We start from the raw sequence: 72,089 nt of genomic DNA on the forward strand, positions 1-72,089 counted from the left end.
CACCTGGCGAACATCACATTGACTGCAGCTGACACACATATCTGAAACCCTTCCACTGAAGTTTGATTCTGTTGCTTATTGGAAATACACTTGCTGTTTTTGCAGATATTTGTTGCTAAGAATTGCAGGGTTAAAAGAAGTTAGACTGGTACTTTATTACAGCTGATACTGCAGACGTTGGCCTCAACTGGAATAGGACAATGTACATTGCATTAAGGCAATCACTCTTGTTCTGAACGGCAGACATATTTGCCTTTTAGTTTCCTCCAATCATGAAGCATTGTGTTTCTGAGTTAGCAATCTGTCCGATAGCATGGAGTCTTTTTTATATACCTGTCATTTTGACGAAGGCGCTACTGGTTTGGGCTTGCCAATGCGTTCCCTGCTCACTTCGCTCATCTTTGGCCGACCGTTTCCATTGGAAGAGTTCTGGGTGGACTGGGTCTGTCGTTTGCGATTTCTCATCGTCTTGGCCATGTCCTCTCCGAACATGTCTCGTGTCCTCAGCGCCGAGACGAGGTCATCGAACTCTCCTTCTCCTTGCCTGGTCAGGCCATTTTGGCCATCCTTCTTACTGGCTTTCCTCTTGCGATCCCGATCAGCTCTCTGCAAAATAATCAAGATTTACTTTTGTAATTACAAACTCAGAGATAATAGAAAATGTGAACAGCTCAATATTTCTTCTCCTTGACTTTGTAGGCTATGGTACTGCAGTTTCAACAGCAAATGCTTATCAATGGTTTTAATAGGTATACTAATCTTGTCAGAGTACCGCCATTTGGGTTTTGGGTTCCCATAGATGGTGGTATCTCAAGCCAAAGACAATAATTTATGATTAATCAACACTCCTATTCTTGTTAACATTTCCTGGCAAATTGTCAAACATTCATAACCATTCAACTGCACGAGTACAGCTGCGTACAAATCTACATTTGTACAGTACATGTATGTACTGCACAGATGCATTTTTCACATGTCATCATTCAGACCCTTGCATAATGAAACGCAACAGTGAAACCGATGACACCGATGCACAAAGAACAGCCAATGATTTGCTTCCTTTGGTCTCAGTAAGGGTGCTTTTTGAGAGTGTGACGTCATTTGCAAGGGGTCAATACGAGGTTGTCATACATGTATAATTCAAAACCAGAGTGGTTATTGGACAGTCAGGCAGACAGTAGGAGGGTTAAGACTCCCTGGCTTACCTCAGCCTCAATTCGAGCCCTCTTCTCTTCCTCTTCTTGCCTCTTCCTCATGTTCTCATTATCGATCTTAGCTTCAATGAAGGATTGAATGAAGACGTCAAATGTACTGTAGAACTCCTCTGGCATCATCTTGGTTGGGTCCTCCCCAAATTGCTTAATGATCTTGGTCGTCTGAAATAGCCAAACAGTTTATCAGTTATACCAAGAGGTTTTTTTGGGTTTTATATAGTGTAAGCAAACAAATTATAAAACACGTTTTCTTTTTCCTCTAATGATTTTAATTGTCAATAGTCAAAATTGAGTGTTGTTGTGATCATAGAAGAACAATATTGTTTATACTCTTATTACTAGTGGTAACTTAAGGAAAACAAGGCAAACTAAATATATTTCTGTTATAATTTGTTATTATCAACACATTTAAATTGAAACAGGCGGCCCAAAGGCCAAAATCTCCTCATTGTACAAAGTTTAAAGGGAAAATACACGTTTGGTAATTGTCAAAGACCAGTCTTCGCACTTGGTGTATCCCAACATAAGCATGAAATAACAAGCCTGTGAAAATTTGGGCTCAACTGGTTATCAAAGTTGCGAGATAATGATGAAACAAAAAACACCCTTGTTACACGAATTTGTGTGCTTTCAGATAGGTATAAAAGACTTCTAGCTAGAAGTCTTTTATTATTTTAGTGAGAAAATACCTCTTTCTCAAAAACTACTTTACTTCAGAGGGAGTCGTTTTCCTCAATATTTTATACTATCAACTGCTCTCCAATGCTCGTTACCAAGTCGGTTTTTAAGTTAATATTTGTTTTGAGTAATCATTAAGTGTGTACCTTCCCTTTAAAGCTAAAAAATTGCGTTAAAATATTACAAAATTACAATTACAAAAATAACAACAAACACACGAGCCAAGTGGCTACAGCAATACATATTAGAGACATCTTCAGACTAGAAAAATACAAACAAGGAGCAATCAAGATGGTCATTGTTGTAAACCACAATCAAGCCCGTCTTTGATGAAATATGTTTATGTGCAAGGCAATGAAAAATGAATACTCTGCATGTCCTGAGCGAATTTAAACATTGGAATCCGTAACAGTGCGAAAGCTTTTTTCTTTCACACATTAATAAAGCAATGTAACTGGGACCAAAGTTGTCCCAAAAATGTTTGAATTTATGCAAGACTAGCACTGTGATTAGGCAAGAAGAGTGTATTCTCTGCAAATATCGTCTAACCCAGATACAAGAACAAAAGCAAACAAGGAATATTACAGCAACAGTTATTTATAGCAGTGTAAGAGCAGAGTTCAAAGTTGTAAACTGATCACCACACATTTGGAGCTGAGGATACTTTCCCTGCACAAACAAAGTGAAGAGTTGATATTTCACTTTTTTGCAGCAATAATTTTATTTTAAGTTGAATAATGAATTGCGTCAACCAACCTTTTCCTTTGCTTGACTGTGTACATCATTGAGCTTGGAGAAGCTGATCGTGGCTACTGTCTTGAAATCACTCATGACGGACACAAATTTGTCGCCTCTGTCGGTGTTTGGCCTATTCTTCTGGAAGTCAAGTTCCTATACAGAGAACAAAATTTGTGTTGAATTGCAGTGTCTTTATGCGTAACCATACGTTAATTTACTAAAAACACTGGGTTGTGACAGATTGAGAAATATCTACATGCAAGAGGGACAGGGAGATCTGGAGACAACTCAGCTGTAGTATCAGTGATCGAAAATAGAAGAATATCCAATTAAACATGCCTGGTACTTCACAGAGGTAACAGAAGCAAGCCACTAATGCCCTTGGCCATCGCCTTGGTGCCCTTGAAATGTTCCAGTAAAAGTTCCCTCATAGAGATATTCCCTTTGCAAAGGCAAAACTTTCATAATTTAAAAGAATAAAGTTTCAGGCCCATTGAACCCAGCCCTTTGGACTCTAAGCAATTTAAAATCTGCTTTGAGTAGATAAGACGCTTCATAATGCATACCTTTTCAACTTCCTTTAGACCTGCACCAATCAGAGCGATGTCCTTAGCTAATTCAGCTGAAATAGATTAAGAAAATAACAATAATAGTTAACTCTACTGGCAAATTTTTTAATTTTTATTTCATGGTCCCATGTTTTGAGAAAGACTCTGCTATGGTCAAAACTTGGGCCATTAAAAACAATTGGTCACTTCGGTTGGTAAGCAAGTTCACAACAGCTGTTTTGATTATTTAATTCAAAAACTTCCGAACATTTCTGCAGAGCATTTTCAAATTGAATAATAGGTAAATTTATTTCATTTGTAACAGTGGACAAAATTGGTTAAATGGTTGAATTTCAAATGACAGTCAACAATCAAATCGAACAAGACAAACAATGAAAGTGAACATACTTGACTTTGGATGCTTCTCGGATAGATGCAGTGTCTTCCTCAAGTTTAAAGGCATCGGGGAACTGCAACAATCATACAAAACAAATACCTCAATAATATAACAACTTCATTCAAAAATAAACTTGCGATTAAGCTTAGGCGATATCGATTTATTTTATTTATGATATACTTTATGACATATCGCCGACATTATATCGCGATTTTCGATATAATCGCGATTAATTAAATTTGACATCATCAGTCTTCAAACTCCAAGTGAAAGTTGTAGAAGAGACAGTCATAGCATTAGAGAGGTGTTCTAATGACATATTCTTCTGGTTTTACTCCAAACCTATGGGGTGCAAGATGTCTCAGCTAGGAAATACATCGTGATATTGCGATATTTAATCGATATCGCGATATATCGCGAGATATCGATATTACGATTAAAACCAAATCGATCCGATATCGAAATCGTTTCCAAAATAATATCGCCATATTCGATAATATTGTGATATCGCCCAAGCTCACTTACGATATCACAGTCAAAGACTGTTTCCTTTGTAAAAACCAAGCGTTCATTCAACACAATGTCTCCTTGATGAACCCAAGTCTCGACACTCATGGGGTGACAGGTCTTTTTCTTCAGCTGCGCCACGCATTTGGAACTCTCTACCACTTAATACAAGATCTTGTCTTTGTACCACAACATTCAAATCTCTTCTCAAAACTTATGTCACAGGTTTTCAAGGACTAGCTTTGTTGTGTCTGTTTGTTTTGTTGTTTTTGGTTTTTACTGGGCCTTGAACACCCAGCAAGGTGGATACGTTACAAGTCTTATTATTATTATTATTATCATAATATTATGATGTCTGTCGATTTCAGTCTTACCTTCTTCTCCAATACTGCAGACAAATAGTGAAGAAGCGTGGAATATTTAGGGATACTCGACTTGGTGTCAAGGATTTTGTTGAGACTTGAGATTCTGAAGCCAGAGGCATTCCCTCTTGCCCCTCGGTTCATGTAGTTACCAAACGCCAAGACAATCTCCAGGATCTTCTTCAATCTCTTACTCGTACTCAGCTCCTTGGAGGCTCTTAGAATGGCTGGAAATGTAGAGAAACAAACGAGATTAGAAATAATAAACTTGGTTTGCCGTAACACCTTGTGTGTATCTACTTGCCAGGTAGATTTTGTTCTTTAGAGAACTGTCTTGCTTCATATTCTTCTACCGTGGAGTAGATTTTTCCGGAATTCAGGAGACTTGTCGGTTCGTAAAAGAACTGTCCTGCTTTTTAACTAGTACCTGGGCGGAAGGTAGAAAATTGGTTGCTATAGGATGGGGAAGGTTTGGAATTGATTCTTGCTCACCATCTACTTTTGGTTTGCATTCTCCCATTCTCTCCTGGAACTTCTTCTTGAAGTAAAGACACTTCATCCTCTGCTCAAAGTGCACGATTCTAGATTAAAACAAGAAAGGAAAATGTCAATAATAATACTGGGCGCTTTTATTAGACCCCTATGGGCCATCATCATACACCAGTTAGAATGGTCATTAACCAACACAAATTCCACAAAAATTAATGTTTGCAACACTTTTGCTTAAAATGATGTCAGCATTTTCGTACTTTTAGGAGTCTTGATTTTCCTTCAATTGTACCGAAGTTGTTCACATAAAGAAAAAAAGATACTTAGTTTGTACCAATGGCTTTCTGCCCATCTAGCAGACCATTCTACAGATGTATCATTCTGAAAGTATAAGTTCTCTATTTGAAGAAAACTTCTTATAAGTCCTTCCACAATTATAAATTCAAACACTAATATCTTAACTGCGGATTTTATTAGTTTGTACTTTTCACTTTCTATTGGATTTGACATTACTTACTTGCTGAGGTCGTAGAGGAATCGATCAGCTCGGGCCATTTTGTCGATCTCCCGCTCATGCTCTTTCAGTAATAGAGCCTCCTCTTGTGTCGGTACGAACTTCAAAAACCTGAAACAAACACCAGTAGAGATAAGTACTAACAGTAAGCTTGGGCAATACTTCTTCTTTTTTTGCCCACGATACATCGTCAAGAATATATCGCTAAATTCAATGAAATTGCGATTACTTTTAAAGTCACCAGAATTCAACATCTCACAGAGCAAGATATAAAGCCAGCCATGACATCGATATTATATATATATATTTTTGTCTGCAAAACTTCACCAAAAAATCTCGCAAAGTTGGGTGTGTTAGGTTCAAAACACACTAAAAGTGGACACTGAAATAGTAAAGAAAAATCATATTAAATGGACTCTGCCAGATTTAAAAAATGCTGCAACTAATTTGCCTGAAACAATTTCTCAAAATGTTTACCTGTTCCAACATGTCCTTGGGGATGTCTTCACCCTGGTCCATGCTCAGCAGTGCCTTGGTGATCTCTGCACTAGTCAGCTTCAGCTTAGACAGTAAGATGGTACAGTTCTGAGCCCGCCGGCCGTCAATCACTGACAACTCCTTGGGTTTACTGGACTTGAAGCTGAAGCCTGTGTCGCCGTCAACGTCCTCTCCTCGTACTTTCTGGTAGGCAGAAAACGTCTTGTCAAAGTCGGCCAGGTCCATAATCTTTGAAACCTGAGAGAATTGAAATGTAATTGAAGAAAATGTGTTAAGTCTACCCTTCTTCATGGTTATTCCTTTTACAAAGCATCAATACATAAATTTGTGTTCCGTTTTTACAATGGAATTTTCTCAAAATTAAATCAGTTTAACCAAAGTGTAACATTAACCAACGTGTGACCTCCAAAAATGGTTGCTCGACGAGAACTTCCAATCAATGATATCTAGCTTGCATTACATCATAATAATGAATATAAATGAGTACACATATATTAACCATGCCCGTAAGAATATAAATTAACGCAAACAATAATGGCCTGAGGTTTCAGCCCAAGCATAGTCTTTCTCAAAGGCTATAAATTAATAACACGAGGAGCGATTGAAGGGTTTATGTACTTTTTTTAGAACGAAAAACACAATGTCTACGGATTTACACTAAACTTACACAGTTTGAAGATAATGATGGTATAAAGCTTCCCTGAAAATATTAGTTGCTGAGGAGCTTCAGTTTTTGAGAAATGAGTAAAACAATGTCATGAAATAATCACTGATCATGAGACGAAAATTATTTTAGCTTTTAAAAACGTATTTTCATGAAATTGTTTTACTTAGAAAAAGTTTTACTTGTTGTGTTAGAAAAAGTACACAAATCCTTTAACTCAAAGGCTGATGTAACTCTCAAGGGGTTACCAAAAGTATTTTGTTACCTTCATGTCATCCAGCTCTGTCCATATAGTTCCTTGAAGCTGCATGTCAGGTAGTTTAGACCAGTTGAAGGATTTGAGAGGATTGGACGGCTTAGGGATGTTCTTCTTCTTGGCCATGCCCATCATGCCTGAAAGATCAAGGTTTTAAAAAAATCCAGTCTCTTTGTAAATATTAAACACCTATTAAATCGTTGAGGTACCTGCTGCTAAAATATAGGACTTGAACTGCCTCTAGCTATCGGGCAATCTCAATATTCTAGCTGGTAAGACACTGCTCCAGAAGTGCAAAGGTCGTGGGTTCTAATCCCACCCAAGTAATATGCCTGTGATTTTTTTTCCCCACAAAAGTCTGAAATTTCTGAGTATACAGAGCTAAGACACATCTGTGCAAGTGTAAAAAAACAACAAATTAATATTCCACATAACTTGCCACAGAATAACTATAGAATAATGTTATCTAAAGAACTGTGTCTATGCATACCTGGAGGGGGTGGTGGGCCTCCTTGGCCTGGGGGTAGAGGAGGAGGGGGTGGTCCCATACATGGGGTTGGTGGAGGAGCAAATGGTGCCATTGGGGGAGGAGGAGGTGCAGAACCAACCGAGCAGGAAACTGGGGATTTCAGGGCTTCCGTTTTCAACTTGTCAACATCTGAGAGACTTATGGTGGCTCTGAGTTTGCCGCTTGCAATCTACATGAAGAAAATGGATGAGAAGGATGAATCAAGAGGACAATGATAGAAAAATTGTCTCCCATACAACACAGTAGAAGAAGAAAAAAGGGGGAAAACAACAATAATTAAGAGGCTTAACTTACCATTGCTTTGAGTTCAGCCATCTGTGCCAGTAGTTCCAGGCCCTGGCTGCTGGATATAGCCAGCTCAGCTGCTTGATGGTCGTATTTCTATTGGATCGCATTCAGCGCTCCCATTGCTTCCTCCTAATAAGACAAGGAAGGAATAAAGGAAATAAGTCAGTGACGTCACACTAAACAATTTCTGTGTTGTTTTTTTCTTCATTTTTGGATTTGAGCCCATTTTATGAATAATGGCAATAATTTTATAACAGTGACATCACACACAAAATTCTTCTTCTTCTGCAAATTTGGATTTGAGTCTATTTTGACAGCTCAAATTTTAAATGAGCTTTGTGACTCAAAACAGAAATGTGAGTAACAGGTACAGTGAGAACTGCTGTTGTGAAGTCCGTTTTGACTCAAAGTAATTTGTTTGGAGAAATTGCTTCGCATGCTCAAAACTGATTTTCAGAAGTACATTAAAATATTAACTACTTTGCAGTAACAAACTACACAGTGTAAGTGACTAATAGTGTGATACCAACAACGAAATATTGAGTGCAATGGCTGCCATCTTCAAAAGGTGGTCAACAACCTTGTATGAGGCCATATGCCCTTTTGCAAACCATGACTCTGTCAAGTCAAAGCAAAGGCAGGAGTACAAGGGCTGACCCACATGTACATATGGTGCAGGCTTTAAAAGACTTTACGGGCTATTCAAATACAATTCTGAAGATTTTTCTGATGGATTGAAAATAAGGATACTGACTATAATGATCAGTCTTTCAATTGAGAAAATTGGTTGAAAAAAGGTGGCTTCTCACAACTGATGAATATCATTTGTTAACAACAATAATAAAGTTCTGACTTAAAAATCATGAAACACCTGATATGAGTTTACCTCCTGACAACACATTGAGGGTTTCTGTTACCTTTTCTTGGTTTTTGGCATCCAGTTCCCTCTCTTTCCTCTCTAACTGGGCTTTTATTTCCTCACATATTGTGGAGCCAAACAAGAGGAAAACAATCTCAACAATTTAACAGGGGCATATCATTGTACTGCAGGCCCAAGGTCAGTGAATTTAGACTTGATCCTTAAGTTGCTTAAATCTGTGTGAGGAGAGACTTGTCATACGATTACTAGAACCAGTAAGCGGACTCATGTTACCTATGTGCTGTTAAACAATAATAAAAAATACATGTAGAGAATTTAGAGTTTTAGAATTACATGTAGCATGGAAATGAAGTATCATCAGGGACTCTGTAATATTGCTATATCTCACTCATCTCATGAAGGTGATCAGAGCTGACTGATCGAAGTCAAGTTCTTTCTTAAACCAACAGAAATGAAAATGTTGAGGTACATTAGCATAAGACTTTTCACTTCCAAATGGCTTCAGTTGTCTGTCTCAACTCTCTCTCACTGTGTGTTTTTTCCAGGTATGGAATTTCATCTTTGAGATGACAGGGCATTTTCAGGGGCACTTTCATTGGAAAATCTTAAAGTTTATGAAGGGCCACCAAGGCCAAGGTCAAGATCAGGGCAACAAGGCCATGGTCTCCAATGACTCTGTGAAATTCCAGGCCTGATTTTCTTTGCCCCTGCTTTGATTTATAATACTCACATTTCTCCATCTCTTCGGCCTTCTGTTGCCTGATGACATCTTGGTTGATGACCTTCTCGATCACATCCTTGAAGTTGATATCAAAAGGCGCTATGTCTGGATCGTTGCCATCATGATACTGAAGTTTTTCTCAGATTCAAATACATTAGTGAAAAATTAATTTTTTCCTCTGAACCGACCTTAGTTTAGAAGCAGTCATTTCTCACAATGTGTTGTGCTATCACTGCAGTTGGGCCCCCTTTGCTCGTTACCGATTAATATTTTTTATGCTAATTTGAGTAGTTATCAAACGTATCCTGGGGTGGATTTCACAAAGAGTTAGGACGAGTCTTATCTCGAGTTAGGAAGAGTTGTTCGTCCTAACTTGGGACAAGCTGTACGTAGAGGTATGACTAGTCCTAAGTAAGAGATAACAAAAACGTACAGTTAGTCCCAAGTTAGGACGAGCAACTCTTCCTAACTCGAGATAAGACTCGTCCTAACTCTTTGTGAAATCCACCCCGGTGCCTTTTTTAAGGTCAAACTGTGAAAAGTATGATTTTCTCTCATTGATTATCCATCATGCGATTATTTTGAGATATATCTTTCAAATGGAAACGAAAGAACTTGAATATTGTTTAGCGACATCCACTGCTTGAGCAGCTCTTTGACGTTGGGCCAGGGCTGGTTATCAAACAATTAGGTAATTAATTAGTATCTGAAAAATGTATCAAAATTATGATAAGCTCGGGAGAGGGGGGGGGGGCGTGGGGCTTCCATTCACTGGTGGGACGGGTAAACTTCACAACTATTTCTTCCCCACAAATTTTGTCCAAAGTATTCCAAACATTCCAAACATTAAATTCCATATTGATGGATTTTATTTGTATTTTATTTGTATTTTAAATTGAACCATCCCTAAAGTGTTTTGGCTTTAGCGTAAAATACATTGACTTGCCTATGAACTATGATATTCGAATGTGTGACGTCGGGTGTTCAGACTACATTGATCGCGGGAGACTCGCCAACAGAGGACGCGATTCCTATTTTAATACCTAGTCAGATACCCTAAACCAAATTCAACGCTGAATTAACGGATGAAGTCCAGCTTGATAAATCACGTGCGGCACATTCAGAAACGCACGCTGGATTAGAATTTCTCAAAAACATGGACGGAGAGGAGTCATTTGCTTCTTCAAGAGAATTTTTCCCGCAATTTGGCTCCATTTTACCGTTTCCTGAAAAAGGAACGGTAGTTATGAAATGCAAGACGTGTCCTCACAAAGTAAATGCAAAAAGTAAGTTTAGAATATATGTATTTCTTGTGGAAACCGGAGCTTGTAAATTTGTGTGCGATGGCCCCCTGGACTTGTGCGTTATTTATAAAATGGGTAGGCGGGGTCGGGACGTGGCTGGGGGGGGGGGGGAGGAGGCTGATGCATGATCGCAACATACTTTGAATATTATATTACTCTGATGATGTAAATGACATGTGACTGATAATTTGTAGTTTACAAAAAAAGTTGAATATTTTTTTAGTATAAAAAAAAATATTTATAAATAAAATAGTAGACATAGTTTTCAATAGTAATTTTGTAATTTTCATTATAATCGGCCTACGAACTAATAGGCCTCTCTGTAAGAGAAATGATTGCCTTTTATATCATCCTTTGTAATGATTGCATCCTGGTGGCTCATCTGCTGTTGTTTAGTCATGTTATAATTTATAAAAATATATATATAATATAAATAAAATTATCTTTTTTAATTCAAATTGTGGTAAAAAAAACTAAAAGAAATACCCTTGGTACAACCACTTTTTCATTCGATATGAAATATTATAGTATCTAATTTACCTCAATGAGATATTTGTTTGTAAAAATGAGTGAAAAAGTGATGGCGCCATACGGAAAGTTATCCCCATTGACTGTCTGACTTACTTTTTTGGAAATGAATGTGTCACAAATCTTATGATGAGGCATGGTCTGTGCTGTGCAACCTGCCGGTGCCGGGCACTCCTGATTTCAAAATCGACCAACACAAGTTAAAATAACCTTCCTTTCATTCACAGATTTTCAACAAAATGTAACACTTGTAAAAAGTTGTGTTTATTAATATTATCCGGTCCTGCTAAAAGCCGACAACAGCCGACAACGCCCACAACAAGTCCAGAGCGCCGCCAACACGCCGCCAACAAGTTTTAAATACCTCAAAAATGACCAATAAACCATAGATATTAGAACTATATGTCTTCTGTAATATAAACATAAATTTAATGGAAAAACTTCACGAAAAGTGTGTATTTTTTAACCAGAAAAAAACTTCACTTGCACGGAAAGCGGTCGGACGCCATCTTGGCTTAAAAACCGTGTTTGGACCAGACCATTATGATACGAGTAGATTTAGCACTTGTCAACAACAGAGGGCGGGCTTCATGTGAAGACCTTCACTGCAGTGTGCACAGTGCATGACGCCCGCCCTCTATTGCTAAATCTGACTTACCCGCATCATAATGAACTGGTCCAAACACGATTTTAAGCCAAGATGGCGTCCGACCGTTTTCCGTGAAAGTTAAGGTTTTTTCCTGGTTAAAAATTCACACTTTTCGTGAATTTTGTCCATTAAATTTATGTTTAATCACGATCAAAAGAAAAGCAAATCGCCATCTTTAAATTAGATCCGGTTATTTTTATGAATGAACCAAGTGACACTGTCTAAAATTAATATCGATCCGCCCATACGATCTCATTCACAAACGCTCAGCGCCCTCTAGTGGCGAAAATGGTTTTTTTTAAATAGTTTTTTATTTTTTTTAATTTTTTTTTATAGCGCCCTCTAGCGGCGAAAAAAACTATTCGAATATCCGGTTAATTTCGGATAGTTGGCCAGCGGTATCCGAATATCAAAATTTCACTATTCGCCCAGCACTACTCTGGACTTGTTGTCAGCTTTTAGTAGGACCCATATTATCAGTGAATTTATTGTTCTTTGTATCAGTGGTGACCGCATATAATCACTATCGTTAGCACAGACAGCATATTTTTGAATATATGAAAAGTCACTTTTTGTCTTCCTTCTCATTACAGCTGCATTACATGGTGTGGTCTATCATTCATACCTGTGTCTCAACTCTCGCAAGAATGTTGAAGGTCGTTACAAGGTTACAGCCGGAAAGACCTAGGACCACTGGTGAGTGAAACACTGGAGTTTTAGGCCAAGTTAAAAAAGAAACATGTTTTTAGCATCCCCGCCCGCTTCCTTTTTACATGCTGCCTCCTCTTAATTTTTTAAATTAAAAACCTTTTTTTTTTATGCACATTAAAAAAATAATTACGCACATTTTTTTCAAAGGGTATTTTTAAACGTTCTCAGCTAAAACAATCTGAATGTCTTGACCAATGCGTTTCATATATGTATTGTTTGTTTGAGCAGTAGAAAAAACAATGGATATTTGACATTTTAAAAAGAATGGTGGCCCTCTGGAAATAAAAAATAAAAAGCCCCTCCTTCCTTTTTTTGAGAAACCCGGATGCAAAACATGTTTCTTTTTTTACTCGGCCTTATCTTAGGAAATGTCCAAATTGTTTAGGTTTATATCTTGATGCTTACATATAGAAATGTTCGTACTTTATGTTGTTTATTTGTCTATGCTATAACCACCAAAACATTTTGTTTGTATTTTTTTCTTTCAGAGGTTTCATTATTTATATTTAACTGTGAATTAATAAAAAAAAAGATGTACTAATAAAATCTGTGAAAAGGGTTCACCACCCACAGCGAAACCTCTGGCAATTTCTAAAATTGGTTCATGAAAAAGATGCACAATAGATGAAATTTATTCGGTGACTTATTTCATATGGTTTCTTTTGAAGAATATAACCCCGAAAATATTTAGGTTTTACAAAAACAAATCGGGGAACCTCTGGTCAATATTATGAAATTGTTTGAAAGATAAATGCACAATTTTAGTTTGAATTAAAGGTGGTTTATCATTTCGTAAATTTTGAAGAAAAAAAAACAACCCCGAAATTTCTTTGTTTGTACTTGTTGTTTTATTTCAGAAGTTTTATCCCTCTGAAAAAAGCAAAAATCAGTGATAAAGGTTTGCTAACCGTAGGGAAAGCTCTGGCCAATGGTTTTAACTACGTTTAATTGAAAAATGTACCAGCACTTCATTTTAATTGGCAATTTTTTTTCTAATTTAGTAATTTTTGAAAATTACCCTCCCCCCCCTCCCCAAATATTTGGTTAGAAATAGTTTGTTTTATTTTTTATATTTAACTCTTAAGAAGAGCAACATTCAGTGATATGGGTTCGCCACCCATAGGGAAACCTCTGGCCATTTTTTTAACTGTGTTTAATTGAAAAAAGAACCACTTGCATTTTAAAAGGCAATTTTTTTTTATAATTTGGTAATTTTTGAAAATTACCCCCCCCCCCCCCAAATATTTGGTTAGAAATAGTTTTGTTTTATATCTTTTATTTTTTATATTTAACTCTTAAGAAGAGCAAAATTCAGTGATATGGGTTCGCCACCCATAGGGAAACCTCTGGCCAATTTTTTAACTGTTAATTGAAAATTTTGCCACTTCATATTTATTAGGTGATTTATCATTTGGCAAGTTTTGAAAAACGAGCCCCCAAATATTTGGTTTTGTATTTTTAACTCTGAATGCAGAAGAGCAAAAATTCAGTGACAAAGGGTTCGCCACCCGTAAGGAAACCCCTGGCCAATTTTTTAACTGTGTTTGATTGAAAATTGCGCCACTTCAATATAAAAATTTGCATTTGGTAAATTTTGAAAAATAACTTAAGCCCCCCAGATATTTTGATATGCGAATAGGTTCGTTTCATTTCAGAGGCTTCATATTTTACCTGTGAAAAAAAATCGGTGACAAAGGGTTCGCCACCCGTAAGGAAACCCCTGGCCAATTTTTTTGAAATGTTTGGGAAAAAAGCAAACCTTATTTGTTGATGTATCGAAATCTTTACCTCGGATGGATTCATCGCTACTGTGACAGTGTTTTGCCTCTTTCTGTTTTCTCAGCAAGTAGAACCAGTAGACCTATTTTGCTGAAACTTTCACAGTTTTATTTCATCTTAGGCGCTTTATCACAAATTGGTTTTTTCAATGCTTGGTTATTTTTCATTACTTCTTAATTTCATTTTTGTATCTGGTCTGGTTTCAGATTGACAGGGCATGTGCCAAGTGCGGTCACGATGGACTTCATTTCCACACCAGGCAAACACGATCAGCTGATGAAGGACAAACCGTCTTCTATTTCTGCCCATCATGCAAGTAAGTTAATCACTACTTAAGCCCGGTTCCTTTTTCCTGCATATGCAAAGTGAATTTTGGCGACACAGCCCTGTTTTCTTAGGGAATGTTTCGAAGGGGTTGAACACAGTTCAAAATTTGCTTGGCATTCGCAGGAAGTATGAACCGGGCTTTGGGCTTGTAGACCCTTTTAGGTTTAATATACAGTTTCCATAGATTGCACAGGGGTTAGTAGGAACCTGTGAGGGCAGAGATGGTTCTTGTGATTTATTTAGCTTGGTCACTACATATTTGGCTGCACAGGCAGTTTATTCCCAAGGGAGCTGAGTTGGTTTGATGAATGAAATAAATGGCCTAGTGATCAGGGGTAACACTGTTGAAGAGCCACGAGCGTCACTGAATTACAGATTTCAGTGCTACATGAGGATTAGTACAAGCAGAAATTCACTGTTTACATGACATGTGTGTAAAGCACAATATGGTTACATTCAGCAAAACAGAAACAAACAAAACATGCAATTGGATCTTGAAGGATCTGTGGTGGACTTCACAAAGAGTTAAGACTAGTCTTATCTTGAGTTAAGACAAGTTACTCGTCCAACGTAGGACTAGCATTAAGTTTGTCCTAAGTTAAGACCAGTCCTAACTCTTTGCGAAATTGACCCCAGGATGGTTAGGGTCAAAGGTTCATTTTTTATGTAAAGGTAATTTTTGATTTTTTTTCCGTTGATTTACAGGCATCAAGAGATTGAGTACTCCTGAAGAGAATCAACATCTTCGGATCGGTATACACTGAGAAGAACTCGAGGCAATAGCTCACTGGAACAAGGAGATGAAATCGACGACGACGACAACAAAGACGACCACCTGATGCCAGAGAGATGTCTTACTGATGAGGAGGCCGATGTTTTAACTGTGTTTATTAATTGAAAAATGTGGCACTTCATATTAGGTGATTTATCATTTGGTAAGTTTTGAACAAGCCCCCAAATATTTGGTTTTATATTTTTAACTCTGAAAACAGAAGAGCAAAATTCAGTGACAAAGGGGTCGCCACCCGTAAGGAAACCCCTGGAATTTTTTTTTAACTGTGTTTGATTGAAAATTGCACCACTTCAAATTAAAAATTTGCATTTGGTAAATTTTGAAAAATAACTTAAGCCCCCCAGATATTTTGATATGCGAATAGGTTCGTTTCATTTCAGAGGCTTCATATTTTACCTGTGAAAAAAAATCGGTGACAAAGGGTTCGCCACCCGTAAGGAAACCCCTGGCCAATTTTTTTGAAATGTTTGGGAAAAAAGCAAACCTTATTTGTTGATGTATCGAAATCTTTACCTCGGATGGATTCATCGCTACTGTGACAGTGTTTTGCCTCTTTCTGTTTTCTCAGCAAGTAGAACCAGTAGACCTATTTTGCTGAAACTTTCACAGTTTTATTTCATCTTAGGCGCTTTATCACAAATTGGTTTTTTCAATGCTTGGTTATTTTTCATTACTTCTTAATTTCATTTTTGTATCTGGTCTGGTTTCAGATTGACAGGGCATGTGCCAAGTGCGGTCACGATGGACTTCATTTCAACACCAGGCAAACACGATCAGCTGATGAAGGACAAACCGTCTTCTATTTCTGCCCATCATGCAAGTAAGTTAATCACTACTTAAGCCCGGTTCCTTTTTCCTGCATATGCAAAGTGAATTTTGGCGACACAGCCCTGTTTTCTTAGGGAATGTTTCGAAGGGGTTGAACACAGTTCAAAATTTGCTTGGCATTCGCAGGAAGTATGAACCGGGCTTTGGGCTTGTAGACCCTTTTAGGTTTAATATACAGTTTCCATAGATTGCACAGGGGTTAGTAGGAACCTGTGAGGGCAGAGATGGTTCTTGTGATTTATTTAGCTTGGTCACTACATATTTGGCTGCACAGGCAGTTTATTCCCAAGGGAGCTGAGTTGGTTTGATGAATGAAATAAATGGCCTAGTGATCAGGGGTAACACTGTTGAAGAGCCACGAGCGTCACTGAATTACAGATTTCAGTGCTACATGAGGATTAGTACAAGCAGAAATTCACTGTTTACATGACGTGTGTAAAGCACAATATGGTTACATTCAGCAAAACAGAAACAAACAAAACATGCAATTGGATCTTGAAGGATCTGTGGTGGACTTCACAAAGAGTTAAGACTAGTCTTATCTTGAGTTAAGACAAGTTACTCGTCCAACGTAGGACTAGCATTAAGTTTGTCCTAAGTTAAGACCAGTCCTAACTCTTTGCGAAATTGACCCCAGGATGGTTAGGGTCAAAGGTTCATTTTTTATGTAAAGGTAATTTTTGATTTTTTTTCCGTTGATTTACAGGCATCAAGAGATTGAGTACTCCTGAAGAGAATCAACATCTTCGGATCGGTATACACTGAGAAGAACTCGAGGCAATAGCTCACTGGAACAAGGAGATGAAATCGACGACGACGACAACAAAGACGACCACCTGATGCCAGAGAGATGTCTTACTGATGAGGAGGCCGATGTTTTAACTGTGTTTATTAATTGAAAAATGCGGCACTTCATATTAGGTGATTTATCATTTGGTAAGTTTTGAACAAGTCCCCAAATATTTGGTTTTATATTTTTAACTCTGAAAACAGAAGAGCAAAAATTCAGTGACAAAGGGGTCGCCACCCGTAAGGAAACCCCTGGAATTTTTTTAACTGTGTTTGATTGAAAGTTGCGCGACTTCAAACTAAAAGTTGACATTTGGCCCCCAAAATATTTTGATGTACAAATAGGCTCGTTTTATTTCAGACGTTTTATATTTTACCTGTGAAAACAGAGGAGCAAAAATCAGTGACAAAGGGTTCGCCACCCGTAAGGAAACCCCTGGCCATTTTTTTTTAAATGTTTGGAAAAAACAAACGTAATTTGTTGATGTATCAAAATCTTTACCTTGGATGGATTCATCGCTACTGTGACAGGGTTTGCTTCTTTCTGTTTTCTCAGCAAGTAGAACCAGTAGACCCATTTTGCTGAAACTTTCACCGTTTTATTTCATCTTTCTAACTCTTTTTGAAATTGACCCAGGATGATTAGGGTCAAAGGTTCATTTTTAATGTAAAAGTAAATTTTTATTTATTTTTTTGATTTACAGGCATCAAGAGATTGAGTACTCTTGAAGAGAATCAACATCTTTGGATCGGTCTACACTGAGAGGAACTCAAGGCAATAGCTCACTGGAACAAGGAGATGAAATCGACGACGACGACAACAAAGACGACCACCTGATGCCAGAGAGATGTCTTACTGATGAGGAGGCCGATGTTTTACCTGTGTTTATTAATTGAAAAATGCGCAACTTCAAATTAGGTGATTTATCATTTGGTAAGTTTTGCACAAGTCCCCAAATATTTGGTTTTATTTATTTAACTCTGAAAACAGAAGAGCAAAAATTCAGTGACAAAGGGTTCGCCACCCGTAAGGAAACCCCTGGACAATTTTTTAACTGTGTTTGATTGAAAGTTGCGCGACTTCAAACTAAAAGTTGACATTTGGCCCCCAAAATATTTTGATGTACAAACAGGCTCGTTTTATTTCAGACGTTTTATATTTTACCTGTGAAAACAGGAGCAAAAATCAGTGACAAAGGGTTCGCCACCCGTAAGGAAACCCCTGGCCATTTTTTTTTTAAATGTTTGGAAAAAACAAACATAATTTGTTGATGTATCAAAATCTTTACCTTGGATGGATTCATCGCTACTGTGACAGGGTTTGCTTCTTTCTGTTTTCTCAGCAAGTAGAACCAGTAGACCCATTTTGCTGAAACTTTCACCGTTTTATTTCATCTTTCTAACTCTTTTTGAAATTGACCCAGGATGATTAGGGTCAAAGGTTCATTTTTAATGTAAAAGTAAATTTTTATTTATTTTTTTGATTTACAGGCATCAAGAGATTGAGTACTCTTGAAGAGAATCAACATCTTTGGATCGGTCTACACTGAGAGGAACTCAAGGCAATAGCTCACTGGAACAAGGAGATGAAATCGACGACGACGACAACAAAGACGACCACCTGATGCCAGAGAGATGTCTTACTGATGAGGAGGCCGATGTTTTACCTGTGTTTATTAATTGAAAAATGCGCAACTTCAAATTAGGTGATTTATCATTTGGTAAGTTTTGCACAAGTCCCCAAATGTTTGGTTTTATATATTTAACTCTGAAAACAGAAGAGCAAAAATTCAGTGACAAAGGGTTCGCCACACGTAAGGAAACCCCTGGACAATTTTTTAACTGTGTTTGATTGAAAATTGCGCGACTTCAAACTAAAAGTTGACATTTGGCCCCCAAAATATTGTGATGTACAAATAGGCTCGTTTTATTTCAGACGTTTTATATTTTACCAGTGAAAACAGAGGAGCAAAAATCAGTGACAAAGGGTTCGCCACCCGTAAGGAAACCCCTGGCCATTTTTTTTTTAAATGTTTGGAAAAAAACAAACGTAATTTGTTGATGTATCAAAATCTTTACCTTGGATGGATTCATCGCTACTGTGACAGGGTTTGCTTCTTTCTGTTTTCTCAGCAAGTAGAACCAGTAGACCCATTTTGCTGAAACTTTCACCGTTTTATTTCATCTTTCTAACTCTTTGTGAAATTGACCCAGGATGATTAGGGTCAAAGGTTCATTTTTAATGTAAAAGTAAATTTTTATTTATTTTTTTGATTTACAGGCATCAAGAGATTAAGTACTCTTGAAGAGAATCAACATCTTTGGATCGGTCTACACTGAGAGGAACTCAAGGCAATAGCTCACTGGAACAAGGAGATGAAATCGACGACGACGACAACAAAGCGACCACCTGATGCCAGAGAGATGTCTTACTGATGAGGAGGCCGATGTTTTACCTGTGTTTATTAATTGAAAAATGCGCCACTTCAAATTAGGTGATTTATCATTTGGTAAGTTTTGCACAAGTCCCCAAATGTTTGGTTTTATATATTTAACTCTGAAAACAGAAGAGCAAAAATTCAGTGACAAAGGGTTCGCCACACGTAAGGAAACCCCTGGAAATTTTTTAACTGTGTTTGATTGAAAATTGCGCGACTTCAAACTAAAAGTTGACATTTGGCCCCCAAAATATTGTGATGTACAAATAGGCTCGTTTTATTTCAGACGTTTTATATTTTACCAGTGAAAACAGAGGAGCAAAAATCAGTGACAAAGGGTTCGCCACCCGTAAGGAAACCCCTGGCCATTTTTTTTTTAAATGTTTGGAAAAAAACAAACGTAATTTGTTGATGTATCAAAATCTTTACCATGGATGGATTCATCGCTACTGTGACAGGGTTTGCTTCTTTCTGTTTTCTCAGCAAGTAGAACCAGTAGACCCATTTTGCTGAAACTTTCACCGTTTTATTTCATCTTTCTAACTCTTTGTGAAATTGACCCAGGATGATTAGGGTCAAAGGTTCATTTTTAATGTAAAAGTAAATTTTTATTTATTTTTTTGATTTACAGGCATCAAGAGATTAAGTACTCTTGAAGAGAATCAACATCTTTGGATCGGTCTACACTGAGAGGAACTCAAGGCAATAGCTCACTGGAACAAGGAGATGAAATCGACGACGACGACAACAAAGCGACCACCTGATGCCAGAGAGATGTCTTACTGATGAGGAGGCCGATGTTTTACCTGTGTTTATTAATTGAAAAATGCGCCACTTCAAATTAGGTGATTTATCATTTGGTAAGTTTTGCACAAGTCCCCAAATGTTTGGTTTTATATATTTAACTCTGAAAACAGAAGAGCAAAAATTCAGTGACAAAGGGTTCGCCACACGTAAGGAAACCCCTGGAAATTTTTTTAACTGTGTTTGATTGAAAATTGCGCCACTTCAAACTAAAAGTTGACGTTTGGCCCCCAAAATATTTTGATGTACAAATAGGCTCGTTTTATTTCAGACGTTTTATATTTTACCAGTGAAAACAGAGGAGCAAAAATCAGTGACAAAGGGTTCGCCTGGCCATTTTTTTTTTAAATGTTTGGAAAAAAACGAGCGTAATTTGTTGATGTATCAAAATCTTTACCTTGGATGAATTCATCGCTACTGTGACAGGGTTTGCTTCTTTCTGTTTTCTCAGCAAGTAGAACCAGTAGACCCATTTTGCTGAAACTTTCACCGTTTTATTTCATCTTTCTAACTCTTTGTGAAATTGACCCAGGATGATTAGGGTCAAAGGTTCATTTTTAATGTAAAAATAAATTTTTATTTATTTTTTTGATTTACAGGCATCAAGAGATTGAGTACTCTTGAAGAGAATCAACATCTTCGGATCGGTCTACACTGAGAGGAACTCAAGGCAAGAGCTCACTGGAACAAGGAGATGAAATCATCACCGAAGACGACGACGACCACCTGATGCCAGAGAGATATCTTACTGATGAGGAGGCCGAGCATCCATCCCAGTATGGGTACTTAAATAAGATAAGGATCCTTTATCAATGACAGTGCCATCAGGATTGTCTCAAGAAACAAAATGAGGCTTGACATCCAAATTTAGTCTGGTTCTTTTTTTCAAACTTTGAGAGTTTCGAGCGGGTTTTGATCGGTACACAGGAACCAGACGAAATGGCCGAACTGTGGTAAAGGTGTTTTTAAACTGTCAGTGTTTGCTGACATTAGTTTGTGTTATATAGCAGATCCTTGCCATTTGATTGGAGGAGTGTCCGTCATGTGTTGGCAAATAAAAGTACTATTGCACGCTAACGTCACTCAGCTTGCATTTTTCGTTCCATCCGAAAAGTACTATTGCACGCTGAGGAGCAAAAAACATCACCGCGTGCGCGTGTCTTTGGTAACGCAGCAGTGTTACTGCAAGGCACATTACTAGCATTCGGTTTCTGCGTGTCCCAAAACAGCTGTACAGAACGTATTGTGTCAAACGGGCCGACCCAAAAGAAACGGCTGTAATTTCATAATTACAAATAGTAGGCCTACGCTTTGTTTATGAAAGTTGTATCTTCCAATCAAAATGACAAAGATCTACTTGGACAATATATAAAACAAATAATGAATGTTTTTCATTCGTGCAAGGGTGCAAATATGTTCGTTCGTTGAAAGATGGACTCATGAACATACTCGCACCATTGCACTCATAAACATTCATTATTTGTATAATACTCATGCTGTATAGCTAGTTTCAAAATACGAGTATCTAAAATTTAATTGTTTACCTTCATGAATTGTTGTTATTGATCGATCCTCCCCTTACCCCTGGGGTGGGTTGATCGATTGAAAGAACGAACGAGGCATAATATTTGTGTATTTTACATAAATTGTCTCAAAGGCAGTGGACACTATTGGTAATTACTCAAAATTATTATCATAAACCTTTCTTGGTAATAACGAGTTATCGGGAGAGGTTGATAGTATAAAACATTTTGAGAAACGGCTCTCTCTGAAGTTACTTAGTTTTCGAGAAAGAAGTAATTTTCCACAAATTTGATTTTGAGACCTCAGATTTAGAATTTGAGGTCTCGAAATCAAGCATCCGAAAGCACACAACTTCGTGTGACCATGGTGCGACAAGGGCGTTTTTTTTTCTTCTTTTATTTATATCTCACAATTTTGACAATCGCTTGAGCTCAAATTTTCACAGGGATGTTATTTTATGCATATGTTGAGATACATCAACTGTGAAGACTAGTCTTTGACAGGTACCAATAGTGTCCAGTGTCTTTGATACATTTTATCGAAACATTCCCACGAAACGAGTTCACAATACTTTGTACAAAATGCATACATTTTTCATATAGCACGTTTGACTTTACTTTCTAAAAAAACGGATTTTTTTTTTCAATTTTTTTTTTCAAAACTCTCTTGGCAAATGTTTTTTTCCCTCATACTTTTAAAACTTGCTTCCTTTAAAAACTCTTCTTTTCTAGATTTTCCCAGAGTTGAAATATCTTAAATCAGTTTAGGAAAACAAAAAAATTCTGTAAAATTTGCTTGTGACTCAAATTGTGGGAGTGCTTCTGGTTCTATATATCGATACTTTGATGATTGTGAAGCCAAGTACAACTTGCACGCACTCAAGACAATTAATGCAACCAAAACACATCCTAAAGTTGTATTCTTCTTGGGACCAATCTTCATGACATACAAGTATGTCATCAATTTAATAAAATTTACTCATTTTAGGCACGACATGTTTGGATAAGTGTGATGCACACCTGTCCAAACTTAAATGAAATTGATTAAAAGTACAATATCTTTTACGAAACAGTCACATTTGAAAATGTTGTTTTTTCTTCTTTGCATTGCTGTGACAGTAATAATTAACAGTTCTAAATTTCATTGATTTTTTTGGGGCATCAGCTGATGAAAAAAAAATCTTATTTCAGAGATAAATTTTATTTCAACTCAAGGATGGTAAATGTTGTACTTGGCTGTTTTTATAATTTGAAAAATTATGTCTTAAATTATTTGGTTACCATTCATTAAATGCTGTAGAAAGCACCACTGAACTGTAGAAGCAGCAGAGTTGTGCAAACGTGTGTGCCGGTTGGTGTGGCCAACTACTATCTGGAATGTGTGGCGACCTAATGATCCAAGAGTTAATGGTTGGGTAAGCATTTTATTAAGTGGAATCTTGTTAATGTGGCGCTGGTAGTCTGTCTTACCGGTGTCCTACCTTACATGATTGACAAACTATTTCAACTTTCTCGATCTCCGACAAAAAAACAAAACCTAAGAAAGAAAGGATTTGGTTGCCTGTTGAAGTCTTTGGGGGCCTGTATCGAAAGTGTCAAGGACTGAGGACCGTAGCACTTTTTTTCACATTTTTTACCTGATCATTTTGTTATCCTAAGTTGGTACCCGTCTCTCTATACTGTTCCTGTGTAAACGGGTCTACTTTTTGATCAACCTTTTCTGCAACCGGACATCCTCTTCTGATCTGAGGGAGACTCTGGACCTGACGGATGACGGAGACTTCTACCCAGATGTTGGTGCGAGGGTTGGAGAAACGAGATTCTGAACATGGCTATTCACATTTCAATCAGGTACTCAGGCTTTTACATTGGTTTCACTTGTGTTAAGAAGTTTTGACTGTATCAAAAGGAGATATCAAAGATGACATTGGGATTGTGTAGGAAGTAAACAGGGTGCTTTATTGTAGAAGAAACATCTTTGCTTAATAGAAAGATGCTGTTGTGCATTATGTTATTGTAGGTTTTACTTACACTCCTTCGTAAGTTAGAATAGTGTTAAGATTTCCGAGTTAGTTAAAACCCCTGTTGAACTGGTTGACGTTAGTTATTCAGTCTATGACGTTAACTATTGGTCGTTTTCAGTGACCAATTAACTAGGTTGTTCATTGTAGGTTTTGAGTGGTCAGCTCTATGACAGATTCTACAGTAGGTATGTTAACGACAATCAGTTGAGGAAATGATTTACAAATGATGTTGACCAATAGACATTGCTTTTATAATACATTTTTCATAAACGTAGTAATTTAGCTGCAGTAGTTGTTTTCAATCCTTTAGGGTATTAATTATTTGATAGTCGTGAAAATTTTTTACAAATAGTTAACCCTTTTCCAGCTGAACATGGTGACGACACACAGGCGTTTTTTTTACAAAACTCACAAAATTTGTAAAGTTCAGCCGCAATGTTGGAATCTTGTTTCTCTGATCAGCACATCATCATCTGGGTTGAAGTCTTAGTTATTCAGGCTGTTAAAGTGACAAAGACACTTGGTCATTAATTATTTTGACAGGTTCTAAAAAGAGTAGGCAAGTTTATGATATTAAACCCGTAGAACTGTTGGGAACAAATGCAAGCTACTAGTTTTTGTCAGTATAACAATTGTATTTTGTGTTTGTTAAGATCTCTTTGAAACAAAACAAATTTTGTGCGATGTCCATCAATTATTTTAATTCTTTAATGGTAAACATTAGAATGTCTCAACACGTACAACAGCAAAGTGCACAATGGATCAAACTAGGTGTTTATTAGTGTATTAGCAGTATTAGTGTAGACTTATTCAGTTAAATAACCTCAGAACAAACAAAGTAATTTGTCACATGGCTAGGTTGTTTAGGGAAAAGGGAGCATACACACTAGTCCATTATTAGTGTAGAATTATTAAATAAATAACTTCAAAACTATTAGTTAATTCTCAATTCGCTTGTTAGATTGATTTTGTTATGAATATTATGCCAAAAAGAAACAGCAGGAATAGGTATTCTAAATAAGACGTCGCTTTGTTACTTTAGTCATGCACTGTTTGCAGAATCACAGGTGTCTTTCTAGATGGAAAATACACCAAGTTATCAGTGATTTTATCGTCATTTATAAAACCTTAATTTTCCGACATCGACATCAGACTCATTTTTAGGCAAAATTGTAATTTATAATTGGTTTGAAATCATTAGCATGCAGTGGTTGGTTTGCATAATTACATGCAGTTAATCAGTAGGAGTAGTTGTTGGTCCTAGATTTTCAATACTTAATTGGGACTTCATCAGCAATTTGTAGTTCCGTAGGATTTGAAACTTTGTTGTACTTAGGAGTTTGTTTAGAGATAGGTTAGGTTTATTTAAGAGTTTTTTCTTAGTCTAGTTATCCTCCATAAACCCAATGTCATCTCCAATATCTCCTGTTATGATACTCAATGCAATGAAGATGCAAATCTGATGTTTCCGTACAACCTCACTTTTGACTTTGAAATTTGACTTTATTTATTTGACTTTGTTTGAACATGTAATCACACACTGTTAAAATGTTGCGATGTTTTAACAAATCCAAAACTTATGATTGATTGATTTGAAACAAAATTTATGAAGAAGTGTAGTACTTCTTATGCAAGTGAAACCAATACATTCCTGAGTATGCTATTAATATTGAAAAGAACATGCATATTTTAGTTCTGTTTTTGTGCTCGTCACAAAAATTAACAAAATTGTTCAAGTTCAGCCGCCATGTTGGAATCTTGTTTCTCTGATCAGCGCATCATCATCTGGGTTGAAGTCTTCGTTATTCTGATGGTACAGGACTCAATCGGTGACGGAGTGGAATCGTCCTTTTACACTTCAACCAAAATTCAAACTTGAAACTTGACTCCAAGAACTTAGCGACGTGTTTGCCCGAACAGGGGGAGACGTCCGATGGTACACTTGATACAGATTCATCAAACGTTTTAACGGGCAACAGAATCCTTTCGACTTATGTTTTGGACTTTGAAAAAAAAATCTTTAGTTTGTTTTGGCTTCGGACTTTAAAAAAACCCCAATATTTTTAGTTTGTCAATCATGTAAAGCAGGACTTTGGTAAAACAGACTATCAATGAAACATTAACTTGATTTAACTTAATAAAATGCTTTCCTTCCATTAATACTTAGATCATTAAGTCGCTTCACTTTCTAGATAGTAGTTGGCCACACCAACTGGCACACACGTTTGCGCAACTCTGCTGCTTCTACAGTTCAGTGGTGCTTAAAAAATCAAAAAAATCCCTTAAAAATTGCCTTTTTTATATAGACTAAGTCAGCCAAAAATATTTCTCGTGCCGTTGTACGGTTCGAAATTAACTGCGTAAAAAGTTTGGCCCTACCCCCCCTATTATTAAAATCATGATCAACCAAGTGCACCCCCTATAGGGGTGCAGAAGAGACTGTATCCCATAGTCAATGTACACCAACATGTAATCAACTAGAAATTTGCATATGACACTTATACAAGGCGTCAAATTCAAATTACCATAAGATTATATTGCTAGGTACATCAAAATGGAATGCAGCCCCTTATTAAAGGTATCGTCTTATAGCTTGTTGTGACTTTAAATAACAATAAAATGGAGTTCCATTGTGGACTTAGTCATTTTTTGACCAAAACACTAGCCATTGTTTGTACTTAGTCATTTTTTGAGCAGAAACTCATAGTCAATGTTTGTACTTAGTCTTTTTTTGGACTTAGTCATTTTTTGACAAAAACACTTAGTAATTATTGACTTTCTGTGTCCTTTTGTGGACTTAGTCATTTTTTGACCAAAAACACTAGCCATTGTTTGTACTTAGTAATTTTTTGAGCAGAAACTCATAGTCAATGTTTGTACTTAGTCTTTTTTTGGACTTAGTCATTTTTTGACCAAAAACACTAGCCATTGTTTGTACTTAGTAATTTTTTGAGCAGAAACTCATAGTCAATGTTTGTACTTAGTCATTTTTTGACCAAAAACACTAGCCATTGTTTGTACTTAGTAATTTTTTGAGCAGAAACTCATAGTCGATGTTTGTACTTAGTCTTTTTTTGGACTTAGTCATTTTTCCAAGATTGAGATTATAAAGTCACAGAACAAGCTATAAGATGCGGCCTTTACAGAAGATACAACATTGGTAGTTATGCTATTGTAAATTTTGGTAAGCATGCAAGTAAACATTCATCTAATGTCCACTTGATGTAAAAACTGTTTTGAGATAAACAATTAATAAAGAAATTTGTTTTGAAACGCTGCAAGTTTTAGATAATGTTTTTTGTGTCCAAATTTGTGCACTCTATATGCAGTATATGAATACCAATGTTGTACCTTCTTTATAAGTAAGAAATGCAACCTGTAAACCATAAAGGAGTCAAATTTAATTAGATTTGTTTTAAAAAAAACAAAAACAAAAAACGCTTTGATTCTTGGAATATTCTGAAAAAGCACAAACAATTATTTTACAAGTTTGTGGAAACCAAATAGTTAATTTATGTTTTCATGAGACTAGTTTTTTTGTTAGCCATGTGGACTCCTTTTGGAAAAAACAGGTTACATTTCTTCCTTGGTTGATCATTTATATTTCTTAGCTATGGTTGTCATTTGCCAGCTGATGCTTCTTCTCTGATAAATTCTTAACTGGTTTGGGGGTTTAAGTTGAATTTTGAAACTATACACATTTTCAATACTTTTCATAAATACAAGTATGAATTGAAAGCTGTATTTGATTTTACAAATACAATTTTTGAATTGTGGCACTTGACAAGTGCATAAAAAAAAGAGAAAAAAAAAAAGACAATTTGAAATAATTTCAATGAGGTTTAAGTAATTTTACATCAACTGGCACATTTCTAACCATCAATTTAAGCAACTATCAAAATGAATAGTAAGGAAGCAACAGGAGTGCAAAAGCACCCCCAAAACAAAAATTGTTTTAATTAAAACATTCCGGATACATAACATACATCTTAGTCATAATCAAGCTCTTGAGGTAGGGGTGGGTGGGGGTTAATGTCTAACAGTGGGGATGCACTAACTGATGTTATTGTTTTCTTTCTTTGGAAAACATGAGTTTGTTCAAATAAAGTCTTGAAAATTCAAATAAACAATCTAGTCTGGTTTGCTTATTATTTTCTGATGAATCATAATATTTGGACAATTATTGGTTCTATGAACGGCTTTGGTGATCCCCTATTTCCCTTCTAGGTGTTGATGAACTAATTAAAAGTACTTTTAGAAAATAATAAAGATTGGGGATACTTTTGGTAATTATCAAACACCCGTCTCATCACTTGGTGTGCCTCAATAAATGCATAAATAACAAACCAGTGAAAGTTTTGGCTCAAATGATCATCAAAGTTGAAAACAAAATATGAAAGGAAATCTACATTCCATGCATAAAATTGTGTGCTTTCAGATGCATGAGAAGGGCTTCATGCCTGAAGCCTTGCTCAGATTAAATTTTTTGAAAAAAAATACCACTTTCCCTAAAACTACATTTTACTTTGAAGGGTGTTTTTCCAACATTGTTTAACATCAACATGACCAGTGCTCTAACGTTTTCAGGGTAATTAATTTTTGGAGTAACTACCAAGTACACCTATTTAATAGGATGCATTCAAAACTATAAAGCTAATTTTTTTCTCAATATCCTGGGGAGGGGTAGAGTTTCATATTATTCGTGAACAGTAATTCCATGTTTGCAAGTACAGAAATACAGTGAAATTGTTCCTTTTGGTTAACTAGAATCAGTTGCAAAACTCCAAAAATGCTCATTCACAATATTAGGTAATGACCTCATGGGGTAGTTTAGTATCGAATTGACGATGCTTAGCCTGTAATACAGGCATTATGTTTGGCTCTTGAGGGAAAAGTATGAACATTTCATCGAGAAGAAGGGCTCACCTAAATGAAAGTTTTTAATAGAAATTAAACGGATTCTTCGGAGGCCCCACAAAAAAGAAGAAGTCATAAATAATGTGGGTCTTAGGAGTACGAGAGAAATTTGGGCAAATGTGTTGGTATAAATTATTATGGCCCTACAGCTAGTAATAGAAATATACATTTTGGTTGCCTTACAGAACGGTTGAGGCTCGTACCTCAGTGACTGCTGTTGTGGCTGGAAAGACTGCTGAGATGTAGGGAGAGGCAGCATACACTTCTGATGAAAGGGAAACATTCAGATTCCACGAACTCTGAAAAAGAACAAAATTATATTTAGAGTATGGATGTAAATTAGTGTTCATACATAATGAGGGGATATAGAAAGTATAAGGCATTAGGAAATTTTACTTCAGGACAGCATGTTCAGGGGGGCCTTTAAATTGTCTCCACATATACATGACATGTACAGTACCTCATGTCGTCAAATCTAACTCCCAACACACAAGAAAACAATGTAAAGAAAAATATGTGCGCCCTGTGAATTTACTCTAAACACTTGCATTGAACTTTGAAGGAATTGGAGAAACACAAAACGTGTAGTGCAAAGTGTTAGTATTCATCAGCAAAATCGATGTGGGTCAATGTTTCAACAAATATCCGTCCCTAACAATATTTTCCTCACTTGTATTGAGCGAGAATTCAGTGGTTTAATCAATTTTAACACAATCTATGTTTCTTCTATTTGTCTTGGGTTATATCATTGACATTTAGCTGACAATAGTTTGATTGTATTGCCCGAGACAATCTTGTCTTATAACCTCCTCAAATTTCCTCTTTTGCATCAACACATGAATCACTTACCTGATTAAGAAGATTCTATGAACATCCGTGCGGTTATCATCGTGGAAGTTGTTAAACTTTGATGTGTAAAATTTTACAGAAAATCTGCTTTTCTTCCACACACACGTCGAGCAATCGCCTTTGAACACACGATGCCCGCGCTCAGAAACAAAATGGCCGCGAGGAGTTAAAGGGTGCACCAACATCGTTCCCAGGGGTGATCGATATCGCCATCTTTTACCAGCATGCCTTGCTCGATGTGCATGCGCGTGACCGTAGTACGAACGTCATCCTTTTATTGGCCGAAATTTGAAAGAATCATAGGGGGTGAGGCCAGCACTTTTATCAACTTTTGCCTATTTTTGTTTGTTAAGGTGCGATGTTGTGCTCTTCATGATGCAGTAGGCTTGTCTGAAGCCTTTTTCTTTATTGAATAGAAGCCAATAATATTTCAAGCAATAATTTAAGAAGTTGTTATTTGTTTTTTACTTGAAAGAATTGGGGCGAAACTTGAAAAATATCAGGGGTAAAGTCCAGCATTTTTATCAAATATAGCCTTATGATTTTTTTCGAGCGAAAAGTTCACAAGGCAATTTTTTTCGAGCGAAAAGTTCACAAGCCTTAATTTTTGTCGAGCGAAAAATTCACAAGGTTATAGCCTTATGCAATTCACAAGGCTACATCCTTGTGATTTTTTGTTGAGCGACAAGTTCATAAGGCTTGTAGACTTTTTCCAGCAAAATGTGACAAGTTCAGCCTTGTAGATTTTAGGCTAGATTTTGGCTAGTTTCATAAGGCTATATATAGCCTTGTAGATTTTACGCCAAAATTTTTACTAGTTTCATAACGCTAGATTTTAGGCCAGATTTTGACTAGTTTCATAAGGCTATAATAGCCTTGTAGATTTTAGGCTAAATTTTGAAAGGCCAAAGTTTGACTAGTTTCACAAGGCTATAAAAACTTGTAGATTTTAGGCCAAATTTTGACTAGTTTCATAAGGCTATAAGCCTTGTAGATTTTAGGCTAGATTTTGAATAAATTCATAAGGCCTTGTAGATTTTAGGCTAAATTTTTTACTAGTTTCATAAGGCTAGATTTTAGGCCAGATTTTGACTAGTTTCACAAGGCTATTATAGAATTGTAGATTTTAGGCTAGATTTTGAAAGGCCAAAGTTTGACTAGTTCTTCACAAGGCTATAACCTTGTAGATTTTAGGCCAAATTTTGACTAGTTTCATAAGGCTATAATAGCCTTGTAGATTTTAGGCTAAATTTTGACTAGTTTCATAAGGCTATTATAGCATTGTAGATTTTAGGCTAGATTTTGAAAGGCCAAATTTTGACTAGTTCTTCACATAACCTTATAGATTTTAGGCAAAATTTTGACTAGCTTCACAAAGCTATAAGCCTTATAGATTATAGGTTAGATTTTAAAAGGCCAAATTTTGACTAGTTTCACAAGGCTATATATAGCCTTGTAGATTTTAGGCCAAATTTTGACTAGTTTCACAAGGCCTTGTAGATTTTAGGCTACATTTTTGACTAGTTTCATAAGGCTAGATTTTGAAGACCAAAGTTTGACTAGTTTCACAAGGCTATAACCTCGTAGATTTTAGGCTAGATTTTGACTAGTTTCACAAGGCTATTATAGCCTTGTAGATTTTAGGCTAGATTTTGAATAAATTCATAAGGCTATAGCCTTGTAGATTTTAGGCCAAATTTTGACTAGTTTCACAAGGCCTTGTAGATTTTAGGCTAAATTTTTGACTAGTTTCATAAGGCTAGATTTTAGGCCAGATTTTGACTAGTTTCACAAGGCTATTATAGAATTGTAGATTTTAGGCTAGATTTTGAAAGGCCAAAGTTTTACTAGTTCTTCACAAGGCTATAACCTTGTAGATTTTAGGCCAAATTTTGACTAGTTTCATAAGGCTATAATAGCCTTGTAGATTTTAGGCTAAATTTTGACTAGTTTCACAAGGCTATTATAGCATTGTAGATTTTAGGCTAGATTTTGAAAGGCCAAATTTTGACTAGTTCTTCACAAGGCTATAACCTTATAGATTTTAGGAAAAATTTTGACTAGCTTCAATTCACAAAGCTATAAGCCTTGTAGATTTTAGGTTAGATTTTGAAAGGCCAAATTTTGACTAGTTTCACAAGGCTATATATAGCCTTGTAGATTTTAGGCCAAATTTTGACTAGTTTCACAAGGCCTTGTAGATTTTAGGCTACATTTTTGACTAGTTTCATAAGGCTAGATTTTGAAAGGCCAAAGTTTGACTAGTTTCACAAGGCTATAACCTTGTAGATTTTAGGCTAGATTTTGACTAGTTTCACAAGGCTATTATAGCCTTGTAGATTTTAGGCTAGATTTTGAAAGGCCAAATTTTGACTAGTTTCACTTATAGATTTTAGACTAAATTTTGACTAGTTTCATAAGGCCTTATAGATTGTAGGCAAAATTTTGACTAGCTTCACAAGGCTATATATATAGCCTTGTAGATTTTAGGTTAGATTTTGAAAGGCCAAATTTTGACTAGTTTCACAAGGCTATACGCCTTATAGATTTTAGGCAAAATTTTGACTAGCTTCACAAGGCTATAGATTTTAGGTTAGATTTTGAAAGGCCAAATTTTGACTAGTTTCATTGTAGATTTTAGGCAAAATTTTGACATGTGTGCTATTTCATGTGTACGAGAATAAAGGCTGATTCTATTAAACTGTGGTTGTCTCATTATTTGACTCGTCTACTTGGCAGCCATGTTTTTCCACAATGCAACAAATCTGGTGTGTATTTATTTTATAATAGTTTCCTTGCACATAATTACTTGCTAAAAGAGACTTATATACACACCTAATTGTATTGTGGGCAAAAATTACTGCCAGAGGGTCCATCTTATCCTGGCGGAACCCTCCCCCAACCTGTGGGGAATACCTATTGGTCCCTACAGGGTTCCAACAGGATAAGATGGGCCCTCAATATAAATGGGGGGAGGCGAGGGTGGAGGCAAATAAAATGCAAGATACAAGGAGAGTCATGTTCAATTTTTTATTAAAAAAAAAAAAAAAAAAAAAAGCAGAGTCGTGCAAACACCTGTGCCTGTCGGTGGACCCCCTCGGCCACCTGGAACTTGTGATGATTTAAAGGCCCAAGTGCAATGGTCGATATGTTCTCTGTTCAGTGAAGTTCAATTAGATGTACTCCTAGTGTCTACTTCAATGTTGTAATGTCTTACAAAACATAAACGAGCCAGACGCAATTTTGCGCTTTGTTTTAGATGCAAGTGTTGAGCAGAAGGTAGTTGTTGCTTGCTTAAATGAACTGATGCTCTCAAGGGCCTAAGATTTCACCGATTGTTGTCTTGCAACCAAGCTGCACTGGTGGTGCCAAGAGATGTCGACGCTTGTTCCAATGGGATCCTAATTCAACAGATGATGACGACTTCTATCCAGATGACGATGTGCTGGTCGGAGAAACAAATTTTGCAATGGCCACTAACTTCCCCCTTGCTTTCCATGGGGCTGCAATTTGGACGTTCAGATGTAGTCAACTAACAAAATGGCTACAAGTGAACTTGTTTTTAACCAACTTTGATGACCAACAAAAATACTGAGTGTTTAAGACACATGTATCAACCAAAAGCTCTGAGAAAAACACTTCACGAATTCACACAAATGTCAACATGTTTTTAACAGTTTAAGTCTGGCGAATAGTGATGTTTTCTCATTACATGTTTGCCAATAAATGATAACAAAGATGACATTGGATTAGTATAACAACTACCATCTTAAAAAAAAAAAAAAATTTGACCACCATGACCAAACATTTTTTAACGCGGCTAAAGATTGATCAAGAACTAAAGTATTTGATTTATTTTGTTGCATTTAAGGGCAACATTTGATAAATACGCAAGCGGAAGCCTTGTTGCATTAAAGTGCAAAATTGACAAATATGCAAGCCTATAGCCTTGTTTCATTTTAGGACAAAATTTGATAAATACGCAAACCTGCAGCCTGTGAACGTTAGGGCAAACTTTGACGAATATGCAAACGCAAGCCTTGTTGCATTTAAGGGCAAAATTGTTAGCAAAATACACATGCCTATAGCCTTGTTGCAATTTCGGGCAAAATTTGAGCAAAGTTTGATAAATATGCGAGCCTAACCCTTGTTGCCTTTTAGAAAACAAATTTGATAAAAACGTAAACATAATAGCCTTGTAGCATTTTAGGGCAAAATTTGATAAATCTGCAAGCCTATAACCTTGTAGTTTTGCAGAACTTTTATGACAAACATTCTGTTTGGCACTACTTTGAAAACTAAATTTGTGATCTCCTGCAGTAATTTGTCCTTGACCATGAACAGACAGACTCTAAGAACCTTGACATAGACCTGACCTTTCACCTCTTCTAAAACATCCAATTCAAAACAACTACAAATTATAGGAATCCAATGTCAGCTTTGGTATCAAAAGGCAATAAAATTGGTTTTCTTACTAGAAATTTTGGATGTGAAGTGGCATGACCAAGCAGAACATGTTTCTCCAGCCCTCACACCATCAACTGAATAGACGTCCTCATCATCCACCGAGTCCAGATTCCATTGGCTCAAACGAAGACATCTCTTGGCACCTTTGATGATCTCAATAGATCCCCAGTTCAAACCTGTTTACTCAAACACAAAAGAATGACGTGACTAACAAAAGGCTAAATTATAAGGGGCCCTCATCCCGACGTCTTGAGAGATCTGGCTGACCAGGACGTTTTAGGGACCAACCACTAACTTCCAGCTCAATCCCTAGTCAATTGCTTCCAAAAATGCTCGCTCCAGCTCGTAATATTTTGTAAGGCATTACACCAGTGAAGGAGAACACTAGTTGTGCATCAACTACTGTTGAAATGGAGAACATACCTTCCATTGCACCCGGGCCCGCAGGACCAACACTTGTTCCAGGCAGCCAAGGGGGTCCACCAACAGGCACAGGTGTTTGCACAACTCTGCGAGTTTTTCATGGGTTTTGATGAGGCCCTAACATCAAATGACCTGCTCCTGCACAATGAGTCCACGTTTTAGATCTTGAAATTTCAATAAAAAAAAAAAAAACCCAAAAGAATAATAAAGAAATAATATGAAGAACAAATTGTGCTGTGTTTCAAGCTCTGAAGTATATTATTCCCGATATTTTTTGAAAATGTTACTGAGATTTCCATAGTTTTGTTTTTATATCTGGATACCAATGAAACAAAGTAAATGGCTTCGCTAGCACGAAAAGTCATTATTTTTTTATTTTAAAAAGTTTTACACTTTTGAGTGGTCTCATTTGTGGGTATAGGAGCAGCTCAAGCATTTAGTTTAAGTAAAACAAAGACATATGATTCAGAAATGATTGTTATTCTAAAAAAATGCAACTGTCAAAATAAATAAGAAATGAAGAGTTTTGTGTAAAATTCCACGCGACAGTTTCAATCAGAGTGCTCTCTGACTGGTAAAACTGTGTCCCAAGTAGACAATCAGAGAGCCCTGATTATCCGCAAAGGAAGGTTTCAATTATATTCATCCAAAAGTTATGCAAACAATTTGGTTAACACTTATTTGTACAGTTTCAATCAGAGTGTTCTCTGACTGGAAAAACTGTGTCCCAAGAAGACAATCAGAGTGCCCTGATTCTCTGCAAGGGAAGGTTTCTTGAAGATTTTGTTTCGTGAATTTGGCATGTATGAATCTGAATCATTAACCTTTGAGTGGGGAAGGGAATGTTTATATACCTACAGGGGAAATCTAAAGTTGTTACCATACAAGGAAGGTATGCATAACGACACAAAGGGAAGTGTCAGTAACTCACAACACAAAGGGAAGTGTCTGTAACTCACAACAAAGTGGAAGTGCCTGTAACTCACGACACAAAGGGAAGTGTCAGTTACTCACGACACAAAGGGAAGTGCCAGTTACTCATGGCACAAAGGGAAGTGTCAGTAACTCACAATACAAAGGGAAGTGTAACTCACGACACAAAGGGAAGTGTCAGTAACTCACGACACAAAGGGAAGTGTAACTCACAACACAAAGGGATGTGTCAGTAACTCACGACACAAAGGGACGTGTAACTCACGACACAAAGGGAAGTGTCAGTGACTCACGACACAAAGGGAAGTGTCAGTAACTCACGACACAAGGGGAAGTGTAACTCACGACACAAAGGGAAGTGTCGGTGACTTACGACACAATGGAAAGTGCTAGTAACTCACGACACTAAGGAAGTGTGAGCAACTCAGCATAACACCAGGTGAAGAGACCCACAAGGAGAAGTGTGAACAATTCAACACAAAATGGAAAGTGTGATTAATTCAACACACAATGGAAAGTGTGAGCAAAAAAATCATTCACACACCCTGAAACGTTGACTAACCTACAAAAATAATCGACTAATTACAAAGCAAACACCAGGTCAAGTTTTGTTTGACTCCTAAGAATGTAGACACTAAAGTGTCTCCTACTCAACACATGCAACTCTCTATTTTGATAAAAGATTTGGCTTTTCCAGAAATCAAGGCACAGCAAGATTTTGTGTTTTGTTTTATAATTATTAAATGGTTAAGAAAACCAAAACCATAAAAATCAGATGTTGCATGGCTGTTATTGCTGATGTATGAGATGGGCAAAAACCCCTCTGGGGAAAAATTCCCATGCCGGCTCCACTATATGGCAGCCAAGTTTGTCAACTCCATACACCAGCATACGTAAACTGAATGAGCTAAATGAGTGTCAGTGAGTCACGGCACAAAGGGAAGTGTCAGTAACTCACAACACCAAGGGAAGTGCCAATAACTCAAGACACAAAGGGAAGTGCCAGTAACTCCACCACAAAGGGAAGAAACATTCTTCAAACTAAGCCTTAGACAACGTTTCAGTTAGTATACTTGATAATTTACCACACAAAGAGAAGTGCGAGAAATTTCCAACGCAAGGGAAAGTGCAAGCAATTCACCACACAAGAGAAAGTATGAGCAATTCACCACACAGTCATAACCTTTATGATCCATCCCTATAATATAGGCCTACAACTAAATACAAACTCCATACAGGTTGCAACATCTGTGCTGGGGATGGCAGGAACTCCTTGTGAAGATATCACACTCTCCGTCTGGATTACTTGGTCTGTAGAAGATGAAAAAAAAGGAAAAAGACAATGATTTAATATCTTTGTTGGTACAGGAATAACCATAAATGAATAAATGAAATAATTTTGTCCAAAATGGGCTTAAGTTTGATAAAGTAAGTCTTGTAGTTTTGTCTAGAATTGGCTATAACTTGATAAAATCACAAGAGGGAAACCTTGCATTTTGGTTGAAAATTTGATGAGTTGGGATAATATAACAAGAGGGCAAGCCTTGAACTTTTTATTTTTTTGGGGGGCGGGGGGCATGGATTCAATGAAGAGAAGACAATGAGTGAAGTTTCAGTTTTAGATGTGGGAGGAACACCCCAGTAAATGAATCCAGGGATAAACACACGCAGTCGGAGTGATAACCCAATCCATGTAGTGCCCCCGGCGTGAATCAAACAAGAGTCCTAGAGGTGGAAGGCTATGGTGGAAATTAGATACAACTACGCTAACTAGACCACTAATTTTGTATTATCAATATCAATATTGTACCTGTCAACATGAAGTTCAAAGAGTTGTTATAAAGCAGATTGCTGGAAACGAGGCTTCAGTAGCAATAGCTTGAGACATCACTTCTGTTCTGTGTGACAGACAGCCACTATGACTGATGATCTGACAATCTAGACGGCATTATGACTGATGATCTGGTCACCTCTGATTGGATCACTTCATCTGTAGATGTAAAAAAGAGAATAAAGTTAAAGGTTCATTTATTTTCCCACAGTATCAAAAGAAAATAGACATTATCACTCCAAATAAATCTTTACAGTACAGATAGCAAAATCTAGATGAAATAAGACACTGCAGAGCTTGCAGGCAATGGTCCCTAATATAATGCCGGGCATTTACTTTGAGACTGAGAAGAACAATTTTCTACTTCTACGAGTTCAGGGGGGAATTAAATGTGATTTTGCCTTGTACACCCTCAAAATCTCTGCGGTGAAACCACGGTGAAATTTCAATGAAGAGCTGCATTTGGTTGAAATTCAATAATTATTTCTCTCTCATTGAAAAAAGGAGTCTTCTGACCAGTTACTGGCCTCCAAAAGCCAAGGAATTAGCCTTTCATCTACGTCATAAAATGGGCTGAAATTTGATGAAATCAGAAGGGGGTAAGCCTTGCATTTTCTTTTGAAAATTTGATAATACCAAGGCCTCGCATTGTGTAAAAAAATGGGCTGAAAATTTGATTTAAAAATGAGGGTAAGCCTTGCATTTTCTGAGATTTGATAAATTCACAAGGGGTAAGTAATCCTCGCCTTTTTTTTTTAAATGGGCTGAAATTTGGGGCTTGGTTCACCTTTTTGTGAGCGGGGAAAATGTCAGAAATGTGATTACTTTCATTTATAAATTCACATGGTTTTTTTTAGCCTTGCATGTTTGTCACAAATTTGACGAAAATGGAGAAAATCACAATGGCTAAGCCTTGTATTTTTGTCCAAAATGGACTACAATTTGATGAAGGTAAACCATGTCCGTTTGCCCAAAATGGGCTAAAATTTGATGATAACATCAAGAGGGGTTAGCCTTGCGGTTTTGTTGAAAATGGGCTGTAATTGATCTTGCAATCTTGTTTAAAATGGGCTAAAGTTTGAAATTTGATGAAATTGGTTAGCCTAGCATTTTCTTAAAAAAATTGATGAAATTGAGATGAAATCACAAGGCTTTGCATGTTGTAGAAATTTAGCTAAGAATTTAATAAAAGTCACAAGGGGTGAGCCTCGCATTTTCATTGAAAATGGGTTTTATTTTTTTTAATTCACAAGGGGGTAAGCCTTGCATGTTAGTAAAAAAAAAGGTTGAAATTTGATATACAATCACAAGACATTAAAAGCCTTGTACTCTTGCCAAAACATGAGTTTCACATTTTGGGCATTGATTCACCTTTTTGTGACGGTGACCATATCTGACTTGCGATTCATTTCATTTCAATTATTCTGGCTTAGAAAAGTGAACTCAATCACTGTACTAGCCAAGAACCGAATGGAGAGAAGACAATGAGGAATGAAGTTTCAGTTTTCGATGTGGAAGGAACACCCCCAGAAGATGCACGCAGGGAAAACCCACTTTAGGGAAAACCCACTGCAGTCGCAGTAATAACCCAAGTCAGTGCCCCCCTGCATGATTCAAAATGGGGGTCCTATAGTTGGAAGGCTTGGTACGATATTAGATACCACTACGCAAACTAGATCACCAATTAGGTATTATCAATATCGCTTTTATATCGTACCTTTAATTTGAAGTTGAAAGAGTTGATATAACGCAGATTGCTGAACACTATAGGCTTCAATAACAACAGCTTGAGACATCACTTCTGCTCTGTGGGACAGACAACACTATGACTGATGATCTGACAACCTCCAAGTGGATCACTTCATCTGTAGAAAAAAAAAGAGAATAAGGTTCAAAGTTCATTTATTTTCCCTAGCAAAGTATCAAAAGAAAAGAAAATATTGTCACTCAAAAGAGATCAGTATAAAGAATACCAGTACTGGCCCTCAAAAAAAAAGGAGTCAGCCTTGGATCTAGGTAAAAGTGGGCTGAAATTAAAAAGAAATCACAAGGGTTAGGGGTAAGCCTTGTATTTTTGTTAAAAATTTGCTGAATTTGATAAAATCACAAGAGGTAGGCCTAAGCCTTGTAAAAAAATTGATAGCACCACAAGAGGTCCTAGCATTTTTGTTGAAAATTTTGATGATACTGGATTTATCACAAGGCTTTGAATTTAGTAGAAAATGGGCTGATGGTTTGATATAATAACAAGGGGGCCAGCCTTGCATTTTTGTCTTAAATGGGCTGAAATTTGGGGCATAGATTCACCTTTTTGTGATCGATGCAAATTTTTAATTGTAAAAAAGGGGGGAGATTGCCAATCACACTTGACTTTTGTACAGTGTTTTTCAGTTTTCTATGGCACTGGGTTTGAAAAGAAAAAGAGGAAATCAGCTCATCAGCTGGTTTGTTTTTGCCTTGCATGTTCACCAAATTTGGATTCAAATTGGATACAGGTGAGGGGGAAGCCATGCATGTTTGTCAAAAAATTGATAAAAATTTGATAAAGGTAAGCCTTTGTTTTTTTGCCCAAAATGGGCTTAAATTTGATAAAATCACGAGGGGGAAGCCATGCAGTTTTGTTTGAGTGGTGTAGGCATGAATTCACCTTTTTGTGAGCGAAGACAATGTCAGAAATGTGGTTCACTTATTTTTCATTTATTCTGGTTGTGAGGCATAAGTTTCTTATAGAACAGCAAAATTAATCACAGCCAAGAACCTAATGAAGAGAAGACCATGAGAAGTAAAGTTTAAGTTTTAGATTTGGGAGGAACACCCCAAAAAAATTTTTCCAGAGAAAACCCACGCAGTTAGGGTGATAACCCAATCCACTTGTGCCCCCGGCGCAATTTAAACAGGGGGTCCTATAGAGGTTGAAGGAGTGGTAGGAAATTATATACCACTTCGCCAATTGAACACCAATTAGGTATTGTCAATATCACAATTTTGTATTCTACCTGTAAACATGAAGTTGAATGAGTTGTCATTTCGCAGATCGCTTGAAACAAGGCTTCAATAATGACAGCTTGAGACATCACTTCTGCTCTGTGTGACAGACAACCACTATGACTGAGGATGTGACAATCTCCGAATGGATCACTTCTTCTGTAGATGAAAAAAGAGAATAACTTCGGAAGCCATCAGCCGGTTATAAACAGCTCTAGCTGGTCATTATCAACAGTTTAAATACCCCCACATGACGCGTTCTCCACCAATAGGAGTAGAGAAACTGTCTGGGCTATTTATGAATGGTTCATTAAATATGAGAGGTCTCAGATATTAAACCAACATATTTATATGTACTATGTGGTAAGGATGTCACCAGTACAAAATGATGGTCAGTGTTTGTAAACACAAGTAAGATCGCTACATACAAATTTAAAAAGGTAGAGTGACATAAAAAAAAAACTACAATAAATAAAACCCCCAAAACAAGTTATTGTAATACTTAGAGTACTTTTTATTAAAAGTTCAAGAGTATTTACATAGTTTACAGAGCATGTCAACAAAATATACAATAAAATGTTTGACATGAATTGAGATAAGCACATTGTCCCTTGAGGATGTCAACAAATTAGTTCTAAAACTAAGAAGCAAAATTACCAAAATTATTTGCCAACAACATCACAAAGGGTAAGCTGTGTATTTGCAACAAACAACTTCTCACCAAAAGTTACGACAGGTTACTCTCGACTTTGAGCCAAAAATTAAAACAAAAATTTCCATAAATAGTTGCAACTTTGTGAGCCTTGTATTCTTGATAATTATATTCCTCCCCAACTAATAATAATAACAATACAAAAATTAATACAAAAATTAAAGGCACTGTACACGTTGGTAATTATTCAAAATATATGTTAGCATAAAACTTTACTTGGTAACGGGCAATGAAGAGCTGTTGATAGTATAAACATTGTGAGGAACGTTTCCCTCTAAAGAAAGCTAGTTTTTGAGAAAGAGGTAATTTCTCACTTAAAAAATAAAAGACTTCTGGCCAGAAGCCTTTTATTCCTATCTGAAAGCACACTATTTTGTATGTACAACAAGGGTGTTTATTCTTTCATCCTTTTACTTGCAACTGCAATAACTAATTGAGTCAAAAATTTTCACAGGCTTGTTATTTTATGCATATGTTGGGATTCAAGTGAGAATACTGGTCTTCGACAATTACCAAATGTGTTCAATGCCTTCAAGGAACAAGTTTATACACGACTAAGTTCAAGACTAAAATATTCTTTCAACTTGAGGCCAAGCTCTCCAACTAAGTAAGTTGGCTCTGTATTTTCTTAAAACATTGATTTTATTTCTCATGAAAATACCTAAAGGGCTCAGCCAAATTTATAAATGGCTCTTTATGAACCCACGGCTCTTTACGAACCCACAGCTTTCTGGAGCCTAAGTCGTGGTTTCGTAACAGGCCAATATCTTTGTTCAGAGGGTGCCAGTCAGAATTCATAGTACGGCCGAGAGTCATGCCTACATTTTCGATGTAACCTAAGGAGCGGAATCACCTTAAGGGAATGTGACTTTTTTTTATTAACTAATTAACTAAAGGGAAGTGAAATTAGAAAATTCTAAAAAATAACTTTGGGTTGAACATAGACAAATTTACTCAGGCTTCTGACTGGTATCCCTTCACAAAGATACTGACTAAAGGGCAACCGAGGACATTATGACTTGATTTCTCAGTTGGTAGAGTGCCAGTATGTTAATAATCTGTTCATACTGGTTCGAATCCCCAGCCGTGACACTTGTGTCCTTAAAGCACGACACTTAACCCATGTGTTGTGTAAACACATGTAAAAGAACCCAGTGCACTTATCGTAAAGAAAAGGAGTTCGCCCCAGTGTTCCTGGCTGGATTGGCAGCATATTATGCCACAGCACCTTGTAAACCATTACATGGTGATAAAGATTAGGTCTCATAATTCAAACTCACGTTGCAGTAAAAATACCTGGCGCTATGTATCCTTTTGCAAAAGGCGCGTTATAAATACTAATATTATTATTATAAGTCCTGCTCTAAACAAATTTGCCTAAAACCCCAAATTAATTTGAAGGAACTTGACAGTTATGTGAATAGAGGTACAACACATCATTTATATTTGAAATAGTAAACTGTCCTCCTCTCTAGTTTGCATGAACATACCATAAACAACTTCCCTAACCAATTTTTAAGAATGTGGGAAATATGCGTTGAGAAATTATCACATAAACTTGCGGGAAAACTCTGTAGTATATTGTATTATTTCAGATGGTACATTTCTCACAAAACTTGATGCAGGAAACAATCTGACACAAAGCAAGCTCTTGCTTAAAAATTGTTGAAAAGTTCCAGTGTGATAATCACCAACCATTAAACTTAAAACAACTGCAACGCAACCAGGGCCCAATTTCATAACCTGTTAAGCAGAAATACCACTCAAAGAATTTCTTTGCTAAGCAAACATTTAGTGGAGCACCAGTCACAACAATGTAAACTTATGTAATATTGGCTGGTAACCTGTTTTTGTTAAGCAATACTTTACTGTGCTTAGCACAAGTTGTTGTATCTACAGGCTTTATGAAACTTGTCCCATATCAACATGGATGGCTGTAGCTTGATTACTACTTCTACTACTAGCCCTGCCCTCCCCCCCCCCCTATTCTCAGTATCAATGGGAGACTTTTGGGACGCTTGGTGGCAGCAGACTTACCAGGTAAAATCCATTGTTCTTGGTAGTGTGCGCATGCTCAGAACTACGTAAACAATGGACAGTCGGCTGCCACCAAGCGTTCCAAAGTATTCCATAGACCAATCCATTAAGCTCCACCCCATTGTGTATTGACTAATCACAACCCATTGCACAACCAAAAGTCTGACAAAACAAGGTCTGACATGCGTGCGCGTATGCTTGGTGCGCACAGCAGAGTTGTGCAGAATGGCATTGGAGAGGCTCACGTAATCTTGCTCACACATGTGCCATGGGCGGTGCCTAATGGATCAGTCTATTCCCTCAAGCAGCAACTACTTGGGTGTTGTTTTTATTTTGTTTACTGGTAACAAGCAATGGAGAGCTGTTGATAGCATAAAACATTGTGAGAAACGGCTCCCTCTGAAGTAACAAAGTTTGTGAGAAACGGCTCCCTCTGAAGTAACAAAGTTTTTGAGAAAGAGGTAATATCTCATTCAATTAATAAAAGATTTCAGGCCTTTTATTCGGCATATGAAAGCACACACATTTTGTGCATTAAGAGTATTTTTTCTTTTATCATTCTCTTGCAACTTTGATGACCAGTCAAAATTTCACAAAGTTGTTATGTAATGCATATGTTGGGATACACCAAGTGAAAATACTGGTCTTTGACAATCACCAAAGGTGTCCAGGGCCTTTAACAGCCAGAATGCAAATAGTGCTCAGCCCCCCCCCCCCCAAGACAAAAGATTATCTTGATCCTCTTCTGGAAGATGATTGTGGACATCAAATCAGTAGACTGAAGGCACGTCGTTGTAGACTCACAATAACATCACCTCCTGTGAAAAAACAGAGCAAGAGCATTTTCAATTAGTAACACTCTGTAATTCTTTTTTCACGACGTTGACACGAGCAAGCTAGTCAAAGCGTTGGGACCAATGAGGAACTCACTCCAGGGTAGTGAAGTTAATAACGAGAAGTTCCCCTTGATCCACTAAACCCAAAGTAGTAATCCCAGGCCGATTTCCACCCATCTGCCCAGAAAGTAGTTAAAAAGGAGAACAGTTCTTTTCAGAACTAAGAGGTTTCCCAATTTCGAAACATCTACTCATCTGCGCTAGAAAATACAGCAAGACAAGTTCTCATTAAGAACAACTAGCAAAATGTAAATTTCCCCAAAAAACATTTCTGGGGTAGGCTGATACCCTGATAATTAAGACATACACCTGTCGCCACCTCTCCATCTGTAAATAATCCGGAGGAGGCGGGGGACATGACCTCAGGTAATCAAACAGAATGAGGCAGAATGTTATGAAACTCAGTCAGGAGAACCACTTCTCTTGCATCAGTCCGCTGATTTATGGCCGTCTTGTGACAACCAAAAACCAATTTATGTGCATTTGAGGTTCGCTTGGGACTGGTCAAATTTACTGCCCTGTTGCTTTTTTTGTAAACAATCCGCGGGGATGTTGGGAGATGCGTTTGCATGTTACTGACCTGTGTGATAGAGTAATTTTTTACTTGGGTGATTAAAGGGTTATTGTACTCAGAAAACCGAGAATAGTGGAGCCAATTTACCAAGAGTACAGAGTTGCCCAAACGGCCACAAGGATGGGACAAGATGACAACGATGTGCTCAGAAAAGATGCGATACCATCAATACACTGATAAGCCGAAACCAAAATGTTTAAATCTATCAAGTTCTGGTGACAAGTCTATCAGCGATAGTATCATTCCCCACCAATCAATCTCTAACAAACAACATTTTGTCTGCTCAGAACAAAGTCATTAATGGCAATTTGATATTGACCTCCCTTCTTATATACCTTTATCATGCTGCGTCCATCTTGGTCATGTTCCTAGTATCAAACAACAATAATGAATGCTCATAATCATTTTGCAAATAGGAGCCAGACTATTTCGTTCTTACAGCCTCGGTTTGGGTGACATTAATACCAATGGGAGAAGTTGAAGACGGCTGCACCATGATAAAGGTTTATTCCAAGGATTACAAAAGATATAAGAGAGAGGGAAGGGAATCTTACATCGTCATCATCATCATCATCAAAGTTTCCTTTGGTGGGTGTTTGTGAACTTATTCCCCCACTGAGACTTGTCTCTGGATCCCATTCACTGTCGCACCAATCATCATCGCTAACGTCTTCGCTTAAACTCTGCAACATCAAATAAAATCAAACTGATGTTAACTGAAATGCTCATCCACCTCTTTTGTTCCCAAAGTGGCATTCATAGGGTATTGTTTCTGAGTGCCTTGAAGCCGGCCTTGCGTCAACAAAAAACAGTCGGCGACAGACTTTCCAGGATCACACTGCGCCTGAGCTAAGACCATCGGGAACTTTTCAGTCGGCGATTATTTATGACCTGAGTGTAACTGCAATGATTTTAAGACAATCTGAAACAGTTGCCGCTCAAAAAAATTAATAGTTGCATTTGTAGAACTATTCCAACTTGTACGACAGGATCCCTAGGGTCAGGAACCAATCGCAGGCCCACGATTTCTCAGTTGTTGTGACCTGAGCATATTTTGTCTGCGTGTTGCTGACGGTTTGTTGTGGGCACAAGAAAATTGTAGGTCGACCTGAGGTCGGCTTTAAATGCAGTGGACACTATTGGTAATTACTCAAGCATCTGAAAGCACACAACTTCGTAAGACAAGGGTGTTTTTTCTTCCATTATTATCTTTGACGACCAATTGAACTTTGGCGACCAACTGAACTTTGTCGACCAATTGATCACAAATTTTCATAGGTTTGTTATTTTGTGCACATTTTGAGATACACATAGTGAGAAGACTGGTCTTTGACAATAACCCAAAGGTGTCCAGTGTCTTTAATGAAATATTTTTTTAGATTACACCCTCAATGAACCAAGGTGAAACTTCACAATGAGGCTTCACATAAACTTGGACAACAACTGTTTAGAGTTGTTGATTTCTGAAACAAAAGTTGTTTTCAAAGCACTTACTTATTCACAAAGTACAGACTTTGAGGTTACCATCAAAACATGACAATAATCAAAGTGTGCATGTTTTTAAAATACTGGACACTGTTGGTATTTGACAAAGACCAATATTCTCACTTTCTGACGTGCATGAAATAACGAATCCGTGAAAGTTTTGACTCAATTGGTCATCGAAGTGCAAAAGAATAATGACAGAAAAAAAACACCAATGTTGCACAGTTATGTGCTTTCAGATGCATAAAAAGACTCCAGGTCTGAAGTCTTTTAATATTTGAGTGAAAAATTGCCTCTTTCTCCAAAACTACATTAGTGCAGAGGGATGTATTTCCTTTGCTCCCTACCAAGTAAGTTTTTATGCTAACAATTATTTTGAATAATTACCAACAATGTCCAGTGCCTTAACTCTAAAAGCTCACTACCAAAAAAATCCAAACTCTACCTGTTCATGCTCCATCCTGCTTTGCCTTTCACTCAGTGTGTTGTCCGACGACTCTAGCATTACAGGTTCATCTGGAGGTAATGGTGCTTGGGCGACAGACCTGAAACATGACTCCCAATCGTCAGGAATCTTCTGGTATTGTCCAACTTGTGAATTTGTTACCCAGTCCGGTTTAATCCTTCTCCTCTTCATGTGGTTAATCTCCTCTAATCCTTTGATTGTTTTAATCTCCACTTCATTCACGTTTTCTCCGTTGTCCAACGTACTCATCGGATTGATTGTCAACTCATGTCTTGATTCGTCTGGGAAATCATTGTTACCTGACTTTGAAGTGAACTGAAGGTCCGCAATCAAACTCCCCGATATTTTTCTTTTTAACGTTCTTGGATTTTTCACCTTCGTCTCCGATGATGTGCTCTTTCTGTGCTTGTGGCTTTGAGTTTTTAGTAACTTATTTTGAATATCTTTTTGAGATGTCCTTTTAGATTTCAAGCTAGCTCTGTGGTCAGCAGGCGTCCTTCGCTTATTAGAAAACAAAGCTGTGTGTCTCTTTAAATCTGGTGAAGACTCAAAATTGTACACATCCTCTGCGAGTGTTCTGTCTGTGTGTGCCGTTGAAAGTCCTTCAGTAGGATTATTCACCTTCGTTTCCGATGAAGTGCTCTTTCTGCGCTTGTGGCTTTGAGTTTTCAGTAACTTCTTCTGAATATCTTTTTGAGATGTCTTTTTAGATTTCAAGCTAGCTTTTTGGTCGGCATGCACCCTTCGCTTCTTGGATGACAAAGCTGTGTGTCCCTTTGAATCGGGTGAAGACTCAAAATTGTACACATCCTCTGCGGGTGTTTTGTGTAAGTGCATCGTGGACATTCCTTCAGTAGCCTGAACACAACTGGGGTCTGATCTAGCAGGGGACATCCTTGATAAGGTCCGACTAAACAAATTCTTACTGGGAGTTCTCCTCTCTTGATGTGCGGCGCAGTCACTTAACCCACCCTCATCTATAATATCTGCAAGTTGCTTCCCAACTTTTTTCCTAGCCAGGGGTACCTCGCTAGATGATGACATCCCTCCTTCATCTCCACCATCTTCAGCATCATCAAGTGACACCTCTCCCTCTACCCTCCACCTCCCTTCTCTAGAGCTCAACTTCCACCAGTTATCCCCTTGGTGGAAGTTCTTAGCCTTTATGCGCTCTTGAGCCAGACTCTTGCTCCTCCTTGAAGATGACCGAGGTGTAAACTTGACCTCTGTTGACAAACGTTCATGTGCCTTATCATCAACCACCTGTTCCTCTCTGATATCTGCACAGCGTTTTGTTGATAAACTTTGCACTGAGCATCTTCCAGATCTTTTTTGGCCGATACCGACAGGTGTCGAGCTTGTCAGTGTAATGTCGCTATTCACATTGTTTGTGACTCTACCTGGGGTGCCTCCGTTATTCCCATTTTTCTCTCTGGCCCTTAACGAATTTCCCTCGCTCTTTGAGCCAAAATCATTTTTAGTTGGGGTGCTGAATATTTCTCCAACATCGCACCGCCTTTCATTAATTTGACTTTGTTCGGTTTTATTTACATCTGATCGGGAATGTATCATAACTTCTGGAAGGGTATCACCTTTGTCTGCTTTCTTCGCCCCAAATAATCGTGAGATTCTCTGTTTATTTGGAATCCTATCCCTAACCTTTTCGTTTTTTATTCTTGGTGTCTGCGTAGGGGTAGCTTTGAAAACTCTATTTTCCGATTGTGGTTTAGGCGATTCTTCTTGTTGGGTAGAGCTTAGAGGTGTAAGCAGAATCAAGCCATCATTGCTGACCTCTAGTGGGTTACAGGAAGGGGTGAGGAGTAGGTGTCCCTTCTCGCCCGAATGTCTTTCTGAAGTTTCGGTGGTATTGCCTTGTTCTTCAGCCATTTCTTTCTTGCTGTCAATGAAGACCCTTGGTGATCCAGATTTGTTGCCTGGAAGCGCCTTAGGTTCATCCCTTAGCTCTAGCGCTCCCTGAGAGTTTTGCTGCACAGCATCCATCTTCATTTTCTCAAGATGCTTGAACCTGGACATCCTCGTCCCGAGCTGCTGCTCGTTCATACGTCTCTGTCCTCTCCCCTGTGTATCTTCTTCTCTGTCCTTAGATCCATCAACATGTGTCTGTGATGAGGAAGTTAAAGAGGAGCTTGTAGCAACAGAATCTTGACGCGACACCGTGGCTTGCTTTTTGGTCTGTGACTGTGAAGTTACAGAGAAACACGTTGCAACAGATCCTTGACGTGACACTGTGTCATGCTTCTCTAATAATGAAGTTTGTGGAGATCGCTGGCACTCGGAATGCTTTTGTCTGGTCTGACAACTTCTCATCTCTGTTTTGTTTGCGTTGTGCTGCTGCTTTACCCTAATCTTCAATTCCCTCTTTAATATGGATTGAAAAACCGATAGATTCTTTCTTGAGTCCTGGTTTACTACTGGATGTTCCACCTCTATCTGGATGTCTTGCTTTTTGTTGGACACCACTTTATTTCCGTGGCCACAAGGGTCTTTCAGTTTCTTGTTTACTGTGATGATATCTTGAGCAGACCCCTCAGGGCGAGACTCTAGACTTGTTTCTTTTTTGACGTAGTTCAGACTAAATGGTATCTGCCTTTTACATTGCCTGAAACTTTTATCCTCGTGTGATTTGGTGATTGAAGATGGGACAGGAAGACTTGTCTTGGTAGTTTTGTTGGAACTCTGTGGAAGAGTGGTATTTTTCCTGTTGGAATCAATAGGAACATTGGCAATTTGCCTTTTATAATCCAGCTGAGTGTTGGTATTTTTCCTCTTGGAATCTTTTGGAATGTCGGTACATTTCCTGTTGGAATCCATTGGAATGTTGGAGACTTTATTGTGTTTTACAATTCCATCAGTGTCCAAGCTTTCCTGCTTCAGAACCCCACCAGCGAGTTCAAAGGTGGTCTCCTCCGATGATACTCCAATAGAGACCGGTACGGGGACAACAGACGGACTACTGCAAAGGCCTTCAACGTCTGGCTTGGAAGCAAAAGGTGCGACTTCTGCAATGGCCCTTTTGGGTTTCTTGGCAGGTAGTGAGTCCGACTGGCTGACTGCAGTCCCTCTTCTGAGAAGGTCTAGACTTGAAAGACGATCAGCAGCAACCTCTGAACAGATCGTCGGCGATAGATTATAAGTCTTCGCAGGGATGTCAATTCTGTGATACATAGATGCTGGAAAATGGAAAATGAAAAATATACTATAAAAATATACATATATTTTTGTGTATAGGCATGATCAATAAGCTGTGGTCCCATTGGACTCTTTCTTCCACGGCCATGCAGAAAGTTAACAAGACTAGCTTTGGTGCCATTCTACTGTGCGTTCCCACCTAGACATATATTCAGCCAAGTTGTATAAAGCGTGGATGCGGTAGGTTTACAGCCCAGAGCTGCTCCCATTTGACTTTTTAGCACCCCTGTTAGGTTACCGTAGCTGCGCGACCTTTTTCGACCTGTTAGGTTTTTATATCCAGCGACCATGCGTCCCCATTGGACTTAATTTTGTCATTCTACAGAAAAGTTGCAGTACCCCAAAAATAAAAATAAAATAAAAATACAAAGGAAATATGGCTTAGGTAAAAATTCCAATAAGATGAACTTTAAATGGCTTTTAAATTGAATTTTTTAATCAAACACAGTCATGTTTCCTGATGAAACTTTTAACTTGGATGCCAAACCAACCAATGTATAATCAGCAATTTTGACTGACGCTTGAGCTCTCACTCAAAATTACCAACAGGTCTATCACTTCTGAGAAAACTCTCCCCACCTAGAGATGTTCTAATATATGTAGAACACTAATGTCATAGACCATTGCATGGTTGAACATCACAACACTTAGTGTGCAGTCATGAAGCTATGTTTAAATAAGCATAGAGGCGTGAGGAACGACGCTAGATACCAACCTTTGGAAGCAGATGGCATGAGGTACCTTGCTGCAACTTCAGGGGCTAGGAATGGATGTAGAAAGGCATCACTAACCGAGATACGATCACCTGCAAGATATTTCAAAGCATGTTAAGGGTTTGGGTACTTTTTGTACGACACGAAACACAAATGCCAACAGATTCACATAAAACTTACACGGCTTAAACATTATGATGGTAGGAAGCTTCCCTTCAAATATTACTTGCCGTGGTGAAAAATTTCACGAAAATAATTTTTGTCTCAGTGAGACAACAATGGGAGACTTTCTGGTACGATAGAGGGCAGCAGACTTACCGGGTAAATCCATTGTTCTCAGAATTATGCGCATGTTCAGAACTACGTAAACAATGGAAATTTACCCGGTATGTCTGCTGCCGCCTAGCGTTGGAAAGTCTCCTATTAATTTAGCATATACAACGAATTTAAGCAGCACTCCTGAAAACATTGTTTAATTTTCCCCATAAAAAACTTGACGACTTATGAAGCTGAAACTTTGCCATCTACAGGTAAATTATACATCTTGATCAATTTGGGAATCATTCTGCCAGCTAAAAATGAATCGTTGGTGAATCTACTTACTTGGATTGTACTGCAGAAAGGCCAGAATGAAACTGCCAAAGTTGTAATCTCTCAGCCCCTTCAGTCTGGAGAATAGTTTGCTCTGTGTCTCTGCAGAATAAAATAATGAAGTGCTAATTACTAAAATGTATAAATACAAAAGCAATGTATGGTGTCGTGGCCGAGCAGATAAGAGCACCGAATTCAAGCTCTGGTTCTTCTGTTCAGCAGAGTGTGGGTTTGAATCCCGGTCGTGACACTTGTGTCCCTGAGCCTTAACTATAATTGCTTCTCTCCACCCAGGGTTAAATAGGCACCTGTGAGGGCAGAGATGGTTCTTGTGATTGATTTAGATGAGTAGCGCATTTGTTGCACAAGGCTGTATACTCCCCAGGGAGCTGAGATGGTTTAAGGAAAGATTTAAGGCCCAACGATCGGTGGTAATCATTTGAAGCACTTTGGGACAACCTTCGTCTGAGAAAAAGCGCTATATTAAAACTTAATATCTTTATTATTATTATTATTATTATAAATCCAAACACACGAATAGATAACTCAGTGTCATTATATTTGAGATATCTGGCAATATGCATTATCTAAAACACTGGCTGGAATAAGAAATAAAGTTATTATCAATTGTTTTTTAAATCAACAGCTTAAATGCACTGGGCACTAATGGTAGTTACTCAAATTGATTGTTAGCATAACAAACTTATTTGGTAACGAGCAATGAAGAGTTCTTATTTTATGCATATGTTGGGATAGAATACTGGTCTTTGACATTTATCAAAGGTGTCCAGTGCCTTTAAGCTGGAATGAGGAAAAGTTAATATCAACTATTTTAAAAGTCAACAGCTTAAGTCTCAAATGACAGCCTCAGTAACACACTTTCTGCAACAATTATTTCTTGGAATTACCAGGGATAAGCAGAGCATTTGGACATTTTTTCCTTCTCCATGAAATTCTCAAACTCAGCCCTGGAGGACTCCACACAACTCCTCTAACCAATCTAGCAATAATTTTTCCCGCCCAAAACCAGATGGTTTGCTCCCATCTGCAAGTCCACAGGGATATTTATTAGGTCTATTAGACAGAGTTTTGACGGCGATGGGGAAGGAAAGAGATTTACATAAAGTCTGGTGGGGAAACTCCCACAGTAATTAAGCTGCTACGAGAAGCGGCAGGATTTCAAAAACCAGAGCCCTGGACCCGTTCAATAATTGCAGTTTTTTTCTTCTTCTTCGTTTTATGAGAGAACGTTCTTTGCTTGATTTCCATTTGATTATTTATTAGCGTGGGGGTACAGGAGTTATCACAGGTATCTATATCACTCAGGATTATACTACTGCAGGTAGAATATCAAAGCTGTGGGAGTTACATGCTCTTGTGATTCTAAGCGTCGGTCATGACTCAACTGGAGATTAATTTCTGTACACTGTTTAAAGGGAGGGTGCAATACTGAGTTTGTTATAACAAATCAAGATTACGTTGGCTTAACGAACCAAAAAGCAAACTCTTGGCAAATTCCTCAATAGGAAATAACTACCTTGTTAAAAAATGATGCTTTGTTTTGTTACTTTGTTTAATAACTTTCTCAAACAAAAATGCCATTTTATAATTCCCACTTCTTCATCTCTGCAATAACCTATCTTTCTGAAAGTTTCTATATACTCAGCGCCTTGAGTACCTTGGTAGATGCGTGCGCTACAGCCTATATAAGATTTCAATATTATTATTATGCTGCTAATGCCCTGAGGCAAGACATCTAACCGTAAGTTTCTCCACTATAGTGGAGCAAACCAGGTGAACGAATGTTCACAAATGCAACAGTATGAGTTGATAAACTGCTGAAGGGTCTCCCTGAAGTTACTGACTTCACCGAGAAGATGAGGAAAATCAAAGAATAGTTAAAGGGGTGATAACAAACCCATATGGACCTGTTCCCCCCAAGGTTGTTAAAGAAATGCACTGTCACTACCCATCAATTTCAATTCCTGCTTTAAAGTGCACACAAACTTTGTTTGCAACTGTACATTCAAACACATTTTATGCATGTTTTTTTAAAACAAAATTTAAACTGAACTTGATGAATGGTACTATACGCAGAGCTACATTTTGAGTAGAGCCTAATCAGATTTTAAAGCCTCCTGCAGGCTCAGAATTTATCTTTGAGAGGGCAAAGCTGTATTCATTTTGCAAAGGGCACTTCCATAGGAAAATCTTAAAGTCTAATGGAAAACATTTGAAGGGGCACCAAGGTCAAGACCAGGGCAACGGAGACCATGCCCTCCTTGGCCTCCATATTATTTCAGGCCTGCTCCTGGTTAAAGACCTTTTTTAGGCTGAGGCATATACCAGAATAAATAATAGAGTATAACTTGTAAATAGTAATGGCATAATGTAAGGAAACTAACAGATTCGTTGTAGTAGGCAAAGTGGACAAACGTAATACAAACATCCCCACAAACAAAACCAAAATAACCTTGAGAAAGCAGAAGCTAACTAGGTTGAACAGAAAGCAAATCTAGCTCTGCTTCTAAACCTTTGGTCGTTTCATTTCTACTTCTTAAATTTACTTTTAGTTTTCTAATTGCTTTAAAGTTTAAAACAATTGAGCAACGGGAGACTTTTGAGACGCTAGCAGCAGCGGTCCTTCTTTTGCGGCTTGGAGAGTGTGCGCACATTTTCAGTATTGCGCACTGCTGGCGAGAAACTGTGAAAAAGGACAGTCTCAAAGTCTCCCATTATAAAGTAATAGCAAAGTAATTTTGACATCTTTGCACAAAGCGTAGTAGTAGGTCAGTTAAAACAATGATTTGTGAGTGAGAAATCAGGTCATCTAATATTTCCCCCCCTTCCACTGCCAGGAATGTCATAGATCATATTTACTGTGGGTAGGCAGAGGCGGCCGTGATTACGTTGCCCATTATTTGGGTTAACTCCCTCTCCTGTGACAAATTTATGTCCGCCGACATTACTTTGATGGTTCAAATTACTGCAAGCGAAGGTCTCAATTCTCATACTTCTACTCTAATTTGTACCAAGCTGGCTTCCTGATGGATGAGGCCACTTTTCATTCATCTAAAGGTAATGGAATTCCCCGTAAAAAATAAAATAAAAATCGCAGCTGATTTGAAATAAATAAATCCAAACTAATCTGTGCAAATTATCTTTGTGATTCAAAGGAATACTTTTCGGATCGCAGTTCACTTTTTCACAATATAAAATAAAGACATATTGACAAATTGGCAGAGTGCATAGACTTTTTTTTTAACCGACCTAGAAATGGTTAGGCGTGGAGTTCATTTAGAGTTTTTATCTGGACCCACATCCAATTACAGTGGAGTATCGTTTGGTTTTGATTTGTAAAAAACAGACTTAAATCGCACAAACTTGTTTCAGACTTAAATGAGGCTTTGATTCCTCGTTCTATCTCAGTTTCAATTAAGGCTGAAGGTTTCAAGGGAGAGCTATTTTTCCAGTCTGCTATTTGGGAGTTTATCATTACTGGGGGTCATGACCTAGCGGTATAGAGCACCTGATTCAAACTCTGGTGTTTCTGATTAGCAGAGTGTGGGTTTGAACCCCAGTCGTGACACCCGTGTCCTTAAGCAAGGCGCTTAATCATGTTGCTGTGTCCTTCGGATGGGATGTAAAGCCGTTGGTCCCGTGTGTTGTGTAATGCAGGTAAAAGAACCCAGTGGTAAAGCACCTTGTAAACCATTACATGGTGCTTTAAAGGTATAAGTCTCATACTTCGAGATGTAGCTCAGGACAAAATGACATTAAAAAGACATTTATCTGTTGAAGATGATATCACTGTACACCGAGCCCTTGTGATTTACACATGGTTACTGTACGCTGCACTGACCATGCGATTCAGACAATCTTCTTTTCTCATACAATTTCCATGACTTGAAACATTGGAGATTGAGACCGTTATTATTAACAGAGCTTTTACATATCAAGTAACATAAATCATGTAATCAACCTGAAAAAATGTCATCAATGTAACCCAAGTACCCATCAAATTGCCCTTGAGAATTTCCCTGTGCATGACTTGTCAGCAACTAATGACCAATTTGTAAAGAAATCGGAGAAGGATGACTCTTTCTTGAAGCAGGATTAAGTTTCCTTATGTTGTACCCCAAATTTACCAATTCTTATATGGAGTAATGGTAATAATTGCTTTTTATATACCGCTTTACACACCAGGGGCGTCTCAAAGCGCTTCCAACATTATTACCCCTGGTCACTGGGCCATTTAATTCAACCCTTAAACCATACTCAGCTCCCTGGGGAGTATACAGCGTGTGCAACAAATATGCGCTACTCTAAGCTAATTTAATCACAAGAACCATCTCGGCCCTTACAGGTACCCATTTACCCGTGGGTGGAGAGAAGCAGTTATTAGAAAAAGTATCTTATTCAGGGACACAAGAGTCACAACCAGGACTCGAACCCACACTCTGCTTAACAGAAACACCAACGCTTGAGTTTAGTGCTCTAATCCACTCGGCCACCACTAGAGGGACAACAAGATTTGAGGGCACACCTATTGACCTCTCGCATGCACACCACAGGAGGCAACTGTGCTGACCTCATCATTTTTGAGTAAACAAGTAAATGCTCACTACACCGTGTAACACACAGGGAACACACAGGGACATTGATTTCCAAAATGTTTCAACCAACATTTATTTGATGATGACGTCAGGGCCCAATCACGTGGCGTGGCAGCCTTTTACCCAAATCCCGTTCGCACTGGACTTTTTCGGCTTAGTTAAACTGACCTTGTCAATTTAACTGTGGGCGTGGGTTTTAAACTACGGAGTTTGGGCAAGTTACTTCGGAGGGAAACTTCCTTGGCTGTTCACACTGGACTTAAAATGGTGAAGTTACCCATTTGCTTGGTTAGTTTTTCCAGAATAGGTCCAATGCAAACACGGCTTTAGACATTAGAATCCTAGACTCTTCTTACCCAGCATAGACTGCGGCTTTCCAATGTAGCGTTGATACTCAGAGTAGAACTTGCCTCTCTGGAAGATGTGGATTGGAAGTGGACCAAGGGCCGTCACCATCTTGTCAAGAAGCTCATCCTTGGTGACGGCGAAAAAAAGTGGCTCTCCAAGATAAAGCTAGAGGGCGATGCAAGAAGGTAAAGGGATTGGTGGAATGGAGAGAGCAGATTTTATAATATGGAATGAATAGATTTATTAATTGAAACAACTTAACCTTTGAATTTGTTTAGAACAGAACTTTGTTTAGAAATGATTACCAAACTTTTTCCAGTCAAATTTATTTAATTTGCTATGTCAAGTGGTTCGGGGCAAGCTTTTATTTAGCAAACTCCAGATGAGCAAACCCTGGTACCATTGTGCCATACACATTCATTCAGAATTGTGTATGGGTGTTCACCAACTCTTAAAGACACTGGACACTATTGGTAATTGTCAAAGAGTAGTCTTCACAGTTGGTGGATCTCAACATTAAATAAAATAACAAACCTGTGAAAATTTGAGCTCAATCGGTCGTCGAAGTTGCGGGATATTAATGAAAGAAAAAAACACCCATGTCACCTGCAGACCTTTAAGTAATTATGCAAAAGCTTGCCTCGAATTAGGTTGCTAAGCAACTTGTGAGCAACTAAGCGGTAACTTGTGATCAAGCATGTCATTGTACCAGCCATTATTCAAATCTAACATACATACATACATACAGGGCATTTGTATAGCGCCAATACGTCAAGAACGCAGCACATTAGATAGGATACAGATAATGTTTGATAAACTTCTTAATTGTTCGAAGAGAGTCAGATTTCGTAATTGAAGTGGAGAGTGCAAATCTAACATGCATATGGCTAATTAGAATGGTCCTACTGTTCTGATTTAAAAAAAAAAAATTAAAGGAACATTACAGAATTGTTTTGCTAGCAAAACAGTTGCTGATGATGTAAGTACTTTATGTAATCCACCATATACATAAACTGACAAACCTGTAAAAGTTTGAGATAAATCGTCCATCTTGGTCACGAGAGAATAGTGAAAAACCGATTACAAATTGTGCACTGCATCGACGCCAGAACAAAAAAGAACAAAACGCTCACTGAGCGATAAACTCCAAACGCGAAATTAGATTAGGTATTTCTCATAAAATGTAAATCTGTGATCTCCATGATTTTTGTTTCTTACCAATTCTTTAACGTTCGTTTAAACCTAATCATGCAGACTGAATCTAGTGAAAAATCTCAGAAATTTGTCTTTAAGTGGAAAAAGAATTTTACCTCTGCCAAGATGCAGCCCACTGACCACACATCAATCTCTGGACCAAAGGGAAGACCGAAGACGACCTGCACAAGAAAGAAAGAAAAATAAATCTTAAATATTGTTTTGTTATAAATCAGACCTTGATGTTACTTAACTCCACCATAACTTCCAATCTACTACATCACACGGGAACGCATGTACCAGACAAGAATTAATATAAATAATTTTTAACTTGCAGGTACAACTGTGTAATAAATCTCTTTTGAGGGACTGTTGGCTCTTAAAAGAGCTAGCTTGGTCTTGTCTTCAGGAGAAAAAAAGAAGAAAAAAAAATAACCCCTGCTGAAAATAGTACTCGACTCTGAGTACCGAGTTTTGAGTACCAAGTACAACACTACAATGAACTAAAGCTAACCTCTCCCATTAGTACACAAGTGTCCTATATAACACTCAACCCAAGCTCAGCAAATTATTCACAACAAACACACTTCAGTTTCTGGTCCATCTTCTAATTCCCATGGCTGTATTTCTTTTCAATATTTATCAAAGTCTCTTCAAAGCAGGTGGCTTAATTGAGTAAGTTACAACTTGTGGAAAGGTGAAACAAAAACAGGCCATCACTCGTCTGATATTAAGAGGGAAGGGAGGAAAGAAAACCCGCGTGATTTATGGATACGGGAAAAAGTTGAAGATTAATGAGAGTTTTTATTCAATGTATGCCCCCAACGTATAATCACTGAATAACAATGTAAGTTTGAGATGACCCTATTTGAAGGCACTGGACACTGTTGGTAATTACTCTAAAAATTACTTTTTGCATTGGTAATGCGCAATGGAGAGCTGTTGAAAGTATAACACATTGTGAGAAAAGGACCCCTCTGAAGTGACATGAGAAAGAGGTAATTTCTACCTCAAGTATTAAAAGACTTCAGGTGAGGAGTTTTTTTTTAAGGCAACTTATAAAGCACACAAATTTGTGCAACAAGGGTGTTTTTTCTTTCATTATACTCTTTTGTAACTTAGATGACCAATTGAGTCAGATTTCCAAAGATTTGTTATTTTATGCACATACATGTATTGTGATACACAAAGTGAGAATACTGGCTTTGACAATTACCAAAGGTGGCGAGTGTCTTTAACACAGTCAGGGTAGGTACAAAGAACTCAGATTAACCTTTAAGATAAGCTAGCCAATGAATCAAACTTCATTGCTTAATAAATTGTGATGCAGCAGGCGAGTCTTGGCAAGGAGAAGTCTAGTGAACTAGACCCAAGTTTTGGTGTCATGGGAGTGTGAGTTCAAACCCTGGTCATGAAACTTGTGTCCTTGAGCAAGACACTTATTTATATTGGCTTCTCTTCACCCAGGAGTAAAAGGGTACTCGTGAGGGAGGAGATAGTTCTTGTGATTGATTTAATAGCTTGGTGTACAGTAAACTTGGCAGCACAGGCTCTACACTACCCAGGGAGCTGAGATGGTTTAAGGGGTGAAACAAAATGGACCAGTGACAATTGTATATTCTTAATGCTCAATGAGCATTACTATTTGGCAGAGACTGGTAATTTTCAAGTGTCCATTATAATATCATCTTCAATTAAACATATCACTCTGGTGATAATAACTAGGCTACTCATGAGAACATTTGTTATGCATAATCCAGAGAAAGTATTGCATTCTGAATAAAGCCCACTGCATTGTTCTATCAATTCAAAAGATCAATGCAGAATTTGAGGCAAACATATTTTGTTTTTAACTATCCCATTAACTGTATAAACCTATGAGCATCTTCAGTACCATTCTTACTGATTTCAACCTGTTAGAGAATCAAACTATTTCTACAATCAAGTTGTAGACAGTGGCATTTAGTCCTCATTTTCCCCTTGGTTCTCCTTAAAAATCATTCTCCTTTTCCACTGAAGGCCAACAGTAAGTTGTGTCTGAAGTTATTAGCCTAAGAGCTTCATCACTTCTAAAACCCCGCAAATTTATTTTGATGATTGCAAATCATGACGTCTTCCAAGAGAAGAGACCCTTAAGAAACTAGAGCAAGTTCGGCTACGTAAGTAACTTGCCCCGCCGATCACACACACAGAGCCAATGATGACTAATATCCGTCATCAATCAGCGCAGAATCCAATATGGCAGGATTTCCGCATCAACATACCCCCATTCCTGTGACTGACAACTAGACAAGCTTTGTCGTCGTTTTCCCCATGATGGACCGAATGCTGGAGTCAATCCGGGCCCCCGTCCTAGCCCGGGGTTCGCCGAAGTATCTCCGGTCGCATTAGCACTATCAATTCATAACCTGATCAGCCGCGCTGCCTCTGGCAAACCAACACTTCTGACACGTTGTTAACACCCCAACGTTGATCTACGAGCGCGGGGGCACTCCACTGATTTTTGTCGCACCTGCAATTCAACTCTGGACCATTATGAAAGTATTCATCTATAATCAAGGTTTATTTTCTTTGTAAAGGACTGCTGGAGTCTGTCATATCAGTGTCAAAAATCTCAAACCAATTTCCCCCAACATTTTGGTGATGTTTTACCAAATCCCAAAGTTACGGTTCTTTCATCCTTTCTGCGTACCATCAAAACTTTTAAAAACGATGTTTGATTCTCGGCCACTCAACCCACACTAAGTATATACAGTTGTTCATTAATAGCCCCTCAGCGTTCACAAATTTTCAATCTCAAGTGCATAATGCAAATTAATTGAATACAAAAATATGGAAATCAATGTATCTATGATCTATTAGATTGGGGCATCTGACCATCTGGCACGTTTCCAATGTCAACGTCCCAATTTACAATCAGTTATGATGCATTTCATAACCCAGATTCCGACCCCCCCCCCCCTTTCGTTTTACTTCTTCTCTATCAGTCTCTTTCTCTCCTTGCCCTACAGTTCTGGTCAGCATGTTCTGTCGTGCATCGCACTCCAAGAGTGGACAAGTCTGGACATGCCCCTTCTGGGCGGATGAAACGGGACACAGGGGGATCATCAGAGGCCGTTATGTGTCTCGGGGGTCAAAAGGAAACAGTCACGCACTGTCGATTAGAAAAGAAAGGAAGAGAGATTGGCTGCGGAGATCCTGTTCCATGAAAAAAAAAAAAAGAGAAATAAGATTCTAGTGACGGTGAGAAGAAGAAAAAAAGAAGGGGGGGGCGCAATCTTTAAGTTGGCCAGATTCCAAGATACCTTTGACAAGTTGCCAGTAGTATTTAAAACGACATTTGATAGAGGGTTATGACTTGTCGTGTACACCTGGACCCCTTTTTATTGGGGAACCTTTTAGCTCGAAGAAATCAGATACTAAAGAGGGAACTGACCACTTGCGTGTTACTCACAGGACAAAGGGAGTCTGAACAGAGCAGGTCGTCTAGGGGATTCTACTTTCATCAAACTTAAAGATGAAGAACTTTTCTGGGAAAAAAAAAATCAAAATCCACACCACTGTAAAGATACACTTCACAGAGGCAATGAAGGCAATTGCCTCCATGCCCCCTGGTCATTGCCTTGGTGCCCTTGAAATGCTCCAGTAGAAATTTACAATTTCCTCATAGGGTGCCCTTTACCAAGGAGGTATAGCCATGGTGCCCTTGCCCTTTCAAAAACGAAGCATACAGGCCTGTTCTCTTCCCTATAAAATTCAGCTTCCTGTATCAAAGTTCCTGTGTCGTGTGACGTTTTCTCAAATCTGCCGGTGCAATGTATAGTGTCTTCACCAATCATGAAAACACAAAAATTAAACATTTAACTACATTCCCATGTTAAAATTGATGACTGTGATATTATAAATTGCATTGCTTTCGATGTTGTGCGCTGTATATAGGCATGCCATATATTTGACTTTTACAAACTTTTATAGAAGGGTCCTAGTTAGACAACATGGGTCTGCGATTGTTGGAGCTGAATGCAATTTAGATTGAAACAATAGACAAAAACTTCATGGTCCTCTACTTCTTCATTAAATATATGCGGGTTGGTGATGAACATCTTAGCCATTCAATGGGAGACTTTGGGACGCTAGGTGGCAGCAGACTTACCAGGTAAATGTCCATTGTTTACGTAGTTCTGAGCAATGGATTTTACCTGGTAAGTCTGCCACCGAGCATCCCAAAAGCCTCCCACAGACCATACAAATCAAAACATTGAGCTGTTCACAACCGGTTCTTTTCAGAACCACCACAACTTCTCAAGCCTGGTACGTACACAAATTTGCAACAAACAAGTATTTTGAGTTGAAATAAGCTTAACTCTTGCAAAACCGCTTTGCAATCTCAGTTGCATGAGATTTGAACTGAGCTTTCTCGGGAGATTAATTCTCTTCTCATATGCAACATCGAATCAAATGTCAAATGTCCATGTCAAACAGCCATCGTTCATTGACCTAATTGCCTTTTCTCCTTTTCTAGTTATCAGCATATATAAAGGGGGTGATGAGCTGGGGCAAACCAGCCATGATAAAATGCCATTCTGATGAAGCCATTAGTGTCGTGGCGAAACGTCACCCAAAAAAATTGTGAGTTAGTTTTTTTATCAATACAGGTATAATGAAATTGGAGGGGAAAAAAATGAAAAAATCTTTACTGAAGGTTTAATTGACATTCCTAATGAATCTATTTAAGAATATCACAATCTTGTTGCTATGGCTTGACCAATCAGAATCAAAGATTAAAGTTTGCTTGAAGATTATGAAGATCCGCCAACACAAGGTATGAAACCACTTCCCTGTCTTAAAGGCACTCAACACCTTTGGTAATTGTCAAAGACCAGTATTCTCACTTGGTGTATCCCAACATATGCATCAAATAACAACTCATCCAAGTTGCAAGAGAATAATGAAAGAAAAAACACCATTGTTGCTCAAATTTGTGTGCTTATAGATGCCCAATAAAAGGCTCACTTAATATTTGAGTGAGAAATTACTTCTTTCTCAAAAACTACAGCTTATAATATCAACAGCTCTCCATTCCTTGTACCAAGTAAGGTTGTCAGCTAACACATATTTTCAGTAATTACCAATAGTGCCCAGTGCCTTTGAAGAAAAACAAACAACAAAGAAGATGAGTTCAATGGAAGGACAGTATGGACAGTGAGCAACATCCGCCTTTAAAAGACCCACACACAAAATATGTACAAAGCGCCTACCTGTCAGCACCCCTTCTTTTCAAGAAAAAGAAAAAAAGACTTTGATGAGTGTACATGCCAGAGGAAGCATCTTTAATATCTACCTGACTACATATATAGATCAAGTTTCCAGCATTCAAACAACCACCTACAAGAGGGTTCTTATCTCTCAGGCTTTTTTTCTTCGTTTTTTTCCCCCTTCTTCTTCTACACTCCTTCGTTTCCTTCTCCTGAGGAACCAGTTATTAGCAAAGAGAGTGGGAGAGAGTAAGAAACGGGAAAAAAAAGAGGAAAAAAAAGCAATCGCTGAAAGGTGTGTAAGATGAGCTCTTTTCAAGTTGCGAGCTTCCGACTGTGTAATCAGAGGCACATTTAAACTGATGCTACAATGAGGAGCCATGACATTTAACGGCGAGTCTGAATTCACTGTCCGATGGGGAATTACGGAAAATGATTTTTGCAGGGATTGATAAAATAAACCACAGGTGTCAATCAAAAATCGCGAGGGAGTCAAAGGGGGAAGAGAGAGAGAGCGTTAGAATAAATGATGATGAACTCCAAGCACTTTGAGGAGGAAATACAGTAATTTTCTCGAGGTCTGTGATCTGAAAAAGAGACAAAAATTCGGAGCCCCGTCTTTTTTCCAAGGAACTTGTCACTTGAAGTCTTAATAAACGAAGATGAGTTGGTAATCTTCGCTATGTGCTTGACTTACCAATAGGGGAAAGAGACAGAAAGCTTTTTTTTTTTGGCGGAAATAAAAACTTCACAGTAAGTTGTAGAAGAAGAAAAAGAAGGAAAAAGTCTCTACCATATTCCCGCAAGTGGAAGTCCTTCTCTTAAGAGCTTCCTTCCTCCTCAAAAAAAGAAGAAGAAGAAGAAGATACCCAAGTAAGAAGAGAAAGACTCTTATAAATTTGATGGGTTCATCTATATTTACACACTTAGCATCGAGATCGGGTTACCAAGTTTTAAATAGTCTTATGGAATAGCCGGCCTTTCTTTAAGCTGTTTCCCCCCCCCCTCTCATTCAAGAGAGTCGCTGGATATAAGGGTGAGATTGAAATCTTGAAAACTTTTGAAAGTGAACTTACATGGCTCGTCTTCTGTCGAGTTTTCGTGGGCTGGACTCTGATGTAGGGCGGACAATCACAGTTTCCAGGGGGTAAAGAAGAGATTTATTGTCCGCTAACATTGTGGGCATTGATGGCTGCAGATGAGCGGTTTCAAAATGCAAGGACTTTCATGAAGCCTGAAAGCATAAAAACTTGCTGAGCACAAACAATTCTTGCTTGACAGATACTGGTAACCAGCCAAAGATCCATCAAGTTAAAAAGTTACAAATGGTGCCCTAGTTTTTTTTTTTGCTTAGCAAAGAAATTAGGACAGGTAGGGCGTAAAGCCTTAGGTCCAGTGTGTTGTGAATGCATGTAAAAGAACCCAGTGCACTTATCGAAAAGAGAAGGGGTTTGCCCCTGTGTTCCTGGTTTGATTAGCTGCATACTGTGCCAGCAAGGGTGTGGTTTTTTTTTCATTATTCTCTTGCAACTTTGATCACCAATTGCGTCAAAGTGTTCACAGATTTGTTATTTTATGCATATGTTGGGATACACCATGGAGGTTTACACCAAGTGAGAATAACAGTCAATGACGCTTAACCAGGGTGCTCAGTGCCTTTTCAAGTAGATGAAATTTGTTTAACACATCTCTTAATACGGGACATTAACAAATCTGATCACGTTATAGTGCCAGGATATGATACTTGTGTATACACATTCATTCAGCAAGTCGGAACTTGCAAGACACTCACAAGGGGAAATACAAGTGTTTCTCTTCTCCACGATTGTTCTAAATCAAACGGTACACAAAGTCCCAAGCCCCCTTCTCTTTGTTTCAGTGCTGTTGCATTCTCATAAAGGCACTGGACACTCTTGGTAATTACTCAAAATAATTGTTTACATCACAACTTACTTGGTTAATGAGCAATGGACAGCTGTTGATAATATAAAACATTATGAGAAACAGCTCTCTCTGAAGTAGAGTTGTTTTTTAGAAAGATGTAATTTTTCACTCAAATGATTAAAAGAGTTCAGGCCTGAAGGCTTTTACTATGCATCTGAAAGCACACAAATTTGTGCAACAAGCGTGTTTTTTCTTTCATTATTATCTTGCGAATTTGATGACCAATTGGGCCCAAAGTTGGGATACACCAAGTGAGAACGCACTGGTCTTTGCCAATTACGAAACCTGTCCAGTGCCTTTAAGGCGCCCTAACGAGCAATGAACACTGGCTTTGCTAATTAAAGGGGAGGTTTTCTTTAAGTAGTGAAGCACAGTGTGGGGACTTGTCGCGTGCCAGCACCCATCATCTAATAATAACAATAATAATAAATCAGTATTTATAAAGCGCCAAATTGCCAAAGGATACAAGGCGCTGAGAAGGAAAGAAGAGGGAAAAAGACAGAACAGAGATAAAGATGACCAGCTACAAAGAGGCAAAAAGGTGGGTTTTGAGAGCACGTTTAATGATCCATGTATAGCAATGACCCAGAAAGCTCTCTCCTACTGGCCATGGGGAAGGGCGGTACGTCTTAAGCATATTACAAAAAGCGTAGTCATTCTTAAAAAAAACGTAGCCTGCAGCGTATTTGTCCAGCATGTGTGATTGCTTTTCATCCACGGTCCGCCGACTGCTGGTAATTTGGTCAGCGAAGGGGCTCTAGCCACAGATCTGACCGTGACGACAGACTTAACCCTCACTTAGCTGACCGTTTATAATTGGTCAGCCAGGGCTCCGTCCATGGATCTCACCCCCTACCCTGGGACCCCCTACCCTGGGAATCTGATCAGCAGCCTGCCCAGGCCAGTTAATTCTCTGCAATGGTATTACAATAACTCTAGGGCATGTTGAGGCTGTCTTCAGGGGGTGCAGGTTTTTATAACAGCATTGCTTTCTTGAGCAATATTTGGGTTACATACCACCTGATCAAGGGGGGGGGGGACCTCTTGAATATTAAGATGCAGTATTTGTGCCCGCTAACAATAATTAGCCTACATGTATAAATAAATCCGGCATAATATTAATAATATGTACATGTTCGGAAGCAGGGTTTAAGTAAATAGCGATGCGAATGGGTAGAGGGCATGTATAATGCCCACGCCCTTCCGACCCCAAAACCAAACCTCTTGATTGTTTTATACTCTTATGCGTAAGTAAATGAAAAGCAAGGGACAAGGTTTGTTATTAAGTAAACAAACGTGTAAATAAATGAAGAGAGCCTTCTGAATTTGTTATTAATTGGAGGTCTTTGTGAAAGGCTCTGCTATTATGGCCTTGAAACGTCAGGCCATTAACTATTTTTGTGTGTATTTGGAATATAGGCATCAACATTTTGTAAAAAGCTTTTAAACGGCATCAAAAAGACCCTCAAATGAATTGCTGTCTAGTTCAATGATTCTTTCACAGATGCCTTCGCTATCGACATCAGAGCATGCGTGGTCTTGAAAGGCCCGCTAGAGACCCACAGAGCAGCGTACCGTAATAAGCTCCGTAATGATTTAGATGAGATTGGCAAGTACAACCTTGCCCTTCCTTAACAGAGCTATCCGTCTCTGTCTCTAGCGATGACTATTGCCATGTTGATAATCATAGCAAAGCCGTTGATATAATACGTTCTATTATGTTGTTCACACAAAAGACTACAGGATGGCATGTACAATGAAGAAAACTGCTACCGCTGTTTTATACTCGTTTTGTAATTAGTCAAGAGGATGCATTTATTATGCAAATGTATGTTCCAGCTTAAAGCCAGTTGCCAAAATGCTGAGTCCATCCTCACTGAATTTGAAACAATCTTTTAACATGGGTGTGACCAAACAAAAACTTAACATCACCCCCCACCCCAAAAAAAAAAAAAAACCCCAAATACATATATAAATATATAAAAAAAATTGGGCACAGTCACAGTCGCAGGCTCAGGCAAAGATTTTCATCTTTGAAAGGGCAATGTCATTTTGATTTTGCAAAGGGCACTTCCATTGGAAAATCTTGAAGTCACTGGGAAACCTTTTGAAGGGGCACGACCAAGGGAAAATGAGGTCATGGCCTCTGTGTGTTGCCTGTGAGTCCTCTTAACCTAGAGGTAAAAACCTATTGAACTTCCAGGGTGTCAATGTGTAGAGGATTTACAGACTCTTGATACAAATAACCGCAAGGAATGGGCACAAAAAGGGCAATGCATTTCACTAGGGTGGCACTTAACGGAACACGTTGCCTTGGATCGGACGAGTTGGTCTATAAAAAGCGTTTGTAACTGTGTTTTATAAAATGCATATGGTTGGAAAGATGTTTTAAAAGTAGAATACAATGTCCACACAAGTTTGCCTCCAAATTGCGTGGTTTTCCTTTTACTGTGCGAACTAACACGGTCGACCATTTAATTTGACTCCCATAAATGGCCGACCGTGTTAGTCGAAGAGGTAAAAGGAAAACCGTGCACTTTGAGACATGTTTGTGTGGATCATTGTATTCTACTTTTACAACATCTTTCTACATGCATTTTCTAAAAAACGATTACAAACGCTTTTCAAAGACCAACTCGACCGATCCAAGGCAACGTGTTCCTTTAAGGCATATCACTCGTGTGGGATTCGAACCCTGCCAAGACCCAGGGAAAATCCTGACAAACCAAAACAGGCCAGAGAAAACCCTTTGTTAAAGTGTTTACAAAAGACAATATGATTTCATAATCACTACCTTGTGGAGACAAAAAAACAAAACAGAAAAGGGAACACAAAAGGTTCCCATACAGGAATTTCCAAAGGCTGGAGTGCTCCACATATCCTCAGGATTGGACTTTTATCAGGGCCCATGTACAACTCCCGTTTCTTCAAATCATTTTAACCAATCATCTTGTTTCTTTAAATCTTTATTCATAAATACCTCAGACAGTTTCGCTATTCCTATTGGTGGAGAGTGCGTCACGTGGGTGTGTATAAACCTTTGTTTATGACCGGTAAAAAGTGTTAATTCATGGGCGTGACACGCGACCTTGCACCTGTTCTTTTAAGAAAGTTTCTTCATTCCTATTGGTCGAGAGCAACGGCTGAAACAGTTGTGCCACATCACGTGATACGCGCGACGGGCACAGCATTCCCTTATAAGGAGTTGTTTACCCGAGGGCTGTGGAGGGCTTTACCATTTCATAGCTGGAGGGGTGTTGTGTTGAAAGAAATCATTTAACAGTTATAATTTTTGCATTTATGATGTTTTTGACCGCAAAGGTATTTATGAATGGGAATCAAAGTGTGTTGAATCGGTTTTCAACTAGTGTAAACCCGCCGAGGCCTGGTTCTTTATAATTTACCTCGACTTCGTCTCGGTAAAATTATCAAGAACCAGGCCTCGTTGGGATTAAACCACTAGTTGAAACCTCTTCACCACAAATTGATTATCTTAGTAACTTATCACAAGCTGAAAAGGGAGCCTAAGTCTGGCCCCTTTTTAGTAATTATAAAACCCATCAGCCATGATTACTACTGGTTTCAGGCAACACTGAGACAAAGATGGAGATAACAGCTCTATAACTAGAAATCGTCCACGATAAATTATCATCCTCAAGTTTGTCTTACTCGATGGCCCTAGGGGTTGAATTGATTAGAATTTACAAACAGTTAAAAGGACTGTTGATGCAAACTCTTTAGCAGCTGGCAGACGTTGGGTTATTTATCTATCAGCAACAAATCAAACGTCTGTGTATCGGTTCATAAGATACATACGTATGAAACTCTACCATACCTCAACATGTTTAGCGTCGCAAACACTTTTTTGTCAGAATCTCTGTATGTACAAAGACAGGCAGATTTCCCGCACAGCTTTATTTTAAACGCATTCAAATACAACACAAAAGGACTAACTAGCCCAGTAGAGCGACGTAATGTTAATCCAAAGGATACAGGTTCAAAACTTGATCTAGTTAGTTTTTCTTTGTTCACCATATAATTTTATTGCAATTTACCTAGTCAGTTTCCCATATGGTTTATTTCTGAATACGTAACAAAAAGGAATACTATAGCAAAATGTTAAGCACAATTTTGAACTTTGAAATCCATCTATAAACAAGGTTTCTGGCAATCATTCTCTCAAAATGAGTGAAGTTTCTAAAAAGAATATAAAGTTTTAATGATCCTCAAATTTCAATGAAGATCATGGCCAAAAACCGTTTCCAAATGAAAGAAACTGCAATGATTTCCTGTTCATGTAAAGTTCATCTCCACAGTTGAGATGCACATCTTTTATATTGTAGGGTCTGACATGCAACTCCTTTAATGCAGTCCGGAGCGCACAGTGGCATTCGATGCTGCAGGGCCTAGCGGATGTGTCTGGTAATGATATTGAATCGATGAAATTACACTGGCTACTTTGCTGCGCTCCTTGATGACCCATGTATGGGGAATTCATACTTTAGGACCATCGGGAACTTAGATGAGGACTAGATAGAGAAGAGGATGACGATGGTATGCTTTGCATGGATGGGAAAAGCAAAAAAGTAAGGTCGATCGGGGGTTACAGTGTACATGTAGTACAGATACATGTAGGAGAGACTTGTCTGTGTTTTGATTATTGTACAACTAAAAATGGTTAAACAAATAATATTTTTAATAGTCCGAAATGTTATTAAGAACAGCAAAAATGTACCTTACAGGTTACAATACAGGCAACTGCAATATCACGGCATAGAAATTAAATCTGGTTTGAGTTTGACTCGACTAACACAGTTACTCTGAAAAATGGATGACTAGTAATAGAACAAACATAGCTTAATAGTATCTTTCATAACCCTTGAGTGAGTGCTGGTAACACTAAGTCATGACACAGTTTTAATATTTTACTGTTTTCTCCAAAATGCAATGGCCTGGGAGGATTCAAAGTCATTGATATCCCAGACTGGACCATTCAACGTATGTAAGAGGGGGATCAGGTCCAATTTTCAATCATTTACTTTGTACACAAAATTGTACCGACCAAACAGACCTACACAGATGTACCCCTCTGATAAAGTGGAGTCTGTTCTTTGTAGTAGGCTTCAAGATGCCTTGCTGACAAACTCAACAGTCTGTGCTATGTTCTGAAGTTTCCAATACCCCTCCCCCTGCCAATCAAACCTTTTGGCTTACTAGGGAGCCAGTAACTAGTGCAACCTTCCTTCCATCTCAAAACAAGGCTTTATTTCTCAAGACAAGCCTTTTTAAAACAAAACCAGGCTTTATTTCGCAGAATGAGGCTCCAATACAAAACAAATCCAACAGCTTTGATCAGAAAACTTGAGATTTTAAGATACACTGCAGCATCAGCCTTGCCAAAGACAACAGAGTCGTCACAAGAGGAAACATTACCGGTTATAAATAAAGAACAGTGCACAAAACACAAATAAAACAAAACAAAAACCCTTACTTAAGGGGATGCTGACTAGCAAGACTTAAATAGAGACTACTTATACAAGAGATTACTTATAAAAGAAAGACAGAAATACAACGTTAAAAAAAATAGAAAAAAGAAAATCCGGTCTTCAGACTAAGCTGAGCTTTTTTTGGGTTCAAATCCTTGGCTTTTCAGTTCAGATCCGACAACGTGTAAAAATGGAATCAAACCAATCCCTTGAGAAATACAGGAGTAAACTTGATACGGGTGCAATGCTGGGCATGTCTCAACACGTTGTAATGAAATACATATATATCAGGATAACTCCCTGCCAAAGCTTTGCATAGATTCTTATTTAAGGTTTGAGGAACACCGGTGCACTAAATCACGTTTGTTTGACAGGGAACTTCAACTATTCAGCAATTTATGAGACGCTTTTTTGCTGTGTTTTCGTTTTTGTTTTAAAGAGCTTTGATGAAATATAAATGGTAACTAGGCACACATGGCCTTGTGTACCATACACCAATTTGTAGTATTTAACAACAGTGTATACATTTGGACTTGCTATTATGAAAACCAACAAACATCTGATGACTATATTCTAGTGAGCTTTGCACACCCTTACAGCATTGAACCTAGGATCATGTTCATCATCCCGTGGCTTAATTATCTTACAGCAAATCTACCCATTTAGCATAACACAAAAAACTAAGCGACAACTTAATAGTATTTTCACACTTAGCTCAGCATATTCCGGGAGTTGAGATTTTTTCTGGTTTTTTACTCTAAAATTGTGCTTAGGTCAGTTATTGCGCTTGGTTAGCTAAATGTGTTATCAGTAACTTCACGTAAAAAATGGCCTCATTAATAAATTATGATGACAAGGAGCAATGAAAGAGATGATGTGCACGTTCTGTATGTACAGTGACCAGAAGTTAAAGGCACTGGACACTATTGGTAATTACTTAAAATAATTATTAGCCTAAAAACTTACAACGGAGAGCTGTTGATAGTATAAAACATTGTGAGAAACTGCCCCCTCTAATGTCACATAGTTTTTGAGATAGAGGTAATTTCTTACTCAAATTCTAAAAGGAAGGCTTTTATTATTAACATTATGCATCTGAAAGCACACAAACTTGTGCAAACAGTATTGTTTTTTTTCTTTCATTATTCTCTTGCAACTCTGATGACCAATTGAGCCCAGATTTTTACAGGTTTGTTATTCTATGCATAATTGAGAATACTGGTCTTTGAAAATTACCAAAGGTGTCAAGTGCCTTTAATAAATTATGATGACAAGGAGCAATATTAGAGATGATGTGAACGCCCTGTATTTACAGGAACCAGAAGTAAAGTGCCATGTGGAGCTCGTGTTTCACACTTTCACACACACATTCATTTTTGTATCACTTGAACTTGGAATCCCTTCAAGGTTTAATTACTAGAGTTTCCCATTGTTATTTGGAAGAAAAATTCCACCATCCTGTAACTATCCATAATAATAAAAATTAATCCAGCCCAGCAACCCTTTCTTACGACTGATAAATTCCATTGAGCTGAGCAGGGAGTGAACGTGACCAGTCACGGCCATCCGACAAATTAACAATTAACAAGTCCATGCGTTGTCGGCGCTGGGGCGGATTCGCCAGCTGACCGTGATCTTGACCTTGCCTAGGATACTTCAAATCGATAGCGTATCTCTGAGTGTGGCGTCGCCAGTGCTTTTTACTTGTCTTGCTAAATTGGGCCTTTCTGTTGTCCTAATAAAGCGCATTATTCAGATAGCCGTTGTATTGTGTTCTTGAGTGAGAAGCACCATGCTTGGCTCAGACAGTCTGAATTAGTGTAGGCAAGCGACCGACCGTTCTTGATGGTCCAGGGACGTCTGTCCTTCATGCGTCTGCAAGACTCATCTCACGTACTCATAAACAAAATTGTTTCTATTCGCTTTAAAACAAAATTGCACAAGGAGAAATCAATATGATGGGTTTGCGTGACAGTGGGAGGTCATTATAATGGTGCTGTTAACCAGAACACTTGAAATAGGTCAAGCATTATTAACTGAACATCGCTTTTCTCTAAGAACTATATTACCTTTCTACTATTGATTCTTATTATAACATGGAACAATTTTAATGTCATTAAGATTAGGTTACCTTTTCATTTTCATTTTTCTCAAAAACTCAGATTAATTGTTTAAAAGGCATTGATTTTCGGCAAAAATGTATTAACTTTTCGGGTGTACTGACCAAAGCTGTAATTGGTCCTTAATGAGGGTAAGCCAAAATGCTATCTGATTGGCCACCCCGTTTTCATTTGGAAAATAACCTGTTAATAAGTTGCAATTATAATATAGTAATAATAATAGTAATAATAATAATATGGACATCGCTTTTTATTGA

The 72,089-nt window shown here is 38.0% G+C and overlaps 1 protein-coding gene, 2 long non-coding RNA genes and 1 pseudogene across 3 annotated transcripts; 1 reads left to right on the plus strand and 3 right to left on the minus strand.

The window, feature by feature from the left end:
• The window catches only part of LOC117288230, an 11,738-nt pseudogene extending 2,188 nt beyond the window's left edge, over positions 1-9,550 (minus strand).
• A 900-nt stretch (positions 9,551-10,450) lies between these two features.
• On the plus strand, positions 10,451-14,495 carry LOC117287785. The gene is made up of 3 exons (XR_004518844.1): positions 10,451-10,569; positions 12,358-12,460; positions 14,461-14,495. It is a non-coding gene; the product is annotated as an uncharacterized LOC117287785 (long non-coding RNA).
• An 18,104-nt stretch (positions 14,496-32,599) lies between these two features.
• Positions 32,600-40,338, minus strand: LOC117298163. Its single transcript, XR_004519952.1, has 4 exons — positions 40,197-40,338; positions 38,918-39,065; positions 37,180-37,359; positions 32,600-36,680 (listed from the first exon to the last, which is right to left on the minus strand). It is a non-coding gene; the product is annotated as an uncharacterized LOC117298163 (long non-coding RNA).
• A 3,202-nt stretch (positions 40,339-43,540) lies between these two features.
• LOC117288313 lies at positions 43,541-57,631 on the minus strand. The gene is made up of 8 exons (XM_033769161.1): positions 57,611-57,631; positions 57,144-57,209; positions 55,842-55,998; positions 50,882-50,971; positions 50,281-50,370; positions 46,335-49,546; positions 44,959-45,087; positions 43,541-43,752 (listed from the first exon to the last, which is right to left on the minus strand). The coding sequence occupies exons 1-8, from the start codon at positions 57,629-57,631 to the stop codon at positions 43,735-43,737; spliced, it is 3,783 nt and encodes a 1,260-aa protein (XP_033625052.1). The 3' UTR covers positions 43,541-43,734.
• Positions 57,632-72,089: the final 14,458 nt, after the last annotated feature.

This window comes from Asterias rubens, chromosome 1 (assembly GCF_902459465.1).
Source record: "Asterias rubens chromosome 1, eAstRub1.3, whole genome shotgun sequence".
Taxonomy (NCBI): domain Eukaryota; kingdom Metazoa; phylum Echinodermata; class Asteroidea; order Forcipulatida; family Asteriidae; genus Asterias; species Asterias rubens.

Excerpts from the sequence above, each read along its gene's own strand:
- LOC117288313 (XM_033769161.1), bottom strand. The coding sequence starts at position 57,631 with ATGGACCAGAAACTGAAGTGT. Across the intron at positions 50,371-50,881 it reads CTTTCTGCAGTACAATCCAA|GTGATCGTATCTCGGTTAGT; the intron begins GTAAGTAGATTC and ends AATATCTTGCAG. Across the intron at positions 49,547-50,280 it reads CATGCCATCTGCTTCCAAAG|CATCTATGTATCACAGAATT; the intron begins GTTGGTATCTAG and ends TCCATTTTCCAG.